This window comes from Pipistrellus kuhlii, unplaced genomic scaffold (assembly GCF_014108245.1).
Source record: "Pipistrellus kuhlii isolate mPipKuh1 unplaced genomic scaffold, mPipKuh1.p scaffold_m20_p_21, whole genome shotgun sequence".
Lineage (NCBI taxonomy): Eukaryota > Metazoa > Chordata > Mammalia > Chiroptera > Vespertilionidae > Pipistrellus > Pipistrellus kuhlii.
Window position 1 is genome coordinate 635,743 of NW_023425520.1, and position 69,161 is coordinate 704,903.

General features: G+C 53.0%; 3 protein-coding genes across 8 annotated transcripts; 1 reads left to right on the forward strand and 2 right to left on the reverse strand.

The window, feature by feature from the left end:
• Positions 1-437: 437 nt before the first annotated feature.
• Positions 438-2,308, reverse strand: JUND (JunD proto-oncogene, AP-1 transcription factor subunit). The gene has a single exon (XM_036449870.2). It carries the CDS (start codon positions 2,145-2,147, stop codon positions 1,107-1,109), a length of 1,041 nt encoding a protein of 346 aa, XP_036305763.1. The 5' UTR covers positions 2,148-2,308; the 3' UTR covers positions 438-1,106.
• Positions 2,309-18,218: 15,910 nt separating this feature from the next.
• LSM4 (LSM4 homolog, U6 small nuclear RNA and mRNA degradation associated) lies at positions 18,219-28,180 on the reverse strand. Of its 3 annotated transcripts, none has more exons than XM_036449899.1 (5): positions 28,041-28,180; positions 24,079-24,120; positions 22,683-22,781; positions 19,762-19,945; positions 18,219-18,383 (listed from the first exon to the last, which is right to left on the reverse strand). In XM_036449899.1, exons 1-5 carry the CDS (start codon positions 28,041-28,043, stop codon positions 18,292-18,294), a joined length of 420 nt encoding a protein of 139 aa, XP_036305792.1. In that variant the 5' UTR covers positions 28,044-28,180; the 3' UTR covers positions 18,219-18,291. The 3 variants fall into 3 exon arrangements, with proteins under 3 accessions (XP_036305792.1, XP_045441783.1, XP_036305791.1); XM_045585827.1 differs by lacking the exon at positions 28,041-28,180 and adding an exon at positions 27,704-27,916; XM_036449898.1 differs by lacking the exon at positions 28,041-28,180 and adding an exon at positions 24,384-24,416.
• Positions 28,181-40,132: 11,952 nt separating this feature from the next.
• PGPEP1 (pyroglutamyl-peptidase I) lies at positions 40,133-54,475 on the forward strand. 4 transcript variants are annotated; one of them, XM_036449892.2, is made up of 5 exons: positions 40,133-40,251; positions 42,473-42,525; positions 50,205-50,321; positions 51,413-51,645; positions 54,142-54,475. In XM_036449892.2, the coding sequence occupies exons 1-5, from the start codon at positions 40,218-40,220 to the stop codon at positions 54,407-54,409; spliced, it is 705 nt and encodes a 234-aa protein (XP_036305785.1). In that variant the 5' UTR covers positions 40,133-40,217; the 3' UTR covers positions 54,410-54,475. The 4 variants fall into 4 exon arrangements, with proteins under 4 accessions (XP_036305785.1, XP_036305789.1, XP_036305788.1 ...); XM_036449895.2 differs by having other exon boundaries at positions 40,198-40,251; positions 42,473-42,543; XM_045585828.1 differs by lacking the exon at positions 40,133-40,251 and adding an exon at positions 40,287-40,379.
• The last annotated feature ends 14,686 nt before the right edge of the window (positions 54,476-69,161 follow it).

Sequence of the window (69,161 nt, forward strand, 5' to 3'; positions counted from 1 at the left end):
CCCTCACCAATAATAAACAAACGGAGCAGACTGTAAGCCAAACAATGCTCTGTAAACAAACTCAATCTTCACCATTTTATGGAGGTATGCGATCGTTCTGTCCGTTTCACAAACAGGGAAACACAGGCCCAGAAAGTCCAAGTTCCTGCCTCTTTCTTCCTACCTCAGGCGGGGGCTGTCCCCTTCCCAACCCGAGCGCTCGCTGGTTCCAATCACTGGAGTCTCCAGCGACGCCCCCGCCCAGCTCGGACAGCAGCCGGCCCGGCGCCCAGCGCGCCTAGATGGCGCTCGCCCCGCGCCAGCGCTGCGGCCCCTCCCGACGCCGGCTCCCCCTCCGGCCGGGCAGGAGGAGGGAGCGCGGGGGAGGGGAGCAGGCCCGGCCCAGCACAGCCAGTCAGGCCCCGGCGGGGGAAGGAGGAGGCAGAGAGCCGAGCTGGCATAAGGAGACTTTACTGAAAACAGAAAACCGGCGAACCAAATATTACAAACAGGAATGTAGACTCGTAGCAAAACAAAACTGAAAAGGGGAAAAGAAAAAAGCAAAAAGGGCGGGGAGGGAAGGTGGGAGGGTGTCGGAAGAACGGAGGGGGCGGGGGCAGAAAGCAAGGAAAGGAAGGAGGAGTTTTCTTCCTATTTCTTAAAAAAAAAAAAAAAAAAACCAACACAAAAAAACACACACGCACACAACCAACGTTTGTTCCCGAGAAGAAACATAAATAGGGCAGAATCGAACACTGTTCTCTCTTCCAAATGCAAAAAAAAAAAAAGTAAAAGAAAAGGCAACGCAGGGCTTCAGGCTGCGCCCCCTCGGAGCCCTCCTCGGCGGCGGCGCGCACAAAGGGGCGGCCGGGCGCGCGGGTTTGTGCAACGCGGGGTGCCACGCGCGGGGGGCAGAGGCGGCGTGAGGGAGGGAGGGGCGGGGGTCATGCGCCGGCCCCCGGCGGCAGGGGTTCCAGCTTGTCGACGGCGAGGCGCCCTCTCCACGTCCTGGCACCATCCGGGCGCCCCCGGGGCCACGCCCTCTCCGAGTCCGGGGGCCCCCACGCCCCCTCCCACGCGAGCCCGCCTCTCGCGGAGGGGGGCCGCGCATGCGCCCCGCGCCGGGCTCAGTACGCGGACACCTGGTGCTGCGGCAGCAGCTGGCAGCCGCTGTTGACGTGGCTGAGGACCTTCTGCTTGAGTTGCGCCACCTGCTCGCGCAGGAGGCTCGCGGTGGACGCCAGCTCCGTGTTCTGGCTCTTGAGCGTCTTCACCTTCTCCTCGAGGCGCGAGATGCGCTCCAGCTTGCGCTTCCGGCACTTGGAGGCGGCGATGCGGTTGCGTAGCCGCTTGCGCTCCGCTTTGATGCGCTCTTGAGTGTCCATGTCGATGGGCGACAGCGGCGGGCTCTCGCCGAAGCTCGGCACGTCGGGCACGGTCTGCGGCTCATCCTTGAGCGCGGCGAGGCGCGGCGGCCCCAGCGCGCCCGGGGGCGGCGGCGGGAAGGGCACGGGCTCGGCGGCGAAGGCGACCGCCGCGGCGCCCCCCGCGCCCCCGGTGCTGCCCGCGTAGCTGCTCAGGTTCGCGTAGACCGGGGCCTCGGGCGTGGCCGCCGCCGCGGCCAGCTCGCCGGGAGGCGCCGCGCTCGGGGCCGTGCCCGAGGGTCCCCCGGCCGCCGCCGCGGCGGAGGCTGCGCCCGCACCCAGCTGGTTCTGCTTATGTAAGTCCTCCAGGGCCTTGACGAAGCCCTCGGCGAATTCCTGCTCCTCGCTGGCCGCCACCTTGGGGTAGAGGAATTGCGTGCTCGTCGGCGTGGTGGTGACCAGCCCGTTGGACTGGATGATGAGGCGTTCGAGTTCCGGCGAGGCGAGCTTGAGCAGCCCCAGGTCCGGCGAGGCGAGCAGGACGTCGGGGGTCGCCGCGCCAGGGGCGCCGTCGGTGCGCAGGGGGGCCGGGGGCGGCGCGGCCGCGGGCTTGAGCACCGCTGCCACCTGCTCGCTCAGGCCCAGCGTCAGCGCATCCTTCTTCATCATACTGCTGGCCGCTGCCGTCGGGGGCGCCCCGGGAAACAGGCGACCCGAGGACGCGAAGCTGCCGCCGCCGCCACTGCCACTGACGCCGCCGCCCAGGCCGCTTAGCGCCTCATCGCCGTAGAAGGGTGTTTCCATCCTCCGCCTCCCCCGCCGCGCCGGTCCGGGGGGGAGGGGAGTGGCCGCGGCCTCCCGAGAGGCTCGGCCCCCCCCCTGTGCGCTTGGCCCTGAGCCCGCCCAGGCTGCGGCCGCTGCGCCCGGCCCTCCGTTGGCGGCGGCTCCTGCGCCGCGCAACCCGCGCGCCTTCTTATAGCCTCGGCCCAGCGCGATGAGCTCATTGCCCCCGCTCGCCATTGGGCGCGGATGACGTATATCATTTACATAGAGGGGCGGGGCCAGGCAGTCGACGCTCCCCCGGCTGCCGTTGCCCGGGTGACGCGCGGTAAACGGCACAACAGCGCGCTGCCTTGTGGGTTGACGTCATGGGGGTGGGCCGCGCGTCTGGGCCGGGTCACCCCGCCCCGGGATCTCTGTGTACAGCGAAGGCCCCCGGCGCCGCCTCCCGCCAAGGCACGTCCGGGGTGGCGTGATAGGCTCGGCCACCCGGCGCCCGGCTGCTCCAAAGCCCCGCCCCGCGTCTGCGCGAGGGGCCAGTTCGGTGGGGGCGGTGCTGGTCCCGGGGAACAGGGGTGGGGGATATGAGGTCCCAGATGGATAAATAAATCCCTGGCGCTTCCCGATCCACTGCGCAGACGGCGGTTCCCTCACGCATCTCGGCCAGGCTTTGTGCGCTCTGGAGCCTGAAGGGATGGGGGAGCGGTGGCCAGTGACTCGCCGGAGATGTGAGCCAAGTCTGCCTTCACACCCTCACTCCAATGCCCGGTGGTGTGTGTGCCTTTAGAAAGACAGAGGAGGGGAAAGGAGGGCTGCCAAAAATTGTTGGACGCGCTTTGATCTTAATATCTTTCACTGGGAGCCCTCTAACGCACGGGGTCCAAATTCATGACATGCGAATCCAGCTCAGCGAGTGACCAGCCCGTAGAACCCGGGCGCCCATGCCCCGGGGCAGCCGCATACATTTTAACTCCTTGTCTGCCAAGGCCTGCTGTGGCTCCTCCGGTTAGGGTGCCCTACAGTTTTTCCTCCCCACCCCTCCCCCCGTTTCTCCCTTTAGCCCTGCTTGGGCTGTTATCCCAGCTGGTAATTATTACCTGCTTATTACCATTATCATCCTAAAGGCTGGCTGGGGATGGGATATGAGGGAGAAGGGAGGGGGGAGGGAACAACTCCCCAACACTCCCCAGGATCCTTGGGATAGCTGAGTCTGACAGACAGCCCTTGCATACAACCTTTCCTTGGCTCCTGCCCCACTCAGGAGGAAACCCACTTCTCAGCCAGCTGGTGGAGGCTCTGAGTCCACACCCATTCTTTCTCCTCTGACCTTTCACCCTTACCCTCTCTGAAACCTGGCTTCCCAGATCATTACTGGCCCAGGAGCTCTGTACCTGCTATGCCCTCTGGTGATTCCTTGGCCCAGTGCAAAAGTATGTCCTCAGAGAGACCCTTCCTACTCACCTGGTTCTCATTTCCTTGGAATTATCCAGATGGAATGGGTCATAAGGCTCAAGAAGATAAGATCCTTGTCTATCCTGGGCCTGGTGGTTCCCCAGCTCCCTGCACAGGGCCTGCTTAGCATACAGTGGGTGCAGAATGTTGAAGGAGAACACTACCTGGTTGGGTGTGCTGTGGCAGTCTCTGGCCTTGGTTGTGTGACTGGCCTGTGGGCAAGAGCAGCACCCCCTCCTCACCACCACTCCCTCCTCCCCCTCCAACTCCCTTTCTCACCTGGCCCTGCCCTTAATGGCTTTGGAGCAGAAAGGCTAAGGGTGGGACTGTGATTATGAGCAAGAAGCCTGGACTGGCCTGGCAGGCAGAGGGCCAGGCATGTGGAGGTGTGTCTGTGTACACACTTGTCTACCTGTGCTTGTGTGTGTGTGTTCATGTGTGGAGCAGGGTACCTTGTGTATATGCGTGTCTGTTTCTAGGTGCCTAAGTTTCTGTGCCCTCTTGACCTGTCCTCTTGGGTCCCAGCCTGGGCATGAAGGGACCCCAGTTGGAAAGGATTACAGGCCAAACCTGTAGCCAGCCCTGTCCTGGGACCCCTCTCCGGGGCAAGACTGGAAGAGAGGGGACCATGCTTCTCTCCAAGGCAGGAGAGTGATTGGGTGGCCTAGGGAGGCTCCACCCGGACGGTGGGTCCTGAACATTTTATTTATTTATTTATTTTAACCTTAACAAGTTCTAAAAGATGAAATAGAGAAGGGGCCGGAGACCGGGATGCAGGACACAGGCTTTATTGAAAAGAAGAGTACCACTGCCGGCTGCTTCCAGAGGGAGAGGGAGGGCTGGAGTACAGCACTTTTTAAGGGAGGGGCGGGGCTTAGGGCACAGCACACGCTGATTGGTGGTTTCATGGAGGGCCTATGATTAGGCACCTAGGGGCTTGGGGTGTTTGGTAGGTGCTGATTGGTGGTTCAGTGCTCAGGAATGTCTGACTGCTGGAGGGAGGGAGGATCTATCAGGTAAGTGAATGAACTGTAGGCAGAGCCCGCCTGAGCTGAAATACTAACCAGCAGACAGGCCTTCAGAAATGGAGGCATAGGGAGGCCAAGGCAGGTTATCTCTTTGCTTCATGAAAATGGAGCAAATAATCCTGCCTATTTCATGGTGTGTTGGGATTTTTACTGGATTTGCAGAAATAGTGTAGGCTCAACAAATGTTCTCTCTGTTTGTTTTATTGTTTTTTTTTTTATTATTATGCAGCTAAATTTAACGACTGTTTTTGGTCTGGAGTTTCCTTAACCTGGAATGCCCTTCCTAAGCCTCCAGGCAAACTCCTACATATCCTTCAAAACCCACTTCCAGTATTCCTTCCTCCAAGAAGCCTTCTTTAACCAAGCCATGCCCCTGGGGACTTCCCTAGACCCCTTCCATCTCTGAACTCTGTCCACCATTTGTGTCTGGCTCTACATACCCCAAATGGGAGGGGAGGACCTTGACTTCTAAGTGTAGTGGCAGACTCTGCCAGCCCCACTCTCTAAGGCCTGACCCCTCACCCCCAGACTTCTCAGCAGTGCACTTTCCATTCCTTCTGACCCAATGCCCTCCCCTACCATTTCCTTCCACCCCAGCCCTGCCCTTCCATTTGGGCCAGCCCTGACCCCACAGGGCTGGGAAGAGGGGCTGTGTCCAGATCTGTGCCCGAGACTGGGGATTTCTTGAGCAGATCAAGGAGGCCCTAAGTCCATCAACCAACCCTTTGCAATGAAGTAGGTTTAACTACCATTCCTTCTATAAGGTTCTCCCTCCTCCCAACTGGTGGGTGGAGTTATGACATTACTGGCATCTGTCACAGAGACATCTCCAAGACATTGAGCCATCAATCAGCGCGTGCCAAAGTGTCCTGGAGCCCACCCCTTCCTGTTCTGCCCTGGGTCCAACCCTCTCCTGATCCTCCCCTTAAAAAGACCCCCAGACCAGCCATGTGCTGCTGATCCTCCATGTCCAGGTGGCAGCCCGGCTGGGTCCACCCCCCTCCCAACTCCTTCAATTCTGATTTCTCTACCTCCGTAATGAGTCCCGTTCATCACTGGGGAATAAGCTTTACTTTAAAACTCCTTGGTGGTCAGTTTCCTGCGCCTCAAACCTTACACCTTCCTTCACTCACTCCATGTACAGACAGTGACTGAGCACTTACTGTGAGCCCAGTGATGGGACACACATGAGTGACACAAACAACGCCACCTGCCCAGCATAAGCTCCGAAGGAAGAAGGTGACAAACAGCTTCCCAGAGGATAAAGGGTGCTTCTTCCATGGAGGGTAAAGGAGGATGTTTTTAGAGTTGAGTGATCTGGGAGAGGAATCACAGGAAGTGATGCCAAATGAAGGAGCAAGTCAGGAGATAATCAAGGGCAGAGTGTCCCAGTGGGAACAGCAAGTGCAAAGGGCAGAAGCCAGTTGGCCACATTGATGGAGGGCAGAGAAAGGTGGAGCCAGAGAGACAGGGAGAGAAGGAAAGTGAGGTGGCAGAGTCCCCAGCAAAACGGGGTGTGTGTGTGTGTGTGTGTGTGTGTGTGTGTGTGTGCCCTAACTGGTTTGGCTCAGTGGATAGAGCATCGGCCTGCCTGCGGAGTGAGGGGGCCCCAGGTTCCATTCCAGTCAAGGGCATGTACCTTGGTTTCGGGCACATCCCCAATGGGGGGCGTGCAGAAGACAGCTGATCAATGTTTCTAACTCTCTATCCCTCTCCCTCCCTCTCTGTGAAAAATTAATAAAATATATACATATTAAAACTGGGGTGGGTGATATTTGTTCCAGACTGTATTCTCAGCTTCAAGAATCTGGGGACATTATCCCACTTCCTAGAGGAGTGTCCAGAGGGGGTCCACGACCTTACCAGAACTCAGCTGGTCCCCCCCCCCCCATTCCCTACAGGGTCTTAATCTGAGCCCACCCACCCCATCACCCCGGCTCTGGCCTCTTCCTGCAACTCGGTTTAATGTTTGGTTTTCATTTGAAGACCCAGAAACCTAAAATCTATTGAATAAAACGAAAAAAAAGGAGTTAAGCAGGAAGCTGAAAGGGGTGAGGTGGAGGGTCGATCTGGGGTGAGGCTAGCGGGGGATGGTCCCCCGGTGCTCAGGGCCCCGCAGGTCCGGGTGGGGCTAGTAGGGGCAGTCCCAGGAAGCTTAGCCCCCCCCCCCCTCCCCGGGGCTGGAGAGGGCGGGGATGGCGGAAACCTGGGTGGTAGGACCCTGGGGCGACCAGAAGAGAGGCGCCGGCTTGGGGTAGGGGGCGCGTCTGGCCCCGCCGCATTCCTGAGGATCGGGTTACGGGCGAAGACCGAAGCCCCTCCCTCCCTCCTGTCCCAGCCTGGAGCCCAATAGGCAGCCACCTCCCCAGGCCAGGGGCAGGTGTTTCTCTGGCCGCAGGGCGGGGACCCAGGCCCTGCCCTCCTGGCTGGCACTATATCCCTCTCTTTCACAAGGCCATTTTGCAGTTCCCACGTCCACCCTCTGCAGCAAGGATGGGCCAGATGGATATCTGGCAGAAGTGGCTGCATGACTGGTGGCCCTGCTGTACCCTCAGCCTCCTGCAGCCCAGGAGAGTCCTTCAGGCCAGTCAGTGTTTGTTGATTGACTGATCTATGGTGCAAGGGCTCCTGCAAAGAGAAAACACTTCACACCAGCCACTTCCACCCCCCAGCACAGGCTCGCCCAGTGTTATTGAATGTGTTCTTGCTGTATGCCCAGCCCAGGTGAGGCCTTTCACAGGTGGCTGTTGGGAGAATTGGGGGGGGGGGTTTTGGGAGTTGGTTAACCCATTTTCATTAGACCAGCTTCGGAGGTTGACTTGTCTCTTGTTCTCCTTTGGGCTAATCTCAAGACCCAGCATCAATCCATCCCACCACCCTCATTGAGCACCTACTGTGTGCCCGGCCTTGAATATTGGGTATCGGTTTTTGGCCTTTCTCATCACCACCTGAGCTGTTCTTCTTTTTTCTTTTTTTAATATATTTCATTGATTTTTTTTTTTTACAGAGAAAAGGGGAGGATAGAGAGTTAGAAACCTCGATGAGAGAGAAACATCGATCAGCTGTCTCCTGCACACTCCCTACTGGAGATGTGCCCACAACCAAAGTACATGCCCTTGACCGGAATCGAACCTGGAACTTTTCAGTCCGCAGGCCAGTGCTCTATCCACTGAGCCAAACCAGTCAGGGCTGAGCTGTTATTCTTATGGGAAACAGAAAACAACATAAGAAGCACATAAGCACTGTCACTATTGTGTTTTTTTTTTTAATATATTTTATTAATTTTTTTACAGAGAGAAAGGGAGAGGGATAGAGAATTAGAAACACCAATCAGCTGTCTCCTGCACACTCCCTACTGGGTATGTGCCCGAAACCAAGGTACGTGCCCTTGACCGGAATTGAACCTGGTACCCTTGAGTCCTCAGGCCAATGCTCTATCCACTGAGCCAAACCGGTCAGGGCAGCACTGTCACTATTCTTCCTTTAGTTTGACCCCCATTTCTGTTTTTACTTCAGTGAGTATATTTCAAAAGGGAACCTTCGTGTCACCAAGAATGGAAAACCAGTTTCTCTTGCCATAAGTAGAAGGAAATCCAAAAAACAATTAAATGAGAGCAAAACACAGTCATCCCCCACCAGCTCAGGGACACTCTGGGCCAGGCCTAGATCAGGAATGTCCAGACGTCCAGAGAGCAGCCAAGGCAGGGCAGCCCCAAGCCAAGCCAAAGAACACTTCGGGAGGGACCATGGGGACCCACTGGTGGTTTCTGGCCCAGGGGCCCCAGCCCACAGCTGATGCTCCGTCAGTGTGTCCAGCCTCAGCTCAGCAACAAGAGCACCTGCTATTTTTGAGGTTTGCCTGCACCAGCCAGCACCCTCCCAAGGCCCTGTGGGGTACTGGCCCATGTCAGGGGCAGAGGGAGGTAGTGGTGGCGGGCAGTGACTCCACGGGGCTGCTGACGGCAGGCTTCAGGTCGGTTCGGTTAAGTAGAAGCTCCCACTTCCTCCTCAGAACCTCGGGGCTGTCCCCACCCACGCCCCAGTGGGCCCCTGGTGAACCCTGACATCCGTCCTTCTCCCAGGAGCTGTGGGCCCCTGGTGTCCTTCCCTGGCCATCTGGGGGTTGGGGAGGGGTTGTGTGAACCAATATATTTGAACACTTAAGTTAGGGGTGTCGAACTCAATCAGAGGAGGGGCCAAAATCTAAAATCCAGCCTAAATCGCGGGCCGAATGGCTTACTGAACAGTCATAAACTGTCATTGTGATGGAAACGCAGCGGAGTGCAGTGATGACAGCGCGGTGCGGGACACATTGCAAGGCCTGGCGGGATGGATTTGGCCCTCGGGCCTTGTGTTTGACACATGTGACTTAAGTGAATGAGTGGATGGAGTGATGGATGAGTTCGTGAAGTAATGAACGGATGAGACAATTCACTATTGGCTGCATCAATGCTGCCAAGATTGTAGCATTGAGAGGGTCAGAGACGGGGATGCCAGGACACAGGCTTTATTGAAGAGAAGAGTGCCAGCTGCTTCCAGAGAGAGGAGCGGAAGACAGCGAGGGCCTGGGCTCCATGCACTTTTAAGGGGAGGATAGGGGACGGGGCTTAGGGCACTCACCACAGGCTGATTGGTGATTAGGGACCTAGGGACTTAGGAATGGGGGCTTAGGGTATTTGGCAGGTGCTGATGGGTGGTTCGGTGCTCAGGAATGTCTGGCCGCAGGTGGGGTTTAAGTCCCTCCATCAACTGGAGGAAGGGAGGACCTATCACTCTCCACACTTTTCCTTAAAACCCCACAGCAGGCCCTCAAGCAGGGACACCTGCTCCCATTTTTCGGATGGACACACGGAGGCTCTGAGCAAAGCTTGGCTCCAATCTTGGGAAGGGAGGCTGGGATACAGGCCCATCTCTCCAGGAGAATGGGAGCCCGGGAATCCGGTGTCTGGCCTGTCCGAAGCTGCAGTCGGACTCGGGCCTGCCGGCGGTGCCTCCTGGTAAAGGCCCGGCGCCCAGGAAGGGAGTAGGTTGGAAAGGGGCGCGGCGGGCAGCCCAGGGGAAGGCGCAGGAAAGAGGGAGCGGGAGGAAGGGAGCAGGCAGAGTCCCGGTCCAGCACGTAGGGGCTCTGCCCCTACCCCCTGCAAGGGAGACCCCGAAAACACTAGCTCGGCCCCACTCGGGCGCGGGGAGCGGGGCGGACAAACCCTCCGAGCCTGAGGCCGCTCTGCAAACTCCCCTCCCCTTTTCCTATAACCCCCCTCCCCCCTCCACAAACCCCCTTTCCTCCACCCACCGCCCCAGTCCACCACTGCCTCCGAGGGAGGAAGTGGTGAGGAGGGAGGAGGCCCCCGTTCTCACTTCCCCTGGCGCAGGGCGGAGCCTGAGCGCCCCCTCCCCTCGGGGAGCATGGGGGCCCCTGCACTAGGGTGGGGGTCGGAGCCGCAGGAGCCGGGTGATCGGCGGGGCCCTGGGGCCCCGTGACCTCCCTAAACCCTCCGGGCTCCCCCCGGTTCTCATCTGGAAAGTGGGGGGCAGACACTCAACCTCGAAACAGAATTGCTTGGTTACAGGACCCCGCCCGGGGCTCCAGGAGCTCCCGCGGGGCGGAGAGACCCGGCTGGACCCGGACCTGCCCCGCCTGGGAGGTTCGGGGCGGGCCTCGGAGGATCCTGCAGGAACAGGGCTGGATGGGGTGGGAGACGAGTTCCAGGCGGGAAGCTGGGCGCAGGCAAAGGCCTGGAGGCTGGACGGCGCCTCCCGCGCGGCCCCACTTTGCAGGGACTGAACTCCCTCCGCACCCCCCCTCCCGGCGAGGGGAGGCGGGGGCGGCAGCGGAAGCGTTAACCCCGCAGTCTGAACTGGGGGAGGGAGACGGAGGGGGGGCGTTAGTGTGACGTCAGGGGAGGCGGGGCCGCGCGGGAGGCTGGGGGGGTGTGGGTGGGTAGGACCCGCCTTCCAGGTTCCCCCACGCCACGCCCACAGGGAAACTGAGGCACAAACAACAAGAAGGCTGAAGCACATCTGGGACTGGGAGCCGAACCTCCGGGCCCAGCCCCTCCCCTGGCTGCCCAGGCCCAGGTGGAGACGGCCCCCCAGGTCGCGCGGCTGGACCCAGCTGGTCCCATTGTCCTATCCAGCGCGGGGACAAAACCCCCCAAACTAGCGCCCGGCGGCCCGGGCTGAACCCCGGTTAGTGCCACATCTGCGTGGGCCTCAGTTTCCTCCACCGAACTACATGCAAGGAAGAGAGCAGACATTCTCCAGCCTCTGGAAGGTCTGGGTGGGGTGGGAGGGGCGGGTGTGGAAAGGTCAGAACAGAACGGGGAGCCCAGACATCTTGGGTGGGGGACCCTGTAACGCGGGATTCGAATTCCTGGCTGGCGTGGGCTCCCCTCCTCCCTTATCCACCTCCTTTCCTTCCTCCGCCGCCGCCTGTCCCTCCCTCCCTCCATTTTCCTCCCCCCTCCCCCCGCCCCCCTCGCCAAGCTTGGCTGCTCGTCTGGGCCGCTAATTAAATGCAGGGCTGGGGGGAAGGGGACGCCGTGCGGTTAACCCCTTCCCCGCTGGTTCCTGGAAGCCTGCCCGGGTGGGGGCGGGGGGGGGGGGCACGATCGTCTGATACTGAGCCTCCTCCGCCCCGATTGAAGGTGTAGGAAAGCCTATTGGATGAATAGGTAGACCAAGGCCAAGGGGCCGGGTTAATGAGGGTTGGGGGGCCGGGAGCATAGAAATATTGGGAAAGAAAGGGGCGATGGTAGCTGATGTAAAGGGCGAAAGGCAGATATGGAGGGAGGGGGAGAGCAGGAGGGAGAGGGGAGAAAAGTTCAGTGGAGCCAGAGGGAGAAGGCCAGTGAAAGGAGGAAGGAGAGACAACTGGGAAAGACTGGAGACGGGAAACATGTTTATCATGCTTTTCCCTGGGATCCACCCTTCTTGGCTGGGACTGGACCGAACCAGTCTTCCGTGAAGATGGAGTGACTGTCTCCCAGGGCAGCACAATGGAGCTGGTGGTGACATGCACGGGTTATCAGTATGTGGTGATGGTGTGTATGGGGGCAGGGGGAGCTCATAAGCCACCCCAACTTGTCCTGGAGGCTCCCTGGCAGACACCCTGGACTGGCTTGCCCATTGCCCACTGCCTTTCTGTTCCCACTGTGGCTTGACCTGAGGGCCAACCTGCCCAGGGAGCTGTAGGCCATTCTAAGGTCCCGCTCTGCCCTTGCAGTTCGGATCAGATGGAGAGGACCCAGACACTGGCCTTCCATTGCCCAGTTCCCCCTTCACTGCACACTGGCCACTGCCATTCACAGGCTGGGTAAACCAAGGCCCACATTCTTAGGGTGGGAACAGCTGGATACATAGATAATATGTCATGTCCAGTAGTGCTAGGAGTTATGAAGACATTGCAGCGAGGGAGTGGAGGGAGTGCAGGGGATCGTCCTCCAAAGGGGAGCTGGGAGGGTGCAGCTGAAAGCCGGAGTGGCACATGCAGACTCTGAGGCGGGAATGCACAGTATGCTGGAGGCGGCCTGAGATGGGGTAAGGAGAGGGGAGAGGGGGAAGGTAAGGGTGGGAGGATCACAGGAGCACCCAGGTCATAAGCAGATGGGGTGATGGGTAGTTGGAGTCCTACTCTCCTCACCTCATTTTCCCCACCATGCCCATGGTCCGGGAGGCTCAGGGGCCATCTTCATCCTCTGAGTGCCACCCTGGCCTCCCCACACTCTGGCTTACTGCTTCCCTGTCACCCCCCAGCTCTGCCCACTGCCTGCTCTTGCACAGGCTGTTTCTTCCCCACTGCTTTAGATAGTCCCTGCCCCCTTCCAGGCAGAGCCTGGAAATTCTGCAGGGAGCTGTTTGCTCAGGAGGCAGAGGGCTGAGAGGCAGGGGGGAATGGGCATCTTGGTCCTTGAGTGCTGTCAGCAGCCTGGGTAAAAATAACTGTGCCCCTGCCCCGGCAATGACGTGCAAGTGGCTGCAATGATGGGGGATGTGCCTGGAGGAGGATCTGGTAGGATCCACGTTGCCATGGCGATGCTGACTCAGGCAGAGGCAGGTAGCGGCATCTGGTACCCAACTGGTCTGTCCCTGTGTTCACAGCACCCTGCCAGGCCCCTATTCTGCAGGGTCCACTCTGGGAGTGACTTCTGAGACGAGAAGGATGGCAAGACCCTGGGGTTGCTAGGTCAGTTCCTGCATCAACCCATCCAGCACCTGCTGCATCTCTTTCTGCCTCTCAACTCAGAGTACAGTCCAAACCCTTCCCCATACATCCCAGAACCGACAGCGGCCGGCCATCCCACCTCTCTCCCCCCCAGTCATTTGTTCTCCAGGCACAAAAGCCTCTGCTTTTCCTGCAGCACATCAGCCCACCCCCACCTCAGGGCCTTTGCACATACTGGTCTGCCTGGAAGACCCTGAGGGTCTTCACCTGGCATTTATCTTGTTTGATTCTTGGCTTCCTTATTATCTGTTTCCACCCTCATCTCCAGAGTATGGACTATGGTTGTTCTGGAGGCCGTCTGCCAGTTTCTGCCTTCATTTCCCTCACCGGGAAATGGGCACACAGGCACGGTGGTCACAGCATGACCTCATGGAGAAGGTGCAGATTAAGCACTTACAACGGTGCCCAGCAGAGAGTAAACAATAAGCACTTAGAAAGAGTCCATGTTCCATGAGCTGCTAACGGTCCATCCACACAGAATCTTCAGCCACAAGGAGTGACACGCTACAATGTGGATGAACCTCCAAGATGCTGCTGAGAGAAACCAGACACAAAGGCCACGTGTATGACTTCATTTATGTGAAATGTCCAGAACAACCAAATCTACAGACACAGGAAGCAGATTCGTGGTTTAAGGGCTGATGGAGGTGGGGATAGACATGGTTTCTCTTTAGGATGAAAATGTTCTGGAACTACGCCAAAACCGGTGTGGCTGTGGTAGAGTGTCGGTCTGCGGACGGTAAGGTCCCAGGTTCAATTCGGTTAAGGGCATGTACATTGGTTGCGGGCACAACCCCAGTAGGGAGTGTGCAAAAGGCAGCTGATTGATGTTTCTCATCGACGTTTCTAGCTCTCTATCTCTCTCCCTTCCTCCTCTCTGAAAAATATCAATAAAATATGTTTTTTTAAAAATGTTCTGGAACTAGATAGAGGTGGTTGCACAATACTGGGAAGGGTACCAAATGCCACCAAACTATTTTAAAAGGGTTAATTTGATGTTAGTGAATGTTACCCACTTAGGAATAATAAAAAGGACATTGGGTGAAAACAGGAAACCTGGCACTTGCCAATGTGGCTGTTGGTTGGGTGTTGTCCTGTGCACCAAAAGTTGCCAGTTTGATTCCTGGTCAGAGCGCATCCCGAGGTTGCCAGCTTGATCCCTGATGGGGGCGTGCAGGAGGTAACCACTTATTTCCCTCCCTCCCTCTCCCATCTTCTCTGTTAGGACAGAGCGTGACAGGAGGCTGAATGGCTGGCATGACGTCAAGGACGTCTGGGTGAAGAGGACAGCCTGCCCCCCAGGGGAGAGGGAGGGAGAAGGACCTACAATCTCTGTGGGGTCTCTCAGCAAGTAAGGGAGGCTCTGGGGTTCAGTCCAGCTGAGGGCTCTTTTGGGGAGCCTTTCTGCAGACTTGTGGACACAAACAACAAGAATAATTTTCTCGCCCTGGCTTGTTTGGCTCAATGGATAGAGCGGGGGCCTGCGGACGGAAGGGGCCCGAGGCTGGGTTCATTTTTGGTCAGAGGTACATGCTTGGGTTGTGGGCTCAATCCCCAATAGGGGGCATGCAGAAGGCAGCCAATCAATGATTCTCTCTCATTGATGTTTCTAGCTCTCTCTCCCTCTCCCTTCCTCTCTGAAATCAATGAAAAAATATATATTTTTTAAAAACCAACTTTCTCATTTTTAAGGAAAACAGTAAGATATCCCTGGATAGTGTTGCTGCACCCAGGCACCCCCCTCCAAGAATAGACTTCTAGGGTTTTCAGAAAAGGTTGCTTTTCCAGAATGTCCCTGGGGAAACTGCATCCTGGTCTCCATGGTGACAATGGAGGGAGGCCACTGCTCCACGTCCACATGCATTTAGAGACAACCTCCAACCCTGGCCAGCAGGGACACTCAATGTGCTGGCGGGTCACAACATGGAGGGACAGGACCCGGGGTGCTCACAGGAATGGTTTTCAAAGGAACAGAGAAGGGAGTGAGGCAGGGGGAGGCTCATGCGGACCCGCAGAGTATTTTTAGGCACTGAATGTAGCCCTGAAATATTTCCACGGCCACTCCCGAGCCTGAGCCGGGTGACTATTTCAGTGCCTGGTTCCAGTGGAGGCGGGGCAAGGATGAGTCACCTCTGGGTGACTGGGCCTAGACCCGAAGGGGCCTGCAAGGTGACTGCTCACCAGCCCAGGCCAGGCATCTGGTGCCAGCGGCTGGGGCATAGAGGACAGTGGCCTGGCCACTGCCCACCGGATGGCATCACTGCTCCCACCCCGACCCCTCAGACAATGGGCTGGAGATTTAGAGCTGAAGAGGGTCCTGGAAGAGGCTCAGGCACTCCACAGGTGCTCACCGAAGCACCACTGAGAGCTTCAAGCATGAATAGAGCGTTTGCTGTATACCAAGCATTCCCTCCTGTAACTGCCCAACAGCCCCGGGAGGTAGACTCAAGCCCGTTACCAGCAAGGCATGGCGGGGTTAAACCTGCAGGGCCCCTTATGGGATTGAACCCTGTCCCTCAGCTGAAACCACAGTAAGGGGAGGGAATTTTTTTTTAAAATGTTTATTTATTTTTTTTTACAGAGAGGAAGAGAGAGGGATAGAGAGTTAGAAACATCGATGAGAGAGAATCATCGATCAGCTGCTGCTTGCACACCCCCTACTGGGGATGTGCCCGCAACCAAGGTACATGCCCTTGACCGGAATTGAACCCAGGACCTTCCAGTCCGCAGGCTGACGCTCTATCCACTGAGCCAAACCGGTTTCGGCGGGGGGAGTGAATTTTTAAGCAGGAGGCTATCTTGCCTGCTCCCTGCCCCAACTGATTGGAGACTCCTGTGCTTGACACAACAGAACTGAGAGGTTAATGGACCCTCTTTGTTAAAGGACGGAACAGGGAGGAGCTGTGACCTAGGGTCTAGCACTCATCCTCTCTGTGCTGATGTACGGGAGCCCACCACCTGTTCTCTCCTCTCTTCCATGACCAGTGCCTCTTGTCCTTCCAGAGCTGGTTTGACGTGTCCCCTCATCGAGGCTCCCCCTCCACTCTATGGAAAGGTCCCTCGGGCCTGGACTTACTGTGGAACTGGCAGCTCATTTGCCTGGGTCCTCATGGCAGCCTTGCTCTTTGTTCCACCTCATGGCCTCCATGAGGGGCTTTACTGGTTTCTTAAAACCAATAAAGAAGTTCCGAGTCCGCAGAACTATCTCTTCCTGGTCTGGCTTCACCCTGGCCCTGTGTTCCAGAGCCTTCTATTGCTTCCCATTTCAGTCAGGGCCTGCACCCACTTCCTGCCCTCACTTTGCTCCCATCACCGACCTGCACAGCCTTTGCATGGGCTGTTCTCCATCTGAACTCTTCCCTAAGACAGCCGGCACCCTTGCCTCGCTCAAGCCCTTCTCACACATCACCTTCTTGCCTTCTCTGACCACCTCTACTTCCCGCTTTGCTTTCTTCTCCTCCAAAAGCACCTGGATGGGTTGTGGCCCGTTCCTGTCCTAAGCCAGCCCTCTGCCCCTGCTGTGGCAGTGCCTCTCCCATTGAGTGGACAGCAGGCCTTCTCCCCCTAAGCAGCAGCCCTTTGTCCACAGGGGATGGCAGAGGCCCTTGGAGCACATGCTGAGCCACTGGAGACAAGTACTGCCAACGCCAGGAGGTGCCTGGCACCAAGGTCCAATCGGATGGTGGGAAGGACAGCTGCCATCACACCTCCTGGAGGTGGTGGCGGTAGGTTCAGTGCAGGCTTCAAGGAGGAATGACTTGGCGGTGTGTGCAGGCAAGGGTGATACAGAAAAGCAACAGATACCTCCCAAACAGCTGTACCTACTGTATGTCCCAGAAAAGGGCTCTTGGCCCCAGGCTAAATCACACCTGGTTGAGTGAGGCTCCTGATGGCCACCAGGGGCAAACTCCAGGGGGAGGGGGTCACTGCCCCATTTGAGGATCCTGCATTGTCTGCCGAGAGGGCACAGGCACTGCTGACAGACCACCAAGACACAAAGATTGAGGCCCCTTTTGGCTTATGCCTGGGGAGAGATGACAGGACAGCTAGCCAAGCTGCCCTTTGGGAAGGTGAGGGCCGGGTGGACAGAGCAAAATTACGTAGACTTCCATGGACTGAGGCTAAGGGCAGTGTGGTGACCAGAAACGGGCTCATATCCCTGAACTTCAGAAGGATACAAGGTGCTGGGGGCCCCTGGGCGCTCCTGGTCCAAATCACAGTTAAACTGCCAGGAGCAGGCCTCCACGACTTCCCATCACAGCCCATGGGCTACTTGATCCCAGAGCCCCCATCTCTCAAAGCTCCACCAGACAGAACACCTGTGGCAGGAGCCCTGCTCCTCACCCCTCAGACCAGGAATCCTTCTGCAGAGAGAGAGAGAGATGATGCTGAGAGCTGGGGGTGGGAGCCAGCAGGCACCCACAAGGCCCAGTCTTGCCACCAACACTCTGCTATTTCGAAAGAACCATTCACACCAGAGTTCACCCAATAAGAGAAGGCAACTGACTCACGTAATGTTTGGATTTTCTTAAGCCTCTTCCCTCTTCTCCAAGACACCACCATCCACATTGTGTGAAACTCTTTGCCTTTCATAAGAACATGTAGAAGGACATCGTAAAGGTCCTGTTGGAAATGCTTACCCTCAGCGAGATGTGCTGCGGGCCTAGAAAGGAAACTTCTCATTATGTGCCCAGTGGTTCAAAAGAAACTTCGGATTTGTGGCTTGTAGTTGTTTTTTTATTTTTGTAACACAAAAGAGGGAGAAAGGCAAAGGAACAGAGCCCAACCAAGGCCCCACAACAGCATCTGAGGCCCAGGTCCGGGCGGATTTGTTTTGAAAAGACAGTTTCAGGTCTGTCCCAGGAAAACTCCCTGGACTGTCAACCTCAGTGCAAAGACCTTAAAATGAAAACTCCCATCTGTTTTCCACACGGGTCTAACAAGAGATACAAAACAAACCCGTTCGGAAAATGCCCCCGTTAACACAGGGGGAAGGCTCTACAGATGCATTAACACACAGAACCTTCCAGGAATCAAGCTGGCTGCGACTTCACAAAATCAAAACCAAATAATATTTCCAACTGTAGAAATGCTGGCTAAAAAAATAAAAAAATAAAAAAGACTTAATGCCCTGGCCAGTGTGGCTTGGTTGGTTGGAGCATTGTCCTGTACACCGAAAGGTGCAATTTCAATTCCCAGTCAGAGCACGTATCCAGGTTGCAGGTTCAGTCCCCAGTCAGGGTACATGTTGGAGGCAGGAGATGGATGTTTTTCTCACATCGATGTCTCTCTCTCTCCCTTCCTCTATTAAAAATCAATTAAAAAAAAAAAAGACAACATAAAAAGGACCACAAAATGCACAGGTGGGGTCCCCCAACACCTGCCTCTTCGTTCTGTTCTGAACAGACTCATGGACTGGAGCCTGTTGGGGAAGGGCTTAGTCTCTGGGGGTCGCCGGGCCAGCTCACTGTTTACCCGCCTGCCTGCCAGGCTTCTTTTCTGGCTGACCTCTGCCAGTGCCTGGGATCCCGCCTCTGCCACGGCCGCCAAACACACCTGCAGGACAGAAGTGAGGGCTGCATGGGAGCCAGGCTCCAGGGTATTCTAACCCCCCCGAGTCTCCGTGGCCCCCCTATGTAGAGTGGGGAAAAGCAGGCTGAAAATCTGGGATGGAGTGTCTGACCAGAGCTGGGTATGGGTGGTGCTCGAGAATGTTCTCAGTGACAGAAGAGACCAGATCCCCCAGGTTGCAAAGGGTATGAGGAAGGACAGAGGAGGACCACAAGTCACTTCGGGGCTTGGGTCAGGCTTCCTGGGAGAGAGGGACCGGGGCTGGGGTGAGTGGTCACTGGAGAGGGGAGCAGGAGCCAGCACAGGGGCAGGACTCTGGCCAGGGTGGAGCAGAGACCCCAACTCTGAGGCTGAGGTGTGCACCTGGGACCCAGGACCTCCTTCACACTAACCCCATCCTGTACGTCCAGAGACTAATGCTGGCATGGGTTGCCCCATCTCACTTCTCATGGTAAAGACCAGCTTTGCCAAGGTGGCTTCTCTTCAGAGTGGCCTGCGCAGGCCACTCCCCCTGCCCTCCTTGCTTAGTCGCCACTGGTACCCACCAGTGCAGAGAGCCTGGCCTCAGGTATCAGACAGGCCCTGAGAACGAAGGCCCACTGCCCCCCCATTTCTGTCAACCCTCCACCCGGAGTGCCCTCCTGCCCTCTTCCTGTGGTTACTCTGTCTGGCTGAGAGCTGGCTCCAGGCCTGGCATTCAGAAGGTCCACGCGTAAGGAAGAGAAAGGCCAGGCCACTCCAAGAACAGGCACCCCACCAGGAAGGCAGGGCTTACAGACGGCCTCTAGGCTCAGCCCCAGCTGACTGCACAACAAATGTGACTGTGTGCCAGGGTTGTCATGTCGAGGCAGTGAGGGGAGTCTATAAAAAAGGTGTGACCTTAGCATCAAGGAGTCAGGGCAGGGAAGGGTCCGGTGCTAGGCCCTGAGTTGGGGTCCTTGCCCGCAGCCTGATGAGGCGGGCACCACCAGATCCTCTCTACAGAGGGGAACTGAGACCTGGGGAGGTGCCATGCCCAGTGATGAGAGTTTAAAGCCCAGGTCTGCCTGGCACCAGATCAATCTGCTGGGCACCAAGGACTCAGCTGGGACCCCGAGTTGGGGTCTGGGATGGATGGCAGTCAGCAAAAGCCACTCCACAGAAGAGCCCTGTGAGTCACAGCTCCGCTGGCTCTGCTGCAGGGGCAAGGGGTGGGGTAGGAGTAGGGGTGGAGTTGAGGGGAGAGGCTCAGAGCCAGGCCTGCTGCACTGTGAGAGCACCAGCCAAGAATGTCAACACTGGGCTGAAATAGATGCCACGTGCTGCAGCCACTCGCTGTGTGTGTGTGTGTGTGTGTGTGTGTGTGTGTGTGTGTGAGACATACCTCGTCCAGCACCCCCCATGCCACGGCCTTTCTGCTGCTTCTGCTGCTGCAGGCCACCACGGCCACGACCCTTGGCCACCACCTCTTCTTTGACCATGTCAATGATCTCATCGGGGATGCGCAGGTACTTGATGGTGCTGCCGCGGATGTAGCACTCGGGCATGCGCCAGAACTTGTCCCCATCCTGCACGAGAGGGGGTGGGGATCTCAGATCCACGCAGGTCCCTTCAGAGTGGGTACAGACAGCTGGGTGCCACCTGTATCTCTGGCATCACCGCTGTAGGCTGCCAAGTTCACAGTCCTGGATATGACACGAGACCCCTCCAAAGGGTCCCAACAGACCCTCAGCACACGAGGAAGAGCAGCAGAGCTACATGGAAGACGGCGTCAACCTGTCCTCTCGCGTGGAATGGGATTTGTTACCTGCAGCCCAAAGCTCAGGGTGGGGGGCTGCCCCACGCACCAGGTGCTGCACAACCCACCTCCTGTCTGCTCCTGCTCCCCTCTCCAGTCCCCAGCCTTCTGGAACCTTTCCTAGGGAGGTGCCATGCCATGGCCAGACACAGGTAGGTATGGAGACGAGGGCACCAGATCAATCTGCTGGGCTGTACCTATAGCTGACTCATTTATTCATTCAACTATCTCCAAGCAGAGGCTGAGCTTGGTGTGGGACACAGGCCAGCAGAAAAGGACCCTATGTGACAGGTGAAGAAGTCCAGGAGGGGGGTGAGGAGGTAGGTATGGCGTTCGCCAGCATTAGCTCCCCAACATGCCCATTTTCAGGGGAGCTAACTGCGGCTGGAGAGACAAGGGGGCTACAAAGTAAAAACCCTGTGGTTCCTAGGACGCAGACTGCCCTTCCTCCAACCCCATATTCTGGAACCAGCTCAAGGCCTTCCCCTAAGTCCCTCCTGCTGCCCTTGGGCAGGAGCCTAGGGCCTCCTATTAGTTCCCCAGCCCCACCCCTACTGCCCAGAGCCAGAGGCCTGGGTAGCCTTTCCCCCTCCACGCCCTTGGAAATCAGACCAAGACCTCTCCCTGCTTAGAACCCAGTCAGGGTCTCTCGGCCAAGGACCAGGTCCAAACACAGTATGGCTCCTGAGTGCCCAAGATCCAGCCCCACCCTGGCTGCCCTCTCTGGGTACTCAGCACACCTTCCAGATGAAACTTTCTGGAACACACAAGGAGGGATTTCCTGCCTCTAGGACTTTGCACACCGTTCCCTCCTTTCTTTGTCCAGCTAACTCTGGTCCTTGACGGGGCTTGCCTTCCAGCTCCCTGAAATCCCTAGTCCTCTCACTTGACACTCACCAGCAGTCTGGTCTGGCCTAGCACAAGCATTCGGAGGGTCAGACGGAATATTCGAGGGCTAACTCTTCCCAGGAACATACATGAGCTCCTACCCCACACAGGAACCCCAGGAGGCCCTGCACATTCCTTTCCCAGAAAGAGTGGGCAAGGGGCCAAGTCTATGGGGATGCAAAGTACAGCCAGATAGAAACAGAAGGATTCCATGGCAGCTGGAGGCCAGGGCTGGGGCTGGCTGCTCCTTGATTGGCTCTCCCCGAGCCAAGGCCAGGCCAGGCTCAGTACGCTCCCTCAGTACGCTCAGTACACTCTGCTTTCCATGGCAGTTTAGCGCCCGGCAACCCAGGTTCCCTGGACTCTGCCATCCACTGCCCAAGGGATTTCAAACCTCACCCCAGCCTCTCCTCCCACCTGGCCACAGAGGGAACTGCCCAGAGGAGCCATGTTCCTAGGCTTAGTTGACTCTGGAGGCTGGACCAACTGTCCCCAACCCCCGTGGTTGGTTCTACAAGTGGACACAGACCTACCGGTCATATGCAGAAAGACATGCACTCCAGGCAGTGCATTGCAGCACTGTCTGCTAAAGCCATCATGGAGCTGCCCACTCACCTGCTGCCTGACACGTGACAAGAAAACCAGGAGGGAGCTCCTAGCTGATGTGGAAGCTCCACGGTGTATCGTTACAAGCACAGGTCACAGAGCTGTGCAGGTGAGGGAAGGGGTCATGCCCACGGGTCTGCCCTTTGGGATGTGAACCATGCGGAAGGACGGACCAGGGGTAGGGGGGCTGTCTTGCTGTGCTGTGCTCTGGCATGGCAAACCCTAGGGGCATGCTACCCTCAGGCTCAAGACAGCTCCAAGCTGGCTAAGGCCCCAGCAGCTTTTCCTCTGTAACCTGGGGTCTGCGGGCATGGGGACGAAGGCTGGAATCCAGGCAGGAAAGAGCCCATGCACGTTAGTGGGAGCGTGCCTGCCTCCACCGCCATCCTGGTCCTCATGGCTCCGGGGTCTTCCCAGCCTGTGACCCAGGGATACTTCCCCAGCCCTGGGAGCTCAGGTTCTGGCCCTGCAGTTCCTGGCTTCAGGCCTAGGGAGGTAAGCGAGCCTCTGGGGCCATTGGGCTGTCCTTACCGCCAGATACCCTATGGCCACACCACTATGGCCTGCAGCCTGGAACAGCAGCAGCCAAGGCTGAAGGAGGGGAGGGTCTGCCTGCCCGCAGACTTGTAGCCAGAAGGACCCTCCCTCAGGCCTGAGTCTGTCTTTGTCAGGGGTGGAAGCAGGGGCAGGAGGAAAAGGATAGCAGATCAGTGCCTGACCAGGAAACACCCCCACAGGTGCAAAGTCCTCACAGGTGCAGAGTCCAGGACACTGGGAGGCCCTGCTCCTCCCTCGGGCCCCACCCTGGGTAGGATGGCCTGTGGTAGGCTGACCTGCTCCTCCCAAAAGGTGCAGGGAAGGGCCTTCACTTCATGTGGAAACCAGAATGCTAAAGCTCTGTAAGCCTCTAGTCCCAGCGAGCATTCCTGGTCACACTGCCCCTACTCCCCATGCCTGCCCGCCTCACTCAATTGGCCCCAGGCCCCAGGCAGACTCAGCTCAAGGGTACTCACCCTCGATGTGCAGATCACCTCGCGCAGGTTGATGTTCATCCAGTTGTCACAGCTGACCAGGTGGCCATTGTATGTCTCCCCGTTTTTAAGCTCCACTAACTGGAGAGAAACGGGTCCCAAGTCAGCCAGGGGTCCCAAGGGAGGTGCAGTCCTGCCAGTAAGAGTAGCCCTAACCTCATTCAATATGTCCTCAGCTCCTTTCAGTACCCAGGGGCCACTGCACACAGCGCCTAGGCCCCAGAGAGGCCCATCTTACAGGGACATATTCTGCTTTCTCTGTACATTCTGCTGGGCATTTCTACAAGGAAACTTTTTTTTTTGGTGAGGAAAAAAAAAAGACCCAAAACCCAATAAAAACAACAAAGGCTGATTTAAAAACAAACAAACAAACAAACAAACAAACTCTCAGCCCTGGCCCATGTTTCTCAGTGGTTAGAGCCTCAGTACACTCTGCTTTCCATGAGTATCTAAGGGCCGAGGGTTCTATTCCTGGTCATAGCTGGGTTTCAAGTTTGATCCCTAACCTCTGATCAGGGCGCACGAGGGAGGCAACCAATCTGTGTGCCTCTCTCACATTTTTCTCCCCGCTCCCCGGAAAACTCTCCAAAAAACAACCAATGGAAAAAATATCCTCAGGTGAGGATTAACAACAAAAAAAAGAACCAACTCAGATATTTGTAAAGGAATGCATCCGAGTAAAAATGCACACATGAACATTCATAGTCGCCAAATATTCCAAATAGCCAAAAGATAGAAAAAATAAAATGTACATTAACTGATGAATGGATAAACACATGATGGTCCATCTGGAATATTATTCAGCCATAAAATACCACAATACGGATGAACCCTGAAAACATGCCGAGTGCAAGAAGCCAACACACAGGCCACATGTTATACGACCCCATTTTTATGAAGTATCCAGAGAGACAGAAAGTGGACTGTGGTTCTCAGGGACTGGGCAAGCAGCATGGGGAGTAACTGCTAAAAAGCACGGGGTCTCCTTTGGATGGAGGAAATGTTCTGGATCCAGAGAGAGGTGATGGTTGTGCCACACTGTGAATTTACTAAAGACCACTGCATTATTCACTTTAAAGGGCTGAGTTTTGTGGTATCTAATTACATTGAATAAAAAGCACACACATGTATTACAGAATTAGTTAATAACCTGCTGGGAAAATGACTTTTCTGTTTGACATTTTAATAAGCACTATTACTTTTGTAAGCAGCAACAATGCACTGGTCCTGACCCGTGTGGGAAGTAGAGAACAGCTGCTGTTTTGTCGACAGGCGGGGAAGCAGGTTTGGCCAGAGGCACCTCACCCTTTGCCCAGTGTCCCTGTCCCTGTGCTAAGGCTGGTCCCCTCTGACACTCGCTGTCCCAGATGGTACATACCATGGGGTGATTCTGAGCCGTCTTCAGCAGTGACAACGGGAGCTGAAATGCAAAAGTACAAATTTGTCTGTGTAATCAGCTCGTGGGAGCCCCAGGCTCCGGGCAGGGTCCCACAATAGCACCGGAATACAGGAGCACACAAGCCTGACCCCCTAAGGGAGAGGCATTCTCCTCCTCCTGCACAACCCGAGGACACACCTGCCTCCCTCTCAAGGCCCCTCTCTCCTTCCAGAGGCAGCTGACACCTAAGCCCAGGGCTATTTGCTTTTTTTAATAACTCCCACTGTACATTTTCCCTCACCCACCAAGCTTATCAGCAGCATCACAGGATACAGGTCTCTCTGCTGCTGTTTTGCTCAACTGATATTTAAGATGCATCCACATGGATACATCCAACTCCAGGTCTCATTCCCAGCACTGCATAGGACTACTGTCACACCCTCTTTACAGATGGGGATACTGAGGCTCAGAGAATACTGCCCAGCCCTAGAGCTGGTAAGAGAGAGCTCGGTTTGACTGACTGAAGCTGGAGGGCAGCCCCAATTGGACCAAGAATGACTCGGCCAAGCACAGTGGGGAGTCCACCTTGATCTGAAGGGGCCACATCTGAACTGGGTTTTCAAAGATAGGAATTCACAGGTTAGAGGAAGAAACATTCCAGAAAAAGTTTGTGGTTATTGCAAGGGATGGCAGACAAAGGGTGGAATCTTTTAAAGCTCACCCAAATAAGGTAGGCTTTTAAGGTATTTCTTTTTCCATCATTACTGGATTTCTTTTTAATAACAAACATGGTGCAACTGGAAAAAATCCAGCTCTTCTCATTTTGGGAACACATACACTGGAGCCACCTCTGGCTCTCCAGAAAGTGACTGAGGTTGTAGTGCTTGGGTCCAGGTCCAGAGGCAGCCCAATCAGTATGGCTAGATGAAGGTTCTGGACTAAGGACCCTGCAGACAGGAAACTGCCTCAGGGAGCAAGAGGTTCTGCTTCATCCTGGCCTGGCCTCACACACTCACTGGATATGGGGCAGCTGTTTCTCCAGGTGGCAGAGTGGAAAGCATCTCCTGTGGAGGCTGGAATGGCCCTCAGCCCCCCCAGTGTGGCTCTCCATGGAAGGGCCTGGGTTGGGGGCCAATCCGATATCCCACAGGCCTTCCCCAGAAGTTACCAGGGGAGGTCCAGCGACAACAGGAAGCCAGGCCCAAGCCCACTTCCTGCGCTGGCTTCCTGGCCTGGCAAGATAAGAACCGCCACGTGGAGGAGAGGCAGCTGCCCTAGGGAGGAGGGGCAGGTTGGAGACCAGCGTGGCCAACCCACAGCCCCTGCCCTCTCATTCGGGTGCATCTGAGTGACACTGCACCAGGCCGTGAAGGAGAAAACCCCCAGGAGGATCAGAATGGCAGGTGGGGCCACGCGTCCAGATTGCCTTTTACTGTGGAGACGCTGTGGGCTTTCCTGGGCAAGTGGGAATCTGAACCAAGGCGATGAGACAGCTGGGTTCTGCTCCCAGATCACCGGAAAGGGGAGAGGGTCAGGCTAGGCCTGGAATGAGAATGAAAAACGGACTCAGCTGCCAAGAAGCAGAGGGGGGGTCAGAGGAGGGAGCTGCCCAGGGAAACAGAAGGTCACGGTAAGCCAGTGAAAGGAGACGGATGCCTGTCAGCAAGGGACCCACAGTGTCTTTTAGGACATATACGACCCCTCCACTGATGACGGCCTCCCTCGGGTCACCACCTTGTCCCAGCTACTGCAGCACAGTTCTGGAGGCCCCGCATTCTCCACAGATGTCCCTGGCTGTGCCCTATCCAGAGTAGCCGAGGAGGTCTGAAACTCATAAGGGACCAGCACCTGCTCCCAGCCCTCCCGACTTCCCTCTCACTCACTCCCCAGGCGGGCCACACCTGACACGGATCCAGCAAATACGCCCATTCTGCTCGCACACCACGCAGGTTCCGATTGCTCAACCTTTGTTCCTGCGATTCCCTCCGCCTGGGGTGCCTCTCCCCCGGGGCTGGTTGCCGCTCCAACACCACCTCCCTCTGCCAGGACCTCATAATAACCCCATTTAGGAAACAAGGTTTCCACCTGGGCCACCCTCTGCTGTTTCCATTATAGCACTTAGCCAGTCTCTAATTATCTTGTTTACTTGTCTCCCTGGCTAGACTTGAAACACCACGCCTTTTGCTAGACTGGAAAACTCAGGAGGTGTGGAGTTTGTCCAATGCCAAGCATGGGGCCAGGCACACCAGGTGGACTAAGAAAATATTTGCTGAATAAATACAAGGGAAATACACATACTGCCCAGGAAGGTACATGCATTCCACCAGCCCCGCCCACCAATAAGGAGCTCAAGGGAGAGGTGGCATCCAGACAGCCCTCCACTGCTGCAACGGCCAGGAGCAGTGGGCCTGTCTTGCCATCTCCATCCTCATCCCCAAACTGTGCTGGAGTTGGAGGGGAAAAAAGAAGGGGAAGATACTGGAGAACTTAAAACTCAATGGAGCCAAGGCCGGTTGACTCAGTGGAGAGTGTCGGCCTTCGGACTGAAGGGTCCCGGGTTTGATTCCAGTCAAGGGCATGCACCTTGGTTGCGGGAACATCCCCAGTAGGAGGTGTGCAGGAGGCAGCTGACAGATGTCTCTCTCTCATCGATGTTTCTAACTCTCTATCCCTCTCTCTTCCTCTCTGTAAAGAAATCAATTAAAAAAAAAAAAAAACTCAATGGAAAAGAGAAGGTGTCAAAAGAAATGGGAGAGGGCCAAACAGTTCCGGGGAGACTGGAGTTGGAAAAGTCAGAAAAGCTAAAGAAAGAGGATTCCTTTCTGTGGGCTTTCTCACAAGGTTTGGAGTCTGGTTGTCAGATCTGGGCCAATCCTGGAGGAGACCCAATGGGCTCCTGAGGTCCCCAATTCAAAAAGCTGGCAGGGACTGTCCCCACACACACATACACCCAGCCCTCCGCTTCCAGCCGCCAGGAACACAGGGAACTGGGGAGGTGTCATGCCTTGTCTACTCCTGGGCACTTCCAGCTGAAACGATGGGCCTGCACTTTGCACAGGCACGGTCCTAGACTCTGAGAATGTATCAGGGATAGATACAAAGCTTTGCCTCCATGAAGCTTAAAAGAGGGATCGTTCTGCTCGTTTCCTCAGGCTGACTCTGCCTTCCAGCAGGGAGGAACCTGATCCCTCTCTCCTATGCTAGTCAGCAGCACTTGTGGGAACCTTTACTAACGCTGAGAAACATGCAGCAATGGTCCGAGCGACTCAGATGCTCAGAGGACAAGCATTCTCCCAGGAAGCCCAACTCTGAGTTCCTCCGTGGGGGCCTCCGTTTCCCTGTCAGGGTCTCAATGTTCCCTTCTGGGAATAAATACAAGGGAAACGCAGTCCGCTCCTGCCTCAAAATACCCTCTCTCCCCTGCTTTGTGATCCAGGGAGAAGAAAAACCCTTTTCTGGATGTTTCTCAGCCTGGAAACGAGAAGCACAGGAAGCTGTGCTGCAGCATACTAAGGACCTTGCAAAGCCCGAAAATGGTTAAATTGAGAGCTCAGACAGGCCCCCTACTTCCTCGCATCCCAGCTTCCCAATGAGGTTAGAGTGGGTCGGATGCACTCGGGGACACTTCCCTGCCAAACTCACGCTGCTGCACTCACCGAGCCCTTCTGCGGGTCCCCTTCCTCTGCAGCCTCAGTTTCCCCATCTACAAAGTGGGAGGAGGGCGGCTAAGTCGCTATTCTAAGGTTACATGTTCGTTCAACCCTGAGTTTTCGAAGACCGACGCGCTGGGTACCCTAGGAGAGCCTCCTGCCCTCTCTGGCCTCAGTTTCTCCTCCTCGGGCCGAGGGCGGGCCCCATTACACACTCCCTCCGCGTCGCCCCTGCCCCAGCGCTAGCCCCGAGGAGCCTGGGAGGCCGCGCCCCCGCCTCCTGGCGAGAACACGCCACCACCCTGCCCTCACCATGGTGGCGGCAGGGACCAGGCCCGCCGGTCACTTCCGCCGCGGCCGCCTCCGTTCACGCGCCCGCCGGTAGCGGCTCCGCCGCGCGCCACTAGACTGAATGGAATGGCAGCGGCGAGAGCCAATCCGCGCGGGGCTCAAAGGCAGGGCGACCAATCCGTGCGGAATAGGGCGGGGTCTGCTCGGCACGAGGGGCGGGCGGTGCCGTGTTCCGCGCCGAAGGAATGAGGGAAAGAGTCGTAAAGCGCCGCGGTGAGTGCTGCAAAAACGGGGCGGGCAGTGTGAGCCGGCTCTGGAGGCCTTGTGGGTAAGGGCGCATGCGCGTGTGAAACCCTCGCTGATGGGGCTCCACACTGTGGGCAAAACTGGTTATTCTTTACACCTTGCAATTGGAGAAACTGAGGCTTCACGGTTATTAGGAAGCGCCTTCGGACTCCTAACTCTAATTTTTTTTGGGGGGAGGGGTGCCTCCTACTCTTCTGATACTATTGTAGTTGGTCCTTATTAAGGCACATGTTTTAGTAAATTGCCCCTCTGAGACTTAGTTATCCACCCGGTAAAACCAGTGTAATGATAGTGTCTACTCTACAGAAGGTTTCAGTGAGAATGAAACGAGGTAAGCCATATGAAAGCACTTTGGACAACTTCTGGCACACACTAAGCACATGAATGCACGGGCCATAAATATGTACTGAGCACCTACTACTTGCTTACTCTTGGAAACACAGGTGAACAAACCTGACAGAACTGGCTTTCCTTGGGGTTAGGAGGTGGTTGGAGAGACAGACGGTAAACAAAATGAGTAGGTAAATGTATTCTTCCCTTGGGCTGCTGTAACAAATTACACAATGGAAATCTGAAATCAAGGTGTCAGCAGGTTTGCTTCCTACAGAAGGCCCAGAGAGACAATTCATCGCCTGCTGCTCTCCCAGCTTCTCTAGTTGGCAAGCTTTGTAGTTCTTGGGCTTGTGGACACATCACTCCAATATCTTTCTTCACACGGCTTTCTTCTGTGTGCCTGTGTCTAAATCTTTCTCTCTTTTCTATTACATGGACATTCCTTTTTCTTAATAAAATCACTCTAAATCCAGGATAATGTCACCTCAAGATCCTTAATTACATCTGCAAAGACCTTATCTATATATATGAAAGGCTAAGTGACCAATGATACATAAGTCTGATCGTCTGACCCCCTTGGTACATATGACACACACTGGCAATTTACCTTTTTTTTTTAATGTTTTATTTATTTATTTATTTTTATTGATTTTTTACAGAGAGGAAGAGAGAGGGATAGAGAGTTAGAAACATAGATGAGAGAGAATCACAGATCAGCTGCCTCTTTCACACCCCCCACCGGGGATGTGCCCGCAACCAAGGTACATGCCCTTGACCGGAATCGAACCTAGGACCTTTCAATCCGCAGGCCAATGCTCTATCCACTGAGCCAAACGGGTTTCGGCCACACTGGCAATTTAAAAATAAACATTGACTGCACACGCACCATACATATAAAGCTCTCACTAGTGCCAATCACATGCAACGCCAGAATGTATCTGAAGACCAATTATTCGCACTTTGTTATTGTTATATCATATTGTTATTTATTTATTAACCAATTTATAATTCATTGTTTATGTCCATGTTGTTTTTATATCATGTTATTGTTTATTAATCAATTTATTATTTTCATATACATTTTACTAATTTTATTTTTTTAATATATTTTATTGATTTTTTACTGAGAAGAAGGGAGAGGGAGAGAGAGTTAAAAACATCAATGAGAGAGAAACATCAATCAGCCGCCTCCTGCACACCCCACAATGGTGATGTGCCCGCAACCAAGGTACATGCCTTTCACCAGAATCGAACCCTTGAATCTGCAGGCTGAGCTCTATCCACTGAGCCAAACCCATCAGGGCCATTTTACTAATTTTCTTTCATCTCTGACATTTCTATTATAGAGAAAGGGTGAATAGTGATATTCAAATATTTTGTATTTTAATTTTATAATACTATATATATACTATTTTGACATGTAATGTTTTGCAGTAACGCACAAATCTTTCTTCTGATTAATTTACTTTCAATGTGCACGAATCCGTGCACTGGGTCACTCGTTTCAAATAAGGTCATACTTACAGGTACCGGGGCTTAGAACAAACCTGCCATTATGCTAGTGGATTAGCCAATGACTGACCCCATATAAAGTGCCAGACACTTGTTACCAACAGTTGTCCTTCATGCTTTAGTCTGGGGGTCCTGAGATGAGTACTCAAGGTCACATAGTGTATTCAGGGGGTGACTCCAGGATGCCCCCACTGGGGGTGGAGACCTGATACAGGAAGGGAAGGAGCCTGCAGGGAGCACCAATAAGAAGCTGACACAGAAAGCAACCGGAGGTCAGTCCAGCCAGGAACAACAGCATCAGAGCTCATGGCTCATTGTGGTCCCATCTAGGGTCAGGGCAGCTGAAGCAATTATTCGACAAGTCCCATCTGCATCAGTTCAGGGCTTCCCCTAGGGGAGCTGACGAAGTCTGGGATCTGTGCAGGATGTCGACAGGCAGCCAACAGCGATGCCCCCACTGTTTTAGGGGGATCAGGGTGAACTGCCAAACTTGGTTTGTTAGGGTAAAGGTTACTTGATGTAAACAACAGAAACTGGGGTGCATGAAGTGTCCCAGCATTAATATGGTGGTGGAAGCAGGAAAATCTTGTGCTGGATTACTCCTTTCTGAATTTCCTATGCAGAGGCTTTCTTCTTTTTAATATTTTTTTATTGATCTCAAAGAGGAAGGGAAAGGGAGAGAGAAATGTCAATGACGAGAGAAAAATCCTCCATCCTCTGCCTCCTGCATGCCCCCTACTGGGAATACAGCCGTATATGCCCTGACGGGGAATGGAACCCTGACTTCCTGGTTCATAGGTCAGCGCTCAACCACCCAGCTGCAACAGCTGGGGGAGGGAGGCTTTCTTCTTTTGCCCAATTGGCAAACTCCTATTCCCCCTTGAAAATTCTACTTGGGTGACCCCGTGCGGTAGACTGAGGTCACTGCGGATTTTGTAGGTCCTTTCAACATAGGGTGGCCAGAGTTCTCCATTCCCCTGGGCACAGTGATTGATTAAAAGAGAAGCACATGATCAAGCAAGGCCAAATAGAATCTCCCTTGAGTCCAGCTGGCTTGGTTCAGTAGGTGAGGTCACAGCTCCATTCCTGGATTGCTGGCTTAATCCCCAGTGTGGGGTGGAGGCAGCCGATCAATGATTCTCATTGGTCTCTCTCTCTCTCTCTCTCTCTCTCTCTCTCTCTCTCTCTCTCTCTCTCTCTCTCTCTCTCTCTCCTCCCTTCCTCTATAATAATAAACAAAAAAACATTTTTAAAAAATATATAATCTTGCCAAAATCGGTGGATAGAGTGTCGGCCAGGTTCGATTCCAGTCAAGGGCATGTACCAGTGGGGGGGTGCAGGAGGCAGCTGATCGATGTTTCTCTCTCATCGATGTTTCTAGTTCTCTATCACTCTCCTTTCCTCTCTGTAAAGAATAAATAAAATATATTTTTTAAAAATAGAATCTCCCTTAAGAGAGACACTGAGGGTTAGGAGGGAGAAGAGTGATTTCCATGGAGGTTGTTAAAAGTGAAATAGTGAGACTTAATGAAATAGTGAGATTTACAAGCGCGATAGTGAAAACCCAGTGCTATGAGGTTCCAACATACACAAGAATGCAACATACATAAGAGCTGCTTGGTGGACAGGGTGGCATGGTTTGAGCCCCGGAATCCAGCTGTACCTAAAGCCATTAGGTCTAACTTTCCATTTATGTGAGCCCAAGAAGTTCATTATTGCTTCATCCACTTGGAGTTTGGATTCTGCCCTGGCAATGGTCAGAACCTGCACTCATGCGTAGCTGCTTCATGGACTCTTCAGTGATTGGCCCCAAAATCTAATCATTCCCTGTCTTATACTTTGAACTTCAGTACCTTGCATAGATTTTCATCTTTACCTGGTATGTGGCAAATTTAATTGTGCTTTTGCACACTTAGGCCTTATGGACTCTGACCTGGAGCAAAAACATGAGAGGTTGCGTGAGCCACTATTTGAGGTTGTCAGCATGGTTCCTTCTCCCCGCTCATCATCTGTGTCCCTGGCTCAGCCGATTAGAGAGCTTCCCTAGGCTGGTGCTGGAATTGCGGTTAGAGTAATGTGATTCAGGGACATAAATGGCCATCTCTCCACTTCAGAGTCTTGGCCCTGTGTAATTCTGGATCTGGCTGTACCCGATGCTTCATGAATCTCCTGCCTTTCTTAGCTCTTGAACCAATACTCTTTTTTTTTTTTTCATTCCAGTTGAAATTGTATTTCTGACAGCAAAAACTTAAAGAGGACCAATGTACCTAACAAATTAACAAAAATATCCTACCCTCCACTAAAAAAAAGGAAGGGGGCGCATTGTAAAACCCATCGTCATTGTGCTCGCTAGCTGTGAACCCAGCTTCTGGCTGAGCACACAGAAATGTGTAAATACAATACACACAGTGGGGGGTGCACTGGCCACCATGGGGTAGCTATTGCATTGAGCATCTGCCCCCTGGTGGTCAGCGTGCATCGTAGTGACCTGTCATTCACTGGTCCTTCGGCTGCTCAGCTGATTTACATATTGGGTTTTATTATCCTACATAATAAAGAAGCAATATGCAAATTGACTGTCACACCATCACAAACATGGCGACGCTCATGGAGGGGGCTGCTCCATGCACCTGCCACCGTATTCCCCTCAGCCCCTCTGGCAATCCCACTGACTGACAGCTCGCCCAGGCTCCTCCAATGAGCTGCCCATCCCTCTCTTCCTCCCTCCCCCGAAGCTGAAGCCTGACTGTGGTGTCCAAACGAACGGAAGTTATAACTCATGTTGTTGAGAGATTCCTCAGCCGGGGGCTGGCCACTTCACGTGCCTGCTGCCTGAGTCCCTCAGCCCTGCCGGGGGCCTCGGGTCCTCCTGCACCCCCCACTGACTGAGGCTCAGGCAAGTAGGGCCAGCTGAGGTGCAGGCAAGCCTTGGATGGTGGCTGCCCAACTGCCAAGGGCTTGCCTGAGGCTCAGGTAACCAGGGCGGGCGAAGGCTTGTGCTGCCAGCAGTGGCAGCAGCAGAGGTGCGGTGGGTCACCTCCCACCCTTGAGGGCTCCCGGACTGTGAGGGGTGCAGGCCAGGCTGAGGGATCCCCCCTCCAGTGCATGAATTTTCATGCACCGGGCCTCCAGTATAGGATAAAAAGCCTGTGGTAGTCTTTAATCCCCATTTTTAGTTGAGGAAACTGAGGCTTGAAATGGGAAAATAACTCGTCTGAGGGTACAGGCCACATGAGGAGTCAGGCAGAATTTGAACCGAAGCCAACTCTAACCACCACACTTGCTGCCCTCCATTAAAAAAAAAAAAAAATAATAATAATAAAAAATATATATATATAATATATATATATATATATATATATATTATATATATATAATTGATTTTTTACAGAGATGAAGGGAGAGGGATAGAGAGTTAGAAACACTGATGAGAGAGAAACATCAACCAGCTGCCTCCTGCACACACCCCCACTGTGGATATGCCTGCAACCAAGGTACATGCCCTTGACCGGAATCAAACCTGGGACCTTTCAGTCCACAGGACGAAGCTCTATCCACTGAGCCAAACTGGTTTCGGCTGCCCTCCATTTTTTACCTAAGAAAACTCATTAGCCAGCACCGGTTTGGCTCAATGGATAGAGCGTCTGTCTATTTGGGGACTGAAGGGTCCCGGGTTCGATTCCGGTCAAGGGCATGTACCTTGGTTGCGGGCATATCCCCAGTAGGGGGTGTGCAGGAGGCAGCTGATCAATGACTCTCTCTCATCGATGTTTCTAACTCTCTATCTCTCTCCCTTCCTCTCCGTATAAAAATCAATAAAATATATATTTAAAAAAACAAAAACAAACATTAATATTTGAAAAGGAATAGTTCTTTACAAATGAATTTTTTTTCTTTTACAACTCTGGGAAATAAGTTGTGTTACCCAAGTCCATTACATTGTATCAATTTCTTGGTTTTGACAATGGTTTAGTAAGATAAACTCTTTCACTGAGGGAAGCTGAGAAGAGGGTTTATAAAAACTATACTACTTATTTTTTTCCATCTTTGTGATCAGTCTTACACTGTTTTGAAGAAAAAAAAAAGTCATATAAGTTGAGTGACTAAAAGAATTGGTTGTGCATTGTTGTGCAACCAACCTATAATCACCATGCTGCCAACCATCACCTCTATCTAGTTTCAGAACATTTCATCAACTCAAAAGGAAACCCGGTCCCCATTAGTAGTCACTCCCCATACCCCTTCCCCTACTCCTGGCATCCACTAATCTCCTTTCTGTCTCAATGGGTTTGCTGTTGAGGACACTGTATATATCAATAGATGGAATCACCCACTATGTGGCCTTTTGTGACTGGCTTCCTTAACTTGGTACGGTGTTTTCAAGGTTCATCCATGCATGTATCAGACTTTGTTCATGTTTATGGCTGAGTAATATTCCATGGCAGACCACATTTTGTTTATCCATTCATCCCTCGATGGACATTTTATTTTGATGGTTTGGCTACAACTATTTCAGCACCTAATACTTTCCATTGTCTGGAGGTTATCCCCAGACATTGAATTGCTTGGCCCTGTGGTAACTATGTGTAGCTTCTTGAGGAACTGCCAAACTTTTTTTAAAAAATTGATTTTAGAAAGAGAGGTAGGGAAAGGGAGAGAGCAAGGAAAACATCGATGTGAGAGAGAAACATCCATCGGTTGCCTCTGGCACATGCCCTGAAAAGGGATTGAACCAGAAACCTGGGTATGTGCCCTCACTGGAAATGGAAGGAGTGACCCTTTGGTACAAAGGACACTTGCCCAGCTGAGCCACACTGGCCAGGACTGTCCAAAATTTTCATTGCAGCCATACCATTTTATGGCACTTGGCTTTCCAATGTAACTCTCTCTCTCTCTCTCTCTCTCTCTCTCTCTCTCTCTCTCTCTCTCTCTCTCTCTCTCTCGTTCTTCATCCTCCTCTCTAAGCCTTCATCTAACCTACATGGGCATTGCACTAGTGATTACATCTTTGCAAAGCTCATCCTTGAACACATATCTTGGCAGTTCCAGCCAGGTGTGTGTGTGTGTCCTCCCCTAAGGATATGCCCATTTGCTCTTAATCCAAATCCCATACCCCTCCCATATGTGACCTGGGACAAGTGGCTTAGCTGTCGTGGGCCTGTTTTCTCACTTGCGAAATGGTGTAAGACTAGACCCTTCCTCTAAGGATTTTGGGAGATTTAAAAAGAGAATTCCAGTTATCCACTTGAAGAGGATCCGTGGATGGTTCAGGTACCAGTGGACCTGAGCCTTTACCCCCAATCACTCTTGGCAGCAGCGTGTGACTCAGTTTCCCCATCAGGGCTGATGCTGGGTGTTTCAGTTTCCTCCCTCTGATGGGGGAAAACAAAACCCACTGTGACTTCCCTCTCTTCACACCCTGGGCTTCTAGCAACATGTGCACTTTCTACCCGACATGTACTACATTTAAACCATACAACTTGATTCTGGGTGAGATTTTCATTCTGTTCTCCCACTTGGTTTGGGTCTCACTCCCCCGGCCAGACCAGACCTGCTCTGAATTTTCTGAATCCTACCTGAAGCTGCCAGAGACCCAAATCGTCACCGAGAAGGTGACCTCCAGTCTGAGCTTGCAAACAGGGCTCTTGGTAGTCCAAAGACTTCTGCCCTGGGCAGTCTGAGGCCTGGGCCAGAGGCAGCTGGGATTTGGGCGGCACCCTGGCTACTCGGGGCCAAGCTGCTCAGAGTGAGACATCAGCGACCCGTGTCTAATGTGCAGCCCTGTGTCTGAGGATGTGGCCAGAGACACAGCTTTATTTTTCTGGCTGTTTTTGGAGGAATTGTGACCTCTGGTGAAGGTTGGTGGGAGACCAACTGTGTGCGAGGCTTGTACTGAGCGCAGGGACACAGATGTAATAGAGACACCTGTGGGAACCCTGAACACGACCCGGGTGATTAGGGCCCACTCAGGGTCCGGCTTCCGGAGGAGGCCACACACTGAAATGAAGAGAGAGACTAGAAAAGAGTTAATTTGGGACAAATGGGGGGCCAGGCAGGAGTCAACCTCTAGTGGGAAAACTTTCTAGACCACACATGTCAAACACAAGGCCCGCGGGCCAAATCCGGCCCGCCAGGCCTTGCAATGTGGCCCACACTTCGCTGTCATCACTGCACTCCGCTGCGTTCCATCACAATGACGCGCGGTGACATAGGAGGCTTGTGATCGCCAGCCCCGTACTTGCTATCTATTACGCATGCGCATAGATAACAAGTCACGCGAGATTCAGGAGGCGTGACCTATAGTCCGGCATCCGATGTGGTTGTGCGGGTGGCAGAGCAGAGGAGAGAGTGAGTGTGCGGGCATAAAAAATACTCAGCTGCCAGTTCCTGGCATAAAGTGCAGGCATAAAGTGCAGGCATAAAAATCGCAACAGAATCTTCCTGGCATAAAGTGCAGGCATAAAAATCGCAACAGAATCTATCTGTACCCAGCCAGGCATTTATTGACTGACTTTTTTTCTCTCCACTCCATCTGCCAAATCAAGCTATCCCTGTGCAGTTTTCAACTTTTTCCTTCTAACGCAGATTTCCAATAAACTACATCTTTTACTGCCAATATTGATCCCAAAATGTCCAGGAAAAGAAAAGTTGACAGTGAAGGCAGACAATTTAATGACAAATGGGAAAATGAATACATGTTTGTGCTTAGAGAGGGCAAACCAGTGTGTATATTGTGTTATGAGACAGTGTCGGTGATGAAAGAGTACAATATACGTCGTCATTTTGACACCAAACATAATGTTAAGTATGGCAAATATACTTTGGAAGAAAAGCATAAAATTGTTAAAGAACTAAAAGGCAAACTACAATCACAGCAGCAAATGTTTACAAAGGCTACAGCGAAAAATGATGCTGCAGTGAAAGCAAGCTTTATAGTGGCTGAAGAAATTGCCCGTACTTCAAGGTGTTTTTCAGAGGGTGCCTTTTTGAAGCAATGCATGCTAAAAGTGTGTGAGCAAGTATGCCCAGACCAGATACAGAGTTTTCAAAATGTCAGTTTGTCAAGAAACACCATTGCAGATAGAGTTCAAGAACTCAGGAAATCTATCATCACAGCTGGCCGAACAGGCATGCAGTTATCTCGCTTTTTCACTTGCTATCGATGAAAGCACAGACAACACTGATACAGCGCAGCTGTCCATCTTTATACGTGCTACAAAGACCGACCTCTCTGTCACTGAGGAACTTTTGGATGTAGCTGCCATGCATGGGACGACGACTGGTAGAGATATATTTGAGGCTGTGGAGAAATCTATAAATAATTTTAAATTACCCTGGGAAAAGTTGGTGGGGCTAACTACCGATGGCGCACCTTCAATGTGCGGAGAAAAGAAAGGCTTGGTTGGACTAATGAAGGAAAGAATGCAAAAAAGTCACTGCCACACACCCTTGATTACTTATCATTGCATTATCCACCAAGAGGCTATGTGTGAAAAGTTCTGGACATGAATGACATAATGACCACAGTCATTAAAACTATTAACTTTATACGGGCACGTGGCCTGAATCATCGCCAGTTCCAGCAGTTTTTACAGGAGGTGGGTACAGAGCATGCAGACGTGCCATACCACACAGAAGTAAGATGGCTGAGCAAGAGCGCAGTCCTCAAAAGATTTTTTGAGCTCAGAGAACAAATTGCTCTTTTCATGGAAAGTAAAGGAAAGCCCTTGCCTGAACTGTCGGATCCCGCCTGGCTATGTGATTTTGCTATGATGTGTGACATATGCGAGCATCTCGCCCAACTGAATCTGAAGCTGCAGGGACGCAAACAAGTCATCACGAAGATGTCTGACATGATCACAGCATTCCAGCGTAAACTTCAACTATGGAAGTCCCAACTGGAACAGGACAATCTTGCCCACTTTCCCGTTTGTTTGAGTATCTCAACCACTATTTCTGGTACTTTTCCTTGCAGTCGGCTGGCTACCAAAGTTAGCCGTTTACTAAGTGAATTTGAGCGGCGCTTCTCTGACTTTAGAACACAGCACTCAGGCTTTGACATCTTTGCCAATCCTTTTACAGTTGATGTCAACAATGTGCCCCATCACCTTCAGATGGAGATAATCGAGCTTCAGTCTGACAGTGGCCTGAAATCAAGGTTTCAGGATGTTGAAATTGAGGACTTCTACCCTCTACTGCCCCCTGACTCAATGCCAAAGCTCCGACTTCATGCTGCCCGTATTCTATCCATGTTCGGGAGCACCTATCTTTGTGAACAGATGTTTTCAATAATGAATCTGAACAAAAACAAGCACAGATCACGCATTACCGATGACAACCTCCATGCTGTTTTGCGGGTTGCTACAGCCCAAGAAATAAAACCGAACATTGACTCATTGATCCGGGGAAAACGGTGTCAGACATCTAGCCAGAAAACAAAACAATGAGCATTTTAGGTACATTCCAATATTACTGTTTTGCTTGATACCAATATTACTGTTTTGCTTGATAGCATGTGAGTTGGTTAACAGCACTGTTAAGGAAAAGATTGTTCCACTCATTTTAAATTCACATTTCTGGTTAACATTGTCAGTTTATGACTGTTCAGTAAACCATTCGGCCCGCGATTTAGGCTGGATTTTAGATTTTGGCCCCTTCTCTGATTGAGTTCGACACCCCTGCTCTAGACTCTGGCCTTGCTATCCCTTCAATTGAGGCTGCTATGGGATACACCCATTACCCTTAAACAGCTTTGGGAAGCACCCATAGCCCTTAGGCAGGTAATAAGCGGATTATCATATCAGTAAGGATTTACATGATTACAAGATGGGGAAGTTGCCTCAGTTACTATTGTCTCAATTAGATGGGGTGTGGTTGGCTCTGACCTTTCAGAGCTTCAAGGTTGACCAGCCTCTTTCTATTAGTGAGACAATGATTGGTTTCCGGCAGACACCCTCTTAGCATGTAAGTTCTAACCCTTACGTTATAGGAAATGGGAAATAAGCCAGAAAAGCTGTAAGGAATGATTTCTTTTAGTGAAATGAGGAAATGAGATGGATCTCCTGGGTGGAGGTGCATTCAGCCCGTAGGAAAGGCCCCTCGGAGGAGGTGACAGCCAGAGAGGGCTTCTAGGAAGAGGTGACATTCCAGCTGAGCCCCGAAGGGGAGGGAGAGGCTGGGTTTGTGTAACTGCTGGGCATGTTCCAGGCAGAGGACACAGCAAATGTAGAGCTGCTGGGGCGAGCGTGGGGAGATAAGAGGGAGGAGAGGCTGAGGCCTCTGGGCCACGTCAGCCTCCTTAGCAACGCGGAAGCCTGCAGGGAACCTTCCAGTACCATCCAACTTCTGTGATTCCAGGGGGCTCTAGCCAAGTGGCCTTCCGAACTCAGGTTCCCCATCTGCAAAACAGGACGAAAAGAATATATGTTTTAAAAAATACATTTTATTGATTTTTTACAGAGAGGAAGGGAGAGGGATAGAGAGTTAGAAACATTGATGAGAGAGACACATTGATCTGCTGCCTCCTGCACACTCCCCACTGGGGATGTGCCCGCAACCAAGGTGCATGCCCTTGACCGGAATCGAACCTGGGGCCCTGGGACCCTCCAGTCCACAGGCTGACGCTCTATCCACTGAGCCAAACCGGCCAGGGCGGAAAGAATCTTGCTCATCGGGAAGTGAGGGGACCCCCAGGTAACTCAGGCAGGCACTCCATGGACACTTGTGGAATAGGAGACCAGCTTGTCCCTAGCGCCTGATTCAGTGATTTCCAACGGCCGCCTCCTACGGTACACACTGTCCCCGTTACCAGTGGGAAAACCGAGGCTCTGCAGGGCGGGAGCCGGCGCTCCGGGCTGGAAGGCGACCTCGGAGCGGTGCCGTTGGGGGCCGAGCTGGGGGTAGAGGCGCGGGGGGAGGGGGTGCCCGGGCGGCGGGCGGGGCGAGGCCGGGCGGGGCGGGCCCGGGGCGGGGCCGGGCCGGGCTCCGCGGCGCAGGGCGCGCCAGTCCGGACTCCCGCGAGCGGGTCGGAGGCGCAGCCCGAGCGCCATGGAGCAGCCCCGGAAGGCGGTGGTGGTGACGGGTACGCGCGATGGCGGCGGCCGGGGCCGGGGCGGCCGGGGCCGGGGTGGGGCTCGGGGTCCGGGCCGGGCCGGTGCTGGAAGTCACGTCGCGTTTGGAAGATGTCATCGCCCGCGGGAGCTCAGCTCGGTCTGTGCAGCGGAGAAAGTGGAGAGGGGGCGCCCCTGGGGTTCCAGGATCGGGGTCCGGGCAGGCGGGGGCGTGGGGGTCCGTGGAGTGCTCCGCGCTGAGCCATCTGCTCCGGCGCCGCCCTCCCGGGGGGACACGGTGACCCTCCGGCACCTGCTGTCCGTCCCCCCGCGGTGAGCGGGACCGGCTCCTCCCGGCACCTCGGAGGTCGGCCCGGCGCCGCCCCCGCCCCCGGGGACAAAGGCCGGTCTGTGGGCAGGAAGCGCCCCGGTGACAGGTGAACCGTCTGCGAGCCGCTGCTCCCCGAGTCCTGCGCCAATGGGACGGCTCCCCCCTTCCCCCACCCCAGCAGGCTGGGCGGAGCTCAGGGACTTGGGGTGCCCCGCCACGCTCCCGCTTGTCCCAGGCGCCGTCTTGGTCAAAACGTCTTCTACCCGGGCTGTTTGTGGTTGAGCCTGGCCCCCCGCTGTCACCGACTCCCCCAAAATAACTGCTCCTCCGAGAGGTTACTCGCCTCGGGACCACGTGGGCGTCAACTTCCGCTAGGCGTGCGACTGGGGAGTCATTTTGACTCGCGCCCCAGTGGGAAGTCCAGCTGAGGCACACCGGTGGCGGGGAGGGGGACGCGGGGGTAGAGAAAGGGGGGGACTAGCCTGGGATTCCCAGGGAGAAGGGAGAAGACAGGCCCCTGACCCACAGGTGTGGGTGCCTGGGGGGAGGATCCTGCCCCCAGCAGCGTCCTCCGGCCGCTCATTTGCAGGCTGCCATCAGATGGGGCATTGTCCTCCCCTGAGCTCATGACATCTCACCTGTCTCTGTTTTGCAGAGGGGGAAGCTGAGGGTCACAGAGGTCGCCCTGTCTGTGAGGGGCTGAGCTAGGACTTCTTGGTTCCTGCCAGAGGAGGGAGAGGGGGAGAGGGCCTGACTCAGCCTGGAGGAGGGGTCCCGCTGTCCCAAGGCCTTGACGCTGGTTGGGACCCTTGGCCCACCTGGATGGCCCAGCTCCGGGGCAGCCTCCCTCAGAGGTGCTTATTTCTCTGGGCAGGTGACCGGGCGATGAGAAGAGGCGAGCCAGGGATTCACGGGTCTGTGTTTGAATCCCACCTCTTCGGCTCTCCCGTCTTTTCCTGGTGTGACTTTGGGCAGCTGGCTTCCCCTTTCTGGGCCTCAGTCTGGCTCCTGTGAAATGGGCCCAAGAACACCCTTTCTTGAAAATGGTTGTACACAGAGCACTGAGCACAGTTCCCGGCCTTGGTTTGTACGGGGGCTGGAGTACGAGCAAGTGGGTAGGAGGGTAGGTCCAGGCAGCCTGGCCTGGGAGACACCCACATGCTTCCCTTAAAGGCCTCTCTTTCTTTCTTTCTTTCTTTCTTTCTTTCTTTCTTTCTTTCTTTCTTTCTTTCTTTCTTCCTTCTTCCTTCCTTCCTTCCTTCCTTCCTTCCTTCCTTCCTTCCTTCCTTCCTTCTTTTTCTTTCTTTCTTTCTTTTTTTTCTTTTTTCTTTTTTTTTAAGATTTCTTATTGATTGTTAGAGAGGAAGGGAGAGGGAGAGAGCAAAACATCAATTTCAGAGCGAAATATCAATTGCCACTTGGTTATGTGCCGGGATAGGGAATTGAACCTGCAACCTTTGGGTAGGCGGGGTGACACCAACCCACTGAGCCACACCGGCCAGGGTCTGGGCTGTTCTTCATTCAGTGGTAACTCACAGAGTGCCTGCAGCCCCCTGCGTTTCCAGAATGGGGGAGCGGCCTCGCAGGAAGACGGTGATAAGATAATTGTACATTGGGTCAAGGACAGGGGAGGAAGTTGAGAAGAGAGCAAGACCTTTTCTGGATCAAAAGGAGGCCGCTGGCCTTTTGCCAGGCGTGAGAGTCACATGAAAGTAAGGACAGAAAGGAACACACAGCTTCCATTAAGAGCAGACAAGTGTGTGGGGGCGGCTCTCACAGCCCCCCTCCCCCCCAGCCCCCGACGTTCCTCAGGTGGCAGCTGTTCCTGCAGCTCCCCGCTCTGTTCTGCGTGGCGGCGCCAGCCTGGCCCTGGCCGGCTAAGAGGGGCCACTCTGCGGTGACATGCTGTTTTGTTTTCTCAGGGTTTGGTCCTTTTGGGGAGCACACCGTGAACGCCAGCTGGATTGCCGTCCAGGTAACTCAGACATGAAGGGTAGGCATCCTTCTCGGGGCTGGGCTCCCCCTGGCAATATTTGGCACCACTGAGAGCATCTCCTGTGACGCTTCCTGTGACATATTTCAGTCTGATGCACACGTCTCCCCAGAGAGCAGCCGCTGTGGCGCGCGAGTGTTGAGCGCTGCCCTGGGCCCAGCACTCCGAATTTTCCTGACGACTCCTGCGTGGTCGGGAGCAGTTATCCCTGCACCCACTTGACAGATGGGGAAACTGAGGCCCGGAGAGAATGATCTGAAGCCACACAGACAAAAAACTGGAATGGCATTACCTCAGAAGCGCCCCACGCCCCAGCCATGTTTTGGGGGACCAGGCAGGCATATGGGGGGATGTGTTAACCTTGGAGGGTGGTACCTCCTTGCAGCTGAGGGAAGAGAAGGCTGTGGATATTGGGGATAGGGGCGTCTTTCCTGAGCAGGGTGTCCACCAGTGAGCCTTCCAGTTTCTTTGTCGGATGGGGCGTTTGGAGGGACAGACCAGGGAACAATGGGCAGAGAGAAAGAGAGAAACGTTTTCTCCTTATATAAATCAGATCCGCAGAGACCGGAGCCAAGCTCCAGCTAATCCTAGCCCATTAGCTGCTTGATTTAAAGCACGGCATGCTTTCCACGCCAGAGCCCTGAGTTTGGAGACAAATTCAAGTTGAAACGTTGATGGGTCAACCCCTCATTGGAGCGCCCCACCTTTTTTTTTTTTTTTTTTTTATCAACCCCTACTCCAGACCTCAAAAATCTTAGCACCTTTAAAAAAAAATTATCACTCAGGGATGGGGTTCCCGGGACCCTGCAGATGGGAGCATGTCCGAGCCCTTGCTCGGAGCACCCGCTCCCTGGAGCCCCAGACAAAAAGGAAGCAGCGTGTTTCTGAAGACTTGTGTGTCTGGCTTTGTGCGAGTTTCAGACCGGAGCCTTCACGGGGCTGAGTGGACACAAAGCCGTGTGTCTGGATTCCTGGGCCCCAGACATGATGATCTGCATCTAAATAGGAGAAAAATCAATTAAACAATCTTTGGAAATCCCCCCTCCCAGCTTTGGGACTTGGATGGGGAGGGGAGGGGGGGGCAGGGGGTGGGTGGCTGCTTTCCAGGCTGCTGCCTGAGGGGAAATACACCTTCTGTTTCTGTTGCTCGGCTCTCCAGACCTGGCCTCTGGAAGCCTTTCCGTTTTCTCCCTCAAGTTTATGAAACAAGAAGAGATTTTCCACTATTCCCCAGCTCAAAACACCAACCTGCCCAGATTCGATTGTTTCTCTGTGTTTTGTTGTTGATTTTTTTAAACTGGAGTGGTACAGATAACCTCTGAGTACCCACACTCCTACAACTCCGTGGAATGTTAGCACCTGCACCTCACGTCACCTGCGTCCGGATCAAGGGCTAGAACATTCCAGCCCCTTCTGCCTCTCTCAGCTGCCCCCCTCGCCGAGATGCAAACCTCTCGCCGACTTTGTTGCCACCGCAGGAGTCTTGCCTGTGCTGTGCTTGTCCCCACTTGTCTGCACGCTCCACCCAGGGGTTGCCCGGAGCCCACATGGGCACTTGCAGTTGCCCTGGATAAAACGGATTGGCCGTGGAAAGAGTGCAGCTGTCGGAGAGGCCCAATGGATACCTAGAGAAATAGGCCTCGAGTGTGGTCCAGACTCAAGTTGCAGGAACAGTTGTCTGTCACCTGAGGCTGAAGATGGGCATTTGGTTACAGAATGACAGCGTCACTTTCTGCCCCAACTGATTTCTCAGAAGCCCAAGTTGCCATCTGGAGAAGGCACGTCTCTCCCTGTCTGTCTCTCCTCTCCTCTCTCCATCTCTCTCTTTATCCCCGTATCTCTTCCCCCCCCCCATCTCTTTCAGTTTCTCTTGGCCTCTCTGGGCCCCTGTCGTTCTCTGTCTCAATCTGTGTCTCTCTCCCCTTCTCTTTACATCTCTCTCCATCTCTGTTTCTCTGTTTTGCTATTTCTCTCGGCCTCTCTGAGTCTCTCTTCCTTCCCTACTCCCTTTCTCTCTGTCTTTTGCTCCCCTTCTTTCATGGGACCGTCCTTCTTCAGCCTTAGGTGACCCTCACCGGGAGGGACTGAGGGGTGACCCACGCTTTGGTCTTCCCCCAGCAGGGGGCTCCTCAGCACCTCGCAGGAGAGGTTGTATTTCCTGTGTCCTGTCTCCCCCGGTGGCCCGGGACACCAGCTGCACGTCTCCCTCGGCGGCCCAGGCAGGTGTAGGTGTCAGGGGCCAGGACCCCGTGCTTGGGGCCGTCTGGAGCATTCCCTGCCTGGGCAGGCAAGGAGGAGCCGGGTCACAGTCCCGGTGACATCACAGGACAATGACTGCCACAGCGCGTCTAGACAGACCTGCTAAGGCTATTAAGCAGGGAACAAAGAGGGTCTTTGTTGCGGGGTCAAGGGAATCGGTCAGACGCATCCGCGCGCGGTGGAGCCTTGTCAGGTAAACGGGGTACAGACAATGCTCCGTCTGGGACACCCCGGCCGCTCCCTTCCTCTCACGGATGCGCTCGCTGCAGATCGCTGTGGGACCCGGGGTGTGCTGCCAGCCCCCCAGGAGAGCCAGCTGGCCCTGTCGGGACAGAAAGTGTTCAGAAGCAAAGAACTGAGCGCGATTACTGGTCGCCCACTTCTCATCACTTCAGAGGAACTTAATAGCTGCTCTTTGACCTCCATGACCCTTTTTTGAGTTGGAGAGTAATTTGCATAGAACGGCACATACTGATCTGCAGTATCCCCCTCACTTCGGAGAATAGTATGTATGCCCACGTCTGCAAAGCTCCGTTGCTGTCCACCTAGAATGTTCTCTCCTGCCTCCCCCACCCCCGCCCCCGCCCCCGCCCCCGCCCCTGCCCTGTCCTGCCCCAGGGACAGCTGCCATCCTGAGCTCGGTCACCGTAGAGGAGTTTTGCTTGGTTTTGAATGAGTGGCACAGCCTCTGTACCCAAGTGTGCCAGCTGCTTTTGCTCAGGCTGCTTTGGTGCAGGAGGGGCACCTGGCTCTTTCCCCGGTTCGCCCCCTCCTCCCGTTGACGGTGGCATTTGCAGACTCAGGGTTTGCTCCCGTCAGGGTCTTTGCCGAGAGGCAGACGGCTTGCTATGGGCTGTTGGACACGACGTGTGTGCATCTTCTTTGATTTCTGGAGACTGAGGGGTGACCCCACACTTGGGTGGTTTTCATCGTTTAGATTTTCCCCCCAGCTGGGAAGGGGCTAGCTCGGCCCCCGGAGAACACGGGGAACAGAGGTTAGATCAGGACGGTGACTCGTCCTGTGGCTCCAGCTCATTTCCCAGCGCTGAGGTGATGTGGGCGGTGGCCTGGTGCTCAGGCTGGAGGAGAGGGCGGAGGGAGCTTGTGGGGGGATCTGCCGCCAGCGCCAGGCGTCCGGCCTTGGCACATCCTGTCAGGTGGCCACAGGGAGGGTTTCTGTTCCCCAGAGGGGATTGCTTGGGTTGCTCACTAATCAAACTACAGGTAGCCCTCGGTTACATCGGACTCGACCTAGATCGTTTCGTGGTTACATCGCCATCTCCCATTTATTTATTTATTTAAAAAAAAGTTCTGTCATTTCAACGTATGTACATATGTGCTTTATTTTTAAAATGTATTTATATATATATATATATATATATATATATATATTTTTTTTTTTTTTTTTTTTTTTTTTTTACAGAGAGGAAGAAAAAGGGATAGAGAGTTAGAAACATCGATCAGCTGCCTCCTGCACACTCCCCAATGGGTGCCTGTAACCAAAGTACACGCTCTTGACCGGAATCAAACCTGGGACCCTTGAGTCTGCAGGCGATCTATCCATTGAGCCAAACCAGTTAGGGCATGTGCTTTATGTTTTTTATTATTTACTGTATTTACCACAAGGAATTGTTATCTTCCTTTATTTTTTATTTTTTAAAATATATTTTTAGCCGAGACCGGTTTGGCTCAATGGATAGAGCGTCGGCTTGGGGACTGAAGGGTCCCGGGTTCGATTCCGGTCAAGGGCATGTACCTTGGTTGCGGGCATATCCCCGGTGGGGGGTGTGCAAGAGGCAGCTGATCAATGACTCTCTCTCATCGATGTTTCTAACTCTCTATCTCTCTCCCTTCCTCTCTGTACAAAATCAATAAAATATATATATTTAAAAAATATATATATATATTTTTATTGATTTAAAAAATATATATATTTTATTGATTTTTTACAGAGAGGGAGGGAGAGGGATAGAGAGCCAGAAACATCGATGAGAGAGAAACATCAATCAGCTGCCTCCTGCACACTCCCTACTGGGGATGTGGCAGCAACCAAGGTACATGCCCCTGACAGGAATCGAACCTGGGACCCTTCAAGTCCGCAGGCCGACGCTCTATCCACTGAGCCAAACTGGCTTCGGCTTGTTATCTTTCTTTAAAGTTTTCTTTTTTTTACTTTTTCACTTCATTACTGCTGTGTATGCACTCCGTGTGAGTGACATAGGTGCTTATGTAGGTGGGTTCCGACTTCCAGGGACAGATCGTAACCTGAGGACCTACTTACCATAGTAGCATCCTTGATCTTTGCCCCTGGGCCAACTTACTGACTGAGACTCTGAGCAGATAAGTCCTCACTCAGCCCGATAAATGGATTCTTTTAATTTCTGTACTTTTTCTTTCTTTCTTTCTTTCTTTTTTTTTTAATATATTTTATTGATTTTTTACAGAGAGGAAGGGAGAGAGATAGAGAGCTAGAAACGTCGATGAAAGAGAAACATCGACCAGCTGCCTCCTGCACACCCCCCACTGGGGATGCGCCCGCAACCAATGTACATGCCCTTGACCTGAATCGAACCCGGGACCTTTCAGTCCGCAGACCGACGCTCTACCACTGAGCCAAACCGGTTTCGGCCTTTTTCTTTTTTTTTAGAGAGAGAGAAAGAGAGGAAGGGAAAGGGAGAGGAAACATCCATTGGCTTCCTCCTGCACGCCCCCTACTGGGGATCAAACCTGGGCATGTGCCCTGACAGGGAATCAAACTGGCAACTTTTCTGTGCCCGGGATGACGCCCCACCAGCCAGGCACACTGGCCAGGGTGATGTGATACGATTTTAGATTCTGCCTTGGGGGTCAGGAGCTGGGACACTGTGGGGCAGAACACAGTGGGACTTGGTCTCCAAATCGAGTTGACAAACAAAATTCAGGTGTAACCAGCAAACCTCAAGCAAATGGTGGTCTGTCCATGTTTGTGTGGCCATAGGGATCACTGCCGTGTGTAGAACCCGGGTAAACGTTTATGGAATTGGGGAGCTGGAGTGGTGCTCACAGATCTGAAACCTCCCATGCTCTCGGGGGCGTTGACAGGGTGAAAAGCAGTCTGGTCAGGTAGGAGGCCTGCTCTGCCTCTGAATCTCAGATCCTTAAGGAATGTCTTCCCTGGTCCCAGGGCTCCGTCCAGAGAGCAGAGGTGTAGATGGAAGAATTGCAAATGCGAATGACGATGAGAAATGATGGTGGGGGAAATGAAATATTGTACAAAGTTCCTCTTTAGGGTATTTTAATGTTTTAAAATAAATTTCAGCCCGGCCAGTGAGGGTCACTGGTTGAGCATTGATCTATGAATCAGGAGGTCAAAGTTCGAGTCAAGGCACACGCCCGGGGTTGCGGGCTCGATCCCCAGTGGGGAGCGTGCAGGAGGCAGCCGATCGATGATTTTTCTCTCATCATTGATGTTTCTACCTCTCCTGTCTCAAATTAATAAACACATATTAATGAAGACATTTAAAAAATAAAATCAATATCAGACAGAGCAACAGTCTGCAGCTCACCAAGCACCAGTGTCTGGTTGTACTCCGCCCTCATCTGTCCAGCTGTGGGATATCTCTGGGGTTCTTCCTGTCCCACAAGTCATCAGGCTTGTGAGAGGGAAGGGGTTCCAGTTCCTGGTGTTGGCATTTGGGACCTCCCCCCACACACACACACACATCCCCGCCTCATCCCCGCTTGGCCGGCCACACACACCCATCTGGCCCCACCCACCCTCCAGGTGTCCTTGTTTCAGGTGACCTGCTGCACCCTCTTGGGGAGCAGTTTGGAAATATCCATCAGTGAGGAGAGGAGAGACCGGCTCTTCCAGGCGTCTCGGGTGTGGCGTCAGGCAGCAGGGATAGCAAGGTCAGGTCATGAAATCCTGAAGCCGCCGGAGGAGATGCGAGGACTCAGCCGTGGCAGATTCCCAGAGGCCAGTCACACATGCTGCACCTGGGACCGCCCACAGCCCCGGAGAATGCCCGCTAGCAGTAGCAGTTTCAAAGCCCTGCATGAGATCTGAGCATAATGTGAAATAGCTCGACTGATAATCATATCTGGAGTATTAATTCTACTATGAAGAATGCCCAGATTTTCATATTGAGCTGAAATCTTCATCCCCAAATAGCTCTGCCCACTCTGGGTCACTGTTCCTCCAGCGAATCTGGCCCTGGGCCTCCTGCTCACTGTGCCATGGGCCAGCCAGCTGGCAGGCTCTGCCCACAAGGAGCTAACAGGCAGACCCTTGGTGGGAAGAATCAGTGTTTCCCCAGAAAAGTGTACGCAGTAACCCCTAGCCCATTTTTGTGTGTAGACAATTCATGATGGTGCTTAAAAAAAAAAAAAAAAAAAAAAAGGATTTTATTGATTTTTTACAGAGAGGAATAGAGTCAGAAACATCGATGAGAGAGAAACATCAATGAGCAGCCTCCTGAACACCCCACACTGGGTATGTGCCCGCAACTAAGGTACGTGCCCTTGACCGGAATCAAACCTGTGACCCTTGAGTCGGCAGGCTGACGCTCTATCCACTGAACCAAAGCAGCCAGGGCAATTCATGATGTTCTTAAACCACCTCATGCCCAAGATGGTTTGAGGCTCCCTAAGGAGTTGGGGAGCCTCTGCATATGTTTGCTGAGCTCCTGCTGTATACCACCCACCACGTCTATACACAGTTCTTACCAGGTGTCACCGGGGAAAGTGTAGTAACAACAAAAACAGGAGTAACAGGGGCAGCGTTATTTGAGCTTTGCTTGGAACTCCTAGTGTGAATATGTTCATTCAATTCTTTTTTTATTTTTATTTATTTATTTTTTAATTCATTTTTCACAGAGAGGAAGAGAGAGGGATAGAGAGTTAGAAACATCGATGAGAGAGAATCATCGATCAGCTGCCTCTTGCACACCCCCTACTGGGGATGTGCCCGCAACCAAGGTACATGCCCTTGACAGGGATTGAACCCGGGACCTTTCAGTCCACAGGCCGACACTCTATCCACTGAGCCAAACCGGTCCCGGCTATTCAATTCTTATAAGCACATTATGAGGTTAAGTACTTTTTAAAAAAATCTCCATTTTACAGATGAGAAGACTGAGGCTCAGAGGGGTTAAGTAACATGCCCAAGGTCACAGAGGCAGGGTTCAGACCCAAGAGCCCAGCTCCAGGGGCTGCAGCATCACACCCCTGCCGCTCTCGGACGTGCAGATAGAGTTCGAGGCGAGCGGGTGGGGAGGGGGAAGAGGGAAGAGCTTCGGGGTACCCACTCTGCCCAGAGTCAGGACGCCGGCCTGTTTTCTGAGGATCGGCCAGTTTGTCCGCATGGAACACATTATTGCTGTGCTCCCTAATGTTCTCGCTCCCCCTCCCCTCGCTTTCAGGAGCTGGAGAAGCTGGGCCTGGGCGACAGCGTGGACCTGCACGTGTATGAGATTCCCGTGGAGTACAAGACCGTCCAGAGGCTCATCCCCGCCCTGTGGGAGAAGCACAGCCCGCAGGTGAGGGGGGCAAAGGCAGGCGCTTCCATACTGGGGCCTGAGGTGGGCACCCCGCCCCCGATGACTTATGGAGCTATGTTCTGCTTCGATCACATGCAACCAGTATTTTAAAAAATCACTGAGACGTTTTACATTTTTTTGGTGCCCAATCCCCAAAATCTGATAGTTTTTACATCTCAGTTAGCACCAGCCGCACGTCAGTGCTCAGTGGCTGCCTATATCTTATGTGTTCACACATTTTTTTACAGTGCCCCTTCTGTGTACAAGCATACACACCAATAATTGATGGTTGAAATGGAACTGTATTCAGTTTTAGTATCCTGCTTTTCATAAATATTTTATCATGAGCATTTCATTACCTAGGTCATTAAAAATCCCCCCTAAACATTATTTTAATCACTGGGTAATTTTTGTAATTAATATAACCATTCTCTTATAACTGGATATGCTACTTGTTTCCATGTTTTTTGTTTTTTGTTTCATTTTTATGAATAACTCGGAAGTGAGCATTGAGTGAAGATCACATCTTTGATTATTTTTAGGCTACATTCCTAAAAGTTATTCTTTGTCTTTCGCATTTGGCAATATGTGTTGGAGATCATTCCTTATAGAACTGCTTTGGGCATTTTAACAGCGACATAGTAGTTCATATGAGCTGCCTCTTGCACACCTTCTACTTGGGATGTGCCCGCAACCAAGGTACATGTCCTAGACCGGAATCGAACCTGGGACCTTTCCGTCCGCAGGCCAGTGCTCTATCCATTGAGCCAAACCGGTTTCAGCAGCTTTGGGCATTTTAACAGCGACATAGTAGTTCATAAGTTATTTAACCAGCCCACACAAATAGCTAGTTATGTGTTTTCCAGTATTTGATTGAATCAGAAGGCTACAGGGACATCCTTGCATGGTTCACATCCTCGTCTGTTTCCCCGGACACACCGTTCTGCAGGGGTGACTCTGGGGTCTCTCCCAGCAGCAGGGGATCAGAAACCGTGTAACCCGGGGGAGCCTAGCAGGATGCCCCCTCGCCTTGTCCTGAGGGCCCCCGGGCCCAGGGGCAGACCCCCTGAGCCCTGCCCATCTGCCTGCAGCTGGTGGTGCACGTGGGCGTGTCGGGCATGGCCACCACCGTGACGCTGGAGAAGTGCGGCCACAACAAGGGCTACAAAGGGCTGGACAACTGCCACTTCTGCCCCGGCTCCCAGTGCTGCGTGGAGGACGGGCCCGAGAGCATCGACTCCATCATCGACATGGACGCCGTGTGCAAGAGGCTCACCACGCTGGGCCTGGACGTGTCCGTGACCATCTCCCAGGATGCCGGCAGGTAGGGCCGCGGGAGCGGGTGTGAGTGGGTGGCCCGGCTGGTGGTGAGCAAGCCAGGTGTGCTGGCTTTGGCCTCCGAGGGCTGAAGGCTCACCATTCACGAACCACGGAACAAAGGATACACACGTAGCGGGTCGCGCCGGTTCTGCTTCCGGAACTCGTTACCTGTGGATCTGCCCCCTCCTCCCCACCCGGGTCCCTGCCGTCTCCCCTCTGGATGCCGCTGCAGCCACCTCCCTGCTCTTCCTCCTGCCAGGCCTCCTCCAGGCCGCTGTCTCCATCCCTCGCTTTCCTGCGGCTGCTGTCACAAAGCCACACACAGAAACGTGTTCCCTCCCAGGCCTGGAGGCTAGACGTCCAAAATCACAGGGTCGGCAGGTCCCTTCCTCCTCGAAGCTCCGAAGGAGCGTCTGTTCCCTGCCTCTCTCCTGACTGTGGCGGCTGCCAGTGACACTTCCAGCTCCTTGGCTTGTAGATGTGTTACCCCAGACTCTGCCTCGTCTCCCTATGGCCTTTTTTAAAAATCCTCATCCGAAGATATTTTTCCATTAATTTTTAGAGAGAGTGGAAGAGAGAGGGAAAGACAGAGAGAAATATCGTTGTGAGAGAAACACATGGATTGGTTGCCTCGTGCATGAGCCCCGACCAGGAACCGGGCCAGGAAGGAGCCTGCAGCCGAGGCGCATGGAACCCGAGACCCTTCAGTCCACAGACCGACTGGCTAGGGCCACGTGGCCTTCTTATAAGGATTTAGGACCCACCCTACTCCAGCATGACCGCCTCTTACCTAATTACATCTGCTGAACCCCCGTGTCCAAATAAAGGCTCATTCTGGGGGTCCAGGTGAACATGAATTTGGAAAGGAGACTATTACGGGTCTTTTATAAATTTTGGTCAGGTGATATCTTCTCCTTGCTGAATCCTCCCTAAAGCTCCCACTGCACCTGGAATGAAATCCCAGTCTCTCCCCACCATCCCCAGGTGCTGTGTGGTCTGGCCCCTACCCACTTCCCCACCCTCATCTCCCTCCACTCTCTCCTTCCCACTGCAGCCTCTTCCCGTCCCTCAGGCACACCTGGCTCACTCTGGCCTCAGGGCCTTTGCATGCGCTGTAGCCTCTGCTCAAACTTGCCTCCCTCCCATGAGGCCTCTTTCCGGTCTCAGCTCCAACATGTTGCCTCCTTCCCCAGGCCTCCTCTACCTCCCAGACCAAGTTGTGTCCTCTGTTCCACTCCCTCTCGGCATCCGGTACCTTGATTTCTCAACACTCCTTACACTTCTCCGGCCCTAAGGCAGCCGGGGACAAATTTAGTTGACTGACGGATGTAGGAGTGACTGAATGTATTATCCGTCTCTTCTTAAAACTAGTTTTAAGTTGCACCAATAATTCTAGACTAGGTTCTCCTATGTTCCCATTGTGAAACGTCCTCTTGCCCTCTCTCCTTCCCCCCAGTGATCCCTCTGGTAAACGAGAGACTTAGATTATGAGCCCTCCTATCACCTCCATGTCCCCATGCCTGTATAGAGCACGTGGCGTGCTGCTGTCGGGTTTTGTCCTGTTTTGCTTTGCTTTGATGTGGATGGGGTGACGTGGCATGGATTTTCCTGGGCATCACCTTCCTAGGTTCCACTTACGGACACACGACTGGGTCTTCGCGAGTTCTCCGTCTTCCTCTGGGTCTACCACACGCCTTGTAAATGGTTGCCAAATTTCCCGCCGTGTGGACAAACCAAGGTGTATCAAGCCCCGCTTCCGTCAGTGGACCTTTAGGCTGTGTCTTTCGTCTGTTTAAGTCGCAATAACCAAATGCCACAGACTGGGGGCGCTTGTCAACAACAGAAGTGTATTGCTCACAGTTCTGGAGGCTGGGAAGTTCAAGGTCAAGGTTCTGAGGAAGGTCCTCCTCCAGGTGGCTGGCTTCTTGGATGTCCTCACATGGTGGGAGGAGCAAGAGAGCTGTCTGAGGTTCCTTTATAAGGTCACCAAGCCCACTGGATAGGGCTCTCACTTCTCAAAGACCTCTTAATACCATCACATTGGGAACGAGGGCTTCGACATATGAATTGTGTGTCGGGGGCAGTGGGCAGGGAGGGACACACACACACACACACACACACACACTCGGACCCTAGCAGGTTGCTTCCTGTGCCCTTGTACACTGGCTCATGAAGGAAGGTTCTAAAAATTGGAACTCTCAGTTTGTCAAGACTGTGCCTGCGTCATCATGGGAGCCTGCCCAAGCGCCTTCCCTGGGGCACTTTGCATTCCCCACTAGCAGCTCGTCACTGCCTAGGTCCCCACGTACATACCAGCCCTGGGAGTTCACAGGTGGTGGTTGTTTTCGTTCTGCCAACCTGGGGAGGGAGAAGCAGGGCTCCTTCCCTCTGTGGCTCTCTGGTGGGATTGGGTGTCTTACGGGAGCTTTGGAGGCAGGTTGACCTCTCAGTCTGACTGCGTTTTGATCTCCCTCTTGTCCCCCTCTGTCCCGCGGCTCAGGTACCTCTGTGACTTCACCTACTACACGTCTCTGTACCAGAGCCACGGCCGCTCGGCCTTTGTCCACGTGCCTCCCCTGGGCAAGCCGTACAACGCGGACCAGCTGGGCCGGGCGCTGCGGGCCATCATCGAGGAGATGCTGGGCGTCCTGGAGCAGTCAGAGGACGAAAATCCACTGTCGCCACGAACACTGAGGGCCACGCAGGCCTCCCCAGGCCTCATCCTACCAGGGACCCAGGAGGAGGCAGACTGTCCGCCGGTGATCTGATTGGGATCAGATATTCCTGCTTCCTTACCTCCTCTCCCTTTTGGTCTGCAAAAGTGCTGGTTGGTTGCAAGGAGACTGCTGAAGATTTTTTTTTCTCCGTTTCCCTTTGCCTCTGGGGAGGTGGCCGTGATGTCTGGAGGCCCTTGGGTGCGGATTTCCGAAGAGAATCCCGGTGGGGTTTATCTCCACGCTGCGACCCCACCGCTGGGCACCTGTACACCTACTTTCTAGGGCTCTGGTGAAGGGATTTTGGAGTTCCCTCCATCCCAGGACTGGTTTTCCCCGTAAAAGCCTCTCCGAGAGTCTGCCCTGGTCCATGTCCCATCAGCTTGGACAGCCTTGGGCTATGCCGTGACATTGTTATTTCCAAAATTCTATTCTCTCTCTCTTTTTTGAGAGAGAGAGAGAGAAGGGGGAGAGAGAAACACTGGTTTGTTGTTCCACTCATGTATGCACTCATCGGTTGCTGTTTGTACGTGCCCCGATGGAGGATTGCACCTGCAACCTTGACATATCCGGGCGTCGCTCTAACCAAGGCCTTACTCTTTTTTAAAACGATAATGCGAGTCTGGGCACCGAGAACCGTAATTTATATTCCCTCCGGTGAAAACACGGCTTCAGCCAACAACAAAAGTGTCTTTTCCTTTCCCTGCGGTGCAGCCCCTTCAGCCTCCTGTGTCCCGAGCACTGGACCTGCTTCTTCGTTTGGGGACTGACACTGACCTTGCTTGGGTTTGGAGACTGAGGGGGGTGGGGGGGAGGGCCTGCTGACCCTTTCAGCACCCAAGCCGCGAGCTCTGGAGCGGGGCTCACCAGCGGGAAGGCCAAGTTTTCCATCTTGACATGTACAGGATTTTTTTTTTTTTTTTTTTTTTTTAATGTGTAAAAATTTGCAGCAGCTGAAAACCCACCGCACATCCTGCCTGGATTTTTGCAGCTTTGGTGCTAGGGACCAGCTTCCTGTTCCCGTAGGGGGCGCCCACAGCCGGGCCTGGGGGTGGAGTTTGCCAAGCTCCGTGTGTGCTGGCGCGCTGACCAGTGGGCTTTTGTGGAGATGGTTTGGGAATCGCCCCCAAATTCAGGAGGACATTTTTATCTCCCTCCCTGGTGACTGGACTGACAGCCAGGGGCGAGCGAGACACTTCCCAGGAGGCATCTCACCAGCTGTGTCTTGGCACCGGCAGGACAGGGTGGCAGCCGCAACCATGAAGCCAACCGAGAAACATACATATCCTGGAAGAATTCTCTTTTTTTGGAGAACATGTGGTTTTAGCATCTCCCTAAGCGTGAAGCAGACTAGAATCGAATGCTGTATGGAATCCCATCGATAGCCCCACATGCAAGTTTTTGTTCGTTTGTTTTTAATTTTTTGCTTACTGATTTTTAGAGTGAGAAGAAGGGAGAGAGAGAGAGAGAGAGAGAGAGAGAGAGAGAGAGAGAGAGAGAGAGAGAGAGAGAGGGAGGGAGGGAGAGGGGAAGAGGGAAACATCCATGTGTTGTTCCACTTATTTATTCACTCATTGAGAGATTCTTGTATGTGTCCCGGCTGTGTTGATGGAACCCTCAGCGGTGGTGTTTCAGGATGATGCCCCAACCAACAAAGCTACCAGGCCAGTGCTATTTTTAATTAATTATTTATTTTAAAAAATGGATCTGAGAGAGATTGAGAAAGAGAGAGAGAGACATCAATTTGTTCTTCGTCTTAATGTATGCAGTTACTGTTTTATTCTCGTGTGTGCCTTTGACCAGGGATCGAACCCACGGCCTTGGCATATCAGGATGACACTCTTACTAACTGACTTACCCAGCCAGGGCCAGTTTTGTGTGGGTTTTCTTAAATAGTTGATATTTTTACTATTTAAGATATAAATAGTTGATATTGAAACGTTTTCTTAAACGTTTACCTTCGTTCCCTCCTGTTCCAGGGCCCGGGCAGGTCCTCCTCCGCTGAGCTGCTATGGGGACTGGGAGCCAGGCGCATGGGCTCCTGGGGGAAAAGGCCTTTCTGACTCCGGGCTTTCTCTGGGGGAGGGGAATGGGCACCGGGGGAGGAAGGGGGAGACTGGGAGAGGGTGCGGGGCAGTGGGCGTAGACTGTGGCCGGCAGGCAGAAATGATTGGGCCTCTGCTTTCCTGTCCATGCCAGCCCTCCCTCTGCCAGGAATGTCCCCTCCATGTCCTCAGTCTGAGTTTGGGGTCTCTCCTGGGAAATCTGGGTGTTGGGATATAATTGCATCTGCTCCCTCACCTGGCTTCTGTGAGCAGAAATGGTGGCTCTTTTGAATGTGGGGGGCTCAAGACTTTTGGAGGGGCGGCAGAGGACCTATTCATAGCATCCAGTGCCATCTACTCTGCTCCCCAAGGTCTGATTTTGGGGGCTCTGAGGAGAAAGTGGATCTTGGCAAGATGGGGAGGGAGGTGAGGACTGGAGGTGAGCCAGGTCTAGTCTGGAACCCAGACGCTCCCCAAAGTCCGAATTTTCATCTTTCTTTTGTCCCCATTTCATCTCCCTGCTTAACGCACCCTGTGACTTAGCCACTGAGAGATGTGACTTACTGTCTGATCATTGTCAAGCGTGTGTGTGTCATTTTTATGTTCCCGCATTAGTTTTCAATTTCCTCCAGTTCTTGTCCATGATGCAGCACGTTTAGCTCATTTTTATTTAGTCAAATACTATTAAATATTTCACTCACTCCCTGACAGCTTCCCCCCCCCCTTTTTCCTGTTTTGAATTTTTAAAAAAATATATTTTATTGATTTTGTACAGAGAGGAAGGGAGAGAGATAGAGAGTTAGAATCATCGATGAGAGAGAGTCATAGATCAGCTGCCTCTCGCACACCCCCTACTGGGGATATGCCTGCAACCAAGGTACATGACCTTGACCGGAATCGAACCCGGGACCTTCCAGTCCCCAAGCCGATGCTCTATCCATTGAGCCAAATCGGTTTCGGCCTGTTGTGAATTTTAAAACATTTTTCTTTTGGGTCAACTCTCCATCCACTCCATGATGTGTCTGTCTGCATTTGTTGGGTCTCAGACCAAAATGTTTTTGTGAAGGAAGAGAGAGCGGTTCAGCTCCTCCCCTTGTCGATTTCAGAGTCTCAGAGTGGGGTACAGGATGGGACGGAAGAGGGGGCCTGTAGGGTGGGTGCAGCTAGTCAGGTGTGGAGGAGAACGAGGCCGGGAGAGGTGGGTGTGACATTGCTAATGGCGGAAAGTTGAACCGAGGGATGTGATGTGAAGGCTGAGGAGGGACAGGTGAGAAGTGATGATGGGGGTCTTATATGAAAGCTGAAGGGGGCCTCTCTCTGGGGAGCCCCTGTGGAGGGCGGGGTGCTGCGGTGGGGAATGGGGGGGCAGTGACTTGGGTGTCTGGTTTAATATGCCAGAGCCTCTGCGCCTCACACCTGATTCTTCTCTCAGCTCCTTTGGCTGTCCCTTCCCCTCCAAAAGAAGTCAGTGGTGTGTGCAGGAGGAGCTTAACAAAGAAAGAAGATGGTGGGAGGGAAGGAGGGAAAGAAGGAAGGAAGGGAAGGAAAGAAGGAAAAAGAAAGGAAATGAGGGAGGGAAGGAAAAGGAAGGAAGGGAGGGGGGAATGGAAGGAGGGAAGGGAAGGGAAAAGAAAGAAGGAAAGAAGGAGGGATTTGAGATCGTGTTTTGGGCCGGGTGCCACTTGGCCTACCTGGTCGGGTCAAGGAACAGCCAAGGCCCCCTGGCCACAGAGAGACAGGGCCAGGCAGGGGGCAGTCATGGCTTCCTGATCAGCGCCAAGTCTCTGGAGAGAGTATCAGATTGCAATCGTTTCAGCAAGGAAAATAATTTTCAGCTGCCCTGCTGCTTGTTGGCATGGAAACTTCCAGACAGGATGGGCCTGCTCAGGGGACAGCTGGAAAAGTAGATTCAAGATACCTTATTGTTATCTTAGAAGCTTCTGCTGGGAAGCTAGGCCAGCGGAGGGGGAGGGGGCGGTAACATCAGCATTCCTGTGCCCCTTGGGGGTACTCAGGTTGGGGGGGAGCTGCTGGAGGCCATCTGCCCCCCACACCAGCCTCTTTTTTTGCTGCCACTGTCTAGACGGTTGACCTTTGACCTCTCCACCCCTTGAAGTGTCTGAGCCAGAATTCTCCTTCAAGGATGGTGGGTCAAAGCTCCATTTTCACCATGTGCCCAGCCTCCACCGGAAGACCAAGCCTGCAGCCAGGGGGGCACTCCCCGAGGGTGGCCGGAGGGGCAGAGGCAGGCCACCTCAGTGCCAGGCTGCCCCCTCCTGGCCATGAATCCCGCGGCATCCATGGACTAGGAGGAGCCAAAAGGGCTTTTTTTTTTTTTTTTTTTTTCCATATCCCAGATGAGATTTCCCTCCTCCAGGCACAAGTGCCTTGTAAGGGCTGGGGCTGCCGCCGGGGGAGAAAGCATGTTGAAGGTCAGGGTCCCGCTCAGACCCGAGGCAGGGGGGCTGTTTGGGGCGCGGGCCGTGTGCCAGGGGTACATCTTGAACCCAGTACCTAGGCCGATGGTGAACATGGTGCAGGGGCAGGTGTCACCAGCTGAGTTCTGGGGCTCCCAGACCTGGAGGGGCTCCCCACTCTGCATATCCGTTTTTCCCCGTCCCTCTCCTCACCCAAGCTTTCCTCCGGCTGCCCAGACACCCGCAGGAGCGCCGGCCTCGCCATAGGGACGGCACGGAGTGGGGGCAGGGTCCGTGTGCAGGGGGCCTGGCGAGCAGCGCTCCTGTCCTGTTCGCTTCATCGCCAGGAAGTCCCAGGAGCCCGTCCGGAACAGGCGCTCCGTTCCCAGGCCTGTGGAGGCCCCAGAGCCACGGGAGGCGCCACCCAGGTCCTGGGGAGCGTTGGCTTCCCACCCGCCCAGGGGGTACCGGCTTCTAGGCCCTCCCCCGCCCCCCAACACCTCAGGTTTCCATCTTGACCTAAGTCTCTCCAGGAAAGAGCTTCGGTCTCCAACAGAGGACCCCTGCCCCCCAGGTGGCTTCTCCCCGTCCCCCCGAGTTCCTGTCAGTGCCTTGTCTGAACCCCACGCCTGGGACTCCATGCCAAGGAAGTGTCTACCAGACTTTACTGGGGGCTGGGCCCGGGGAGACCCCAAACCTGACACCCCAAAAGCAAATAAACCAGTTGAGATGTGATTTCTTGCGTGTCTTTGTGAGAAGCTGGCATCCGCTGGGGTCACCTGCAGTGTGTGTGTGTGTGTGGGGGGGGGGCGGTCTGTGGGCAGAGGGCCCCAAATCACCAGGATGTCTATCGGAGTGTGACCTGGGGCTCAGACTGGCGATTGCTACCTGGGTGCTGAGTGAACAATGAGGGGGTTTCTGTGCTGCGTGTCCTCTGTTTGGACGCACAGGGGGGCGGGGCGTCTCCTGGTTACGCTGCAGGTGGGATTGAATCACGCGTGAATTCTTTTTTCTTTCTTTTTTTTCTTTAAAAAAAAAATATATATATATATATATTTTTAATATATTTTATTGATTTTGTACAGAGAGGAAGGGAGAGAGATAGAGAGTTATTGTAGAAACATCGATGAGAGAGAGTCATCGTTCAGTTGCCTCTTGCACACCCCCTACTGGGGATGTGCCCGCAACCAAGGTACATGCCCTTGACTGGAATCGAACCCGGGTCCCTTCAGTCCCCAAGCCGACGCTCTATCCATTGAGCTAAACCGGTCCCGGCTAAAAAAATATATTTTATTGATTTTTTTTTACAGAATGGAAGAGAGAGGGATAGTTAGAAACATCGATGAGAGAGAATCATCGATCAGCTGCCTCTTGCACACCCCCTACTGGGGATGTGCCCGCAACTAAGGTACATGCCCTTGACCGGAATCGAACCCGGGACCTTTCAGTCCCCAGGCCTACGCTCTATCCACTGAGCCACACCGGTTTCAGCCGGGGTGGAACTCTCACGCACACACCCTGTGTGCGGTGCGTTTCCACCTGTTGCAGATGGAGACACGGAGGCTCTGCCAGGCGCCACCTCCTGCCCCAGGGTCATGGCCGGGGAGAGGGGGGCTGGGTTGTGGCCTCTCGGAAGCCGAGCAGTTTGAAGCCAACGAGGCTTCAGCCATAAGGACAACGTCTTGTCTCAGGAAACAGGGGTCCCTGTTCTGAAATTTAAAACATTGGCACTCCTGAGGGGGTCCTATGGCCAGTGACCTTGTTCCGGAGGCTGCCCTGTCGTGGGCCCTGGGGGTGGGCTGCCGCCCAGGAGTGACCTCTCGTTGCTCGGCGGCAGTGGGAGGGGCGGTGATATCCTGTATGTCCTTCATTGTTGGAGAGAGAGAGTGAGAGAGAAACATTGATTGGTTGCCTCCTGTATGCACCCGCACCAAAGTCTGGACTCACAACCTAGGTATGTGCCCTGACTGGGATCGAACCCACAACCTTCTGGGACAATGCTCCAACCAAGTGAGCCATACCAACCAGGGCCTGGGTGTCTTCTTTAAATGGGGGATCGTCCCCAGTTTCTGAAAACCTCCCCTGACTTCCCTTGGCTGTTCTGCCCGTGAAAGGCCCTGACAGCACCGGTGCTACAGGCCGGGGGCAGGGCTGTGTGGCCTGGTGGGTGATCCCGGTGCAGGTGTGCGTAAGGACTGCAGGGAGGGGACGGGGCCAGTGGCACAGGACCGCACGCACCCTGCGGGGAGGGCTCGCTTTGCTTCCTTGAGCCTCAGTTTCTCCATACTCATGGAGCTTTTGTAGAATTCAATGAGATTCTGCTTTTATCGATCATCCTTGATAACTGAGTGCCTGGGGCATAGCAGTTGCTTAATAAATACAATTATGCCCTGACCGGTTTGGCTCAGTGGATAGAGCATCGGCCTGCGGACTTGAAGGGTCCCAGGTTCGATTCCTGTCAGGAGCATGTACCTTGGTTGCGGGCACTTCCCCAGTAGGAGGTGTGCAGGAGGCAGCTGATCGATGTTTCTCTCTCATCAATGTTTTTTTTTTTTTTTGAAAGTATATTTTATTGGTTTTTTACAGAGAGGAAGAGAGAGGATAGAGAGTTAGAAACATTGATGAGAGAGAAACATTGACCAGCTTCCACCTGCACACCTCCTACCGGGGATGTGCCTGCAACCAAGGAACATGCCCTTGACCAGAATCGAACCGGGACCTTTCAGTCCGCAGACCGACGCTCTATCTACTGAGCCAAACCGATTTCAGCTCATCGATGTTTCTAACTCTCTGCCCCTCTCCCTTCTTCTCTGTAAAAAAATCAATAGAATATATTTTATAAATAAATAAATAAATAAATAAATAAGTTATAATTACCTCCTCCTCCAGGAAGCCCTCCTGTCTGTCCAGGCACCTCCTCGAACTCCCACCATTGCCTGGATGCCCCACCCCCCCAAAGTCACACATTCTGGGTATCAACTGACTGGTTCTGTGGGAGCTGGGGAGGGCGGTTGGGTCTGTCTGGGGTACCCTGTGTCCTCTGCATCCAGCACAGTGCGGGCACAGAATGGGTGTGCACTGAACTACACTGGGAGAGAGGAGCGGATGATGCTGGATGTTCCGTCCTTTGGCCAGCGAGGGGCGCAGAGGTGCCTGAGCCTCCGGAGAGGAAGAAGGCCCTGGAGGGCGAGGCTCCTCCTCCAGCCACAGCCCCTGCCTCTCCCCTGGAACCCTCTCCTCGCGGCTGCACCGGGCACTCAGGAAGTGCGGTTGTGCATTGGAAGCTGGGCTGGGACATGCCAGGGAGAGCAGCGCAGAGGTCCCAGTGTCATGGGGGACGCAGAGCTCATGGGAGGGGAAGGCCTGGAGAGGCTGTGCTTGGCCCACACACCGCAGCTCTAGTGGGATCTGCTCAGCCTTATCCAAAGAAGGCCTGGGTCACCAGTCTCACCCTTGCAGTCCAGCCTGTTCCAGGAACCTGCCTCCCCCTACCCCACCTCTCACAGCCCAGTGACTCCTTCTGTCCCACAGGAGAAAGCCACAGGCTTCGGCTGGGTATCTGAACTGTTCCTAGGTCTCTGCTGACCCCAGGCTGCCTCCTCTGCCTGGAAGGCCCCTCCCCCATTTACACCTGGAGAACCCCCTCAAAACCCAAGCTTTGGGGCAAGCTGCTGAGATCACCTTGGGATGCCCTGAGTGTAACAGGCCTGGGTAGGGGGAAGGAGCGGGAGCAAAATACCGCACCGGAAGTCCCGGAAGAGGACTCACCTACATCCTCTTCCACTTGCCTGCAGCTCCTTTCAGCACTTGCAGTTGTGGGAAGCTGACCTAGGCGTGCAGCAGTTTCTACAAGGAGTGACTCAGACTTGGAGGACAGACCCCGGAAGGATGGAGTGGGCTCTGGCTGCCTCTCTTCCCAGGGTGGTAATGATAGGGGTGAGGGGGTGGGCTGGGGGCTGGTAAAACCAAACAGCGACATGAGAGGCTGAAAACCAAATGCAGAGCAGGCAAGGGAGAGAGAGAGACAGTGATGACACCGAGGGGCAGAGAGGGCTCCAGCCAAACAAGGCTGGGGATGTTTGGAGACTGGGACCCTATGACGTGTGATTCATTCACAGGGCTGTCCCCCTCCGGGCCTCAGTTTCCCTCTGTGACGTGAAGCTGACCACTGCACCTCCCTGGCAGGACTGGGTGTCCATGGTCAGCCAGGGCCTGGCACACAGCAAGTGCTTCATAAGTGCACACTGTGGTGTGTGAGGCCACTGTAGGAGCACGCGTGCAAAACAGGCGCCAGTGCCTTGGCCGGGAGCTCGGCTGGTGGCAGTGTAGTCTGGCTGCACCAAGGTGGAGTGTTCCGTCCAGGGTAGGCACATACAAGGATCCACCTGAATGCACCAATAAGTGGAACAACAAGTCAATGATTCCCCCCCACCTCTCTCTCTCAAAAAAAAAAAAATCAATAAATAAAGATTAAAAAGCAAAACAAAGCAGGCACTGGAACAGGATGTGGAGTGGAGGGGGTGGGGGCTGGGGACACCCCAGCAGACTCTTTCCGGGCAGCGAGCATGTGAGGTCCCAAAGCCTGCCTCCTCAGCTGACCTACTTCCTGCCTGGTGCAACCCCTCTCCCCTCTGCCCCCAACACACACCACACCAGGAACCCACACAGCTGGGCTCCGGAGCCCTACTGACCACTTCCACCCCCAGCAATCTGGGCCTTGCTGACTCACACTCAGCTGTCCCCACTCCTCCCCCCAAAGAGGGCTGGAGGGGGGGTTGGGGTTTGGCAGAGTCCCAAACCCAGAGCACAGGGAGGTCATGGCCCCTGGGGAACATGGCAGAGGAGAGCCAAGAGCCAGCTTTAACTCACAGGCAAATGAAAACACATCCTTAACACGGAAAAATAGGAATAATTGTGTGAGTGGTGAGATCAGGAGGTCTCCGTTCTTGTCTCTTGAAGGAGAGACTCCAGTCAAGAGACAAAGTGCAGCAAAAGCACACTCAGGACAGTGAGACCAGGAAGGGCTCAGCGTAGAGAAGCAACAGGAGATCTAGGCTGGGCTGCCTTGGCTCCCTGGGAAGTCAGAGAAAAGGGGGCCTTGGAGACAGGGTCAGGGGGTGAACCCAGGACGAGCTGCTGCTGCCCACTGCTCCCTCGGTTGCAAGTCTTGTGGGGTCCCTTAGAAGGAAGAAGGGGGGCCAAAACCGGTTTGACTCAGTGGATAGAGTGTCGGCCTGCAGACTGAAAGGTCCCAGGTTTGATTCTGGCCAAGGGCATGCCCCTTGGTGGTGGGCACATCCCCAGTAGGGGGCGTGCAAGAGGCAGCTAATCGATGTTTCTCTCGCATGGATGTTTATAATTCTCTATCCCTCTCTCCACTCTGTAAAAAATCAATAATGTGTGTGTGTGTGTGTGTGTGTGTGTGTATATATATATATATATATATATATATATATATATTTATTTATTTATTTTTTTAAGAAAGAAAGAAAGAAAGAAAGGGGAAAGGGAATGGGTCAGGCATGCCCCCCTGAAGGACAGTGTGTTGGGGTGTTGCGTTGAGGGTATCTCTTGCAGGCAGGGATCCTAGGGGAGGTCTCAGGGGAGGGTCTCAATAGCCATCAGCTGTCCAGGTGTCCTTTTAGTGTGCTGTCTCCTCTTACTGGTCAGCACCAGGGCCATTAGTCCATGAAGCTGCTCCTGAGGCAGGCACAGCATTTCTCGTCTGGTTTTGCTGCTCTTCTGGGCCTGGAGCTAAAATACGACTGGAGCTTAAATGTTATCTTCAGGGAGGAAAAGTCAGGGTGTCTAACCGAATGGCCGGCCATATGCGAGGGGAGGGAGGTTCTCCTGGGAGGGAGGGCCTTCTTTTCCCACTTCTGCCCCTTGCTGGGCACCCAGGGCTTTCCACCCTTAGGACCTTCCTTACCCGGCCCATCGTCCTTGCTCAGTTCATGTCCGCCTGTCTACACCTGGGCATTTTCTGGAAAAATTAGACTTTGTCACAATACTGACAGAAGGGCCGAAACCAGTTTGGCTCAGTGGGTGGAGCGTCGGCCTGGGGACTGAAGGGTCCCAGGTTTGATTCCGGTCAGGGGCATGTACCTTGGTTGCGGGCATATCCCCAGTAGGGGGTGTGCAAGAGGCAGCTGATTGATGATTCTCTCTCATCGATGTTTCTAACTCTCTATCCCTCTCTCTTCCTCTCTGTAAAAAAAATCAATAAAACATATTTAAAATAAAATAAAAAAGGTTTCAGAATTAAAAAAAAAAAATACTGACAGAAGGTATCTGTGATGCATTTAACTGACCACTGACCAAGGAAAAGCTTTCAGAGCATGCTCAGGCTCTCAGACACACTAGAAGGAAGGAAAGAAACCCAACAGAAAAATGAACAGATGGCATATTTCCTCAACTGCCATAATAATGACCTCAAATTGGATATCTTTAAAACACAGTCCTGGCCCTAGCCAGTGTGGCTCAGTTGGTTGAGTGTCATCCTATCCACTGAAAAGTCGCCAGTTCGATTCCCAGTTAGGGCACATGCCCAGGTTGCAGGCTCAATTCCCTCTCTCTCCTTTTCCCTTGTCTCTCTAAAAAAAAAAAATCAATGAAAACGTTAAAAAACAAAACACGCTTGTGTGCATGCATATAAGCCTAATCAGTGGTCATGGACAACAGGGGTGAGGGGGCATGGGGGGGGGGGGTTGGAATGGGAATGGGGAGGTGGAATGAGGACAAATATGTGATGTCTAATCAATAATGTAATTTCAAAACAAAACAAAACACAGTGCTGGTCCTTTTAGGGAAGCTCAGTCGGTTAGAGTCCCATCCTGATATGCCAAGGTTACGGCTTTGATCCTGGTCAGCACGTACAAAAATCAACCAATGAATGCAACATTAAGTGGAAAAACAACTCTCTCTCTCTGTCTCTCTCTCTGTCTCTCTCTCTTTCTCTCTCTCTTTCTCTCTCTCTTTCTCTCTCTCTCTCTCTCTCTCTCTCTCTCAAAAAAAAAAAAAAAAAAAAAAAAAGCAAACACACAAAATAACACAAAACAAAGACAACAGTAACAAAGAAACCAGTCCTGCAGGCCAGAAGTTCAGCAGGGCTGGAGGCTGTGAGGGGGATCGGTTGCAGGCCTCTGTCCTGGCATCTGGTGGCTTCCAGTAACCCTTGGTGTCCCTTGGTTTATGGCTGCGTCACTCCAATCTCTGCCTCTGCCTTTAGGTGGCCTTCTTTTAAGGACACCGTTTATTGGGTTTAGAGCTTACCCTGCTCCAGTGTGACCTCATCTTAACACAAAGAATGATAACTAGCCCGCTCTGGTTTGACATAGGGGATAGAGCGTTGGCCTAGCCACTATGAAGGGTCCGAGGTTCAATTCAGATCAAGGGCACATGCTCAGATTATGGGCTTGATTCCCAGTAGGGGGCATGCAGGAGGAAGTCAATCAATGATTCTTTCTCATCATTGAAGTTTCTATCTCTCTTTCTCTCTCTCCCTCTCCCTTCCTCTCTGAAATCAATAAAAATATATTTTAAAAAATAAAATAACACTTTAAAAAAGAGAACACGGGTCACTCAATGCTTTTTAAAAAAGAATTATATCTGCAAAGACCCTAAAGGTCACAATCTGAGGTGCCAGGCAGATGCTGGGATTTGATTGTTTTCTTTTCTTTCTTTTTTTAAAAATATATTTTATTGATTTTGTACAGAGAAGAAGGGAGAGAGATAGAGAATTAGAAACATCGATGAGAGAGAGTCATCGATCAGCTGCCTCTTGCACACCCCCTACTGGGGATGTGCCCACAACCAAGGTACATGCCCTTGACCGGAATCGAACCTGGGACCTTTCAGTCCCCAAGCCAACACTCTATTCATTGAGCCAAATTGGTTTTGGCTGATTCTGTTTTCTTTAGTTTATACTTTATTGATCTTTTCTCTAATCTTCATTATTTCCTTCCTTCTGCTAGCTTCGATTTTAGTCCACTCTCATTTCCTCAGGTTATTGATCTGAGATCTATTTTTTAAAATATTTTTATGATTTCAGAGAGGAAGGGAGAGGGAGAGACAGAGAAACATCAATGATGAGAGAGAATCATTGATCAGCTGCCTCCTGCACTTCCCACACTGAGGATTGAGCCCGCAACATGGGCATATGTCCTGACGGGAAATCAAACTGTGTCCTCCTGATTCACAGATAAATGCTCAACCACTGAGCCATGCTGGCCAGGCTGAGATCTTTTTCAATGTAGCAAGTTATAGCTACCAACTTCTCTATGAGCACTGACTGCCTTTGCTGCATTCATAACTTTTAGTGTGTTTTACTTTTCATTCATCTCTAAATATTTTATAACCTTCCTTCCCCTGGCTGCCAGCACCAGTTTTCCTCCAGCACCTGGGACCCAGGCCTTCTCTTGGCAGCAGCGGAGAAGCCAAGCCTCTTAGGTCTTCAGTCTTCAGTCATCTTCAGTCTTTAGTCTTCAGTCTTTGCTCTGCACCTTTATTTGCAAATTAACCCGCCATCTTTGTTGGGCTGATTTGCATACTCACTCCTGATTGGCTTGCAGGTGTCATGGAGGTATGATAATTTGCATATTTCTCTCTTATTAGTGTAGATTTCCTTTGTGATTTCTTCTTTTACTCAATGTTTGAGTGTGTTGTTAAAGTCCACATATTTGTGAACATTCCAATTTTCCTTTTGCTATTAATTTCTAGCTTTATTTTATACTCTTTCTGCCCCTTTCTCTGTCTCTCTCTTCTCCTCTGGGATTCCCATAATGTGTATGTTGGTCTTCTGGATGGTGCCCCATAGTCCCCCTTTGGACTCAGTTAACTTTTTGTCATTTGTTTTTCTTTCTGGTTTTCAGACTTGATAATTTTGATTGTCTTATCTTAAGGTTTGCTGATTTTTATTTTATTGTAGTGGGAGAGGATTTTTCGTATAATTTAAATCTTTTAAAATTTATTGAGTGTTTTTTCTTCTGTAACATATGGTCTATACTAGAGGATGTTCCATGAATACTTGATAGCAATGTGTATTCTGCTGTTGCTACATGGGATGTTCTATAAATGTCTATTTGGTCTAGCTGGTTTACAGTATAGTTCAATCTTCTATGTCCTTAATATTCTGTTTAGATGTTCTATCCATTATTAAAAGTGCAGTATTGAAGCCTCTGACTCTTACTGAAGAACTATTTATTTCTCCCTTCAACTCCTTCAATGTTTGCTCCCTATATTTTGGAGCTCTAGTGTTTGGTGCCTAGATGTTTATATATGGACACAGCTTTGAGTTACTGTCTAGTGTCCTTTCATTTCAACCTGCAGGACTCCTTTAGCACTTCTTCTTCTTTTTAAATATTTTATTGACTTTTTTACAGAGAGGAGGAGAGAGGGACAGAGAGTTAGAAACATCGGTGAGAGGGAAACATTGATCAGTTGCCTCCTGCACACCCCCTTCTGGGGTAGGGTTTTGTTTTGTTTTTTTAAAATATATTTTATTGAATTTTTACAGAGAGGAAGGGAGAGAGCTAGAGAGCCAGAAACGTTGATGAGAGAGAAACATCGACCAGCCGCCTCCTACCCACCCCCTAACAGGGATGTGCCTGCAACCAATGTACATGCCCTTGACCGGAATCGAACCTGGGACCTTTCAGTCCACAGGCCGACGCTCTATCCACTGAGCCAAACTGGTTTCACCCCTTTAGCACTTCTTGCAAGGTAGATATAATGATAACACTCTCTCAGCTTTAATTTATCTGAGGATGTCTGGATTTCTTTCTCATATATAAAAGAAAAAAAAGTATGGCTGACTGTAGAATTCTTGGTCAACAGTTTTTTCTTTCAGTACTTTAAATATGTCATCCCACTGCCTTCTGGCTTCCAAGGTTTCTGGTGAGAAATTGACTGTTAATCTCATTGAGGATCCCTGAACATGATGAGTAGCTTTCTCCTGCTGCTTTTAAGTTTCACTCTTTCTCTTTGGCTTTCAACACTTTGATTACAATGTATCACAGTATGGGCTCTTGGAGTATATTCTATATGGACTTCATTGAGCTTCTTAGATGTGTAGATTTATAGCTTTCATCAAATTTGAAAATGTTTTCGCCATTATTTTTCAAACTAGTAGCCCTGAGCATGAGTCCGTGTACCAGTAGCTCTCTGAGGAGCCTGCTGCTCTGCGCCCGCTGCCCAGAGGCTCTCCGAGGCCCAGAGGCCCATTTGCAGCTGGGCATGGAACGCTTGCCTTGTTGCTGTGGTGACGAAGCAAGCATCCTGCCAGGCTGCTCATGCTGCCAGCTCTCAGCAGCTGTCCCCCACATCCCCCCAGGATTGGGGGACTCC

Coding starts and splice junctions, on each gene's coding strand:
- LSM4 (XM_036449898.1), bottom strand. Junction 22,782..24,078: donor CGGCTCAGAATCACCCCATG/GTATGTACCATC, acceptor GTTTCTCTCCAG/TTAGTGGAGCTTAAAAACGG. Junction 19,946..22,682: donor AGGTGATCTGCACATCGAGG/GTGAGTACCCTT, acceptor CCTCTCGTGCAG/GATGGGGACAAGTTCTGGCG.
- JUND (XM_036449870.2), bottom strand. CDS start 2,147: ATGGAAACACCCTTCTACGGCGATGAGGCGCTAAGCGGCCTGGGCGGC.
- PGPEP1 (XM_036449892.2), top strand. CDS start 40,218: ATGGAGCAGCCCCGGAAGGCGGTGGTGGTGACGG. Junction 40,252..42,472: donor GAAGGCGGTGGTGGTGACGG/GTACGCGCGATG, acceptor TTGTTTTCTCAG/GGTTTGGTCCTTTTGGGGAG. Junction 42,526..50,204: donor CCAGCTGGATTGCCGTCCAG/GTAACTCAGACA, acceptor CCTCGCTTTCAG/GAGCTGGAGAAGCTGGGCCT.